Source organism: Trachurus japonicus, chromosome 20 (assembly GCF_045865225.1).
Source record: "Trachurus japonicus isolate A0001 chromosome 20, Traja_1.0".
Lineage (NCBI taxonomy): Eukaryota > Metazoa > Chordata > Actinopteri > Carangiformes > Carangidae > Trachurus > Trachurus japonicus.
This window is the reverse complement of record NC_140926.1, coordinates 12,291,223-12,363,311: the sequence shown is the minus strand read 5'-3', so window position 1 is coordinate 12,363,311 and position 72,089 is coordinate 12,291,223. Positions and strand designations below refer to the sequence as shown.

The following is a 72,089-nucleotide window of genomic DNA, read 5'->3' as shown; positions in this document are numbered from 1 at the left end:
AAAAAGACCTCCACCACTGCAAAAGAGGGAGAGAAAGTGAGTGCACGGGAGAAAGTGAGGGAGAGACTAGAGAGATAGTGTTTATTGCTTGTGGGAGGTGAATGATGGCGCAGCATAAAAACCGCACCAAACTGAGCAGATGGAGCCTATGTGACAGTAAAACCCCAAACGTCCGCTGAAGGTTTTTACCAGTGACTTATGAAAGCTATCTGTCAAAACAAAGGCAGGAGTTAGAAGGATGATATGCTAATGAAGCAGCATTGCTCTGGTGACAAATTATGTTCAAAAAGCAAATTGTTTCTCATAAGAGCCCTCAGTGTGAGCAAGGACAGTGGTGAGATTACTGGTCCAGGAAATGACATGAGACAAGTGGTTAGTGAAGTTCACAGCGAAATGGAAACGATAAATCCTGGCTTTTTCGGAAGGATCTGTTCCAACAAAAAGGAACTGTCTCAATAAAAAAATAAATTAATAAATAACTGAAGAAATGATGGTGCCATGCTGTTAAATCTCCCCAAAATCAATGGTGTGATGACTTCTACACAGTTTGCTACAATATATTTGGCATCCAGACCGTGGCAGAAAACCATCTTACAGTATTTAGATATTACAGCAGTGGTGGACAGTACTGTATACAGGCTCAATTCTGGTGTAGCCTATGTATGTAAGTATTTCCATTTTATAACCTACTGTTGTATGTTTCTACCACACTTGATTTTAGAGGAATACTGTAATATGGTCGTCTACATTTTTTGTCATTATTGCTACATAGCTAGCGTTTGCATTGACACAAGGACAAATGTTAGAGTTCAACATCAGACTGCATTCATTTACTTCCAAGAGCTGTCTCCATAAAAAGCAATCTTCTTTGCTTTGAAACTTTTCACTTCTTTTCTTCAGCTAAGTTAGTATGCCAACCAGCTAGCTCTGGCCTGTTGTTCTACCTCACCAGATCACTGTCTGTACTGAGGAGGAAGGATCTATTGTTACGTCTAGTAGCAGTGACAAAAGCTCTTGGCCCTTAGTGAGTAAACAGCTGTTAATGAGAATGATAATGTAGAAATAGCAAAACTGGCATCTAGCATCTTTGATGTCACTGAGGTCAATTTAGCAAAAACTTAAATTCATTATTTTAATTTTTCAATCAATCAGTTCTTACACATTTTTGAAGAATAACTGAAGTGCTTTCTAAATAGTGTTCCTACTGTATAAAAAGATGGTCATAAAGAAGCTTACTGTAAAACAGGCTTCCTTCTAACTCTCCCATATACAGTAACAGCAAGAAGATTAGGGAAAAGTCCAAAAAATTATCAGTGACAAAATCTTCTTTACTATAACCTTAATCACCTCAGAGTTATCCAATAATTATCTAAGGATCTGACCCCCATTTTGGAAACCATTGGACTATATAAATTCAATCTGGAGAGACTCCACGTGTGTAAACAAATAAACGTTTATTGTGCAAAACATGAGAGGAAAAGTGGGAGATGTTAGAGTCTTAGTGGATTAGACCCACCTCAGTGTGAGCGTATATGAAAAGGGGGTGAGGCTGTGTGAAGTAGTGCAAACACCCTGGGGTCCAAACACTGGTGGTGGTCTTGAAGATTGGAGGAGGAGAAGCTGGAGATGTGGTTGTGATGAGCAGTGATAATGAGCTCAGCCTGAGTGGAGATGGAGACTGGAGGTGGCTGAAGTGGAGGAGGTTGCAGCAGTTCGCCGGGATATGAAGACTGGAGGTGAGGGGGGTGGAAGAGGGTCGTGGCACATGTCCTGAAGTGACAGCTGATGGCAAGAGAGAGGGGAGCAGAAGGCGAACGTGATTGGTTGGTTGAGATTGTGGTGAGATGACATGAAGTCATCTGATTCACAGAGATAGAGAGAGAGAATTGTGAGTGGAAACTGAATATTAAGTTGTAAAAACTAGGTTCACCTCCAATAGCTGCAGCAGTGAAACTCTTATTACACATTGATGCATCACTGTATCTAATGATACATCAGTACCACGGCCCAGTTGCACTGCTGTACTGAGTATTCAAACTTTTCACTGTCAAGTTACTGGTCTGTTTGAAACATCATACAACAGGAGAGAAACTGGGCCAGAAGTTGATTAAAGTGGGATACACTTTTTTTGAGATCACATTTAAAGTAATAAAAATAAAGGCAGTTAAAGTTGAGAGAAAAGGGATATTGCTGTGAACAGAGGGGGCATTGTGTCTGCAGCCAAAGCATATGAAGGTAAGAAAGGGCAAACCTGCAGGAGGTTTTATGACTGAGTTATTGTCAATGTTTACATGCCAGGTGTCAATGGTGTCACAGATTGCCATCCCAGTGTTCTCAGCAAGGCTTCGGCACAGTAAACAGACTTCAAAGGAGACAGCTCTGTGCTGAAACAGAGACACATATGCACACATGCACACAGTCTCTCTCTCACACACACACACACACACACACACACACACCGTTAGGTAAGCTATCAAAGTGCACGTACATGCACATACACACATGCATAATAACAATAATATATAAATACATTGCATTGTATAGATAAAGGTGAATGTGTCCAAGCCTGGAGCAATGTCAGCATGACATGTCCAACTAACTAACAAAATCACATTAAACATTCACAACTCACAATCTCAGGTGAAACATCCTGTTGGGTTGACACGCACTATTGTGTGCTCTGCGTTGGATGTGTGCACATAAGGCAAACACGTGAGACCGTGCTCTACACTATTTGTTTATGAGGTTTACTCAGATGGATTGTGGGGATTTCATACTGTGCTGCAATTCACAATTTAATTAGGCTGAACTTTTCAAATAATCCATTATTAGCAAGAGTGGAAGATAAAGGGAAAACAAAGACAGGACTAAGTTTTATTTTCCCTCGTGCTGCCTCACAACACGTCTGGATGTATCCTTCCTTTAAATTTAGATTCTATTTCATTGTTGTTTACACAGTGATGCTGCTTTCCCGAATAGGTAAAAGAGAAAATAAGACAGCATTGCATGGCATTGCAACAGTATTTACATTATTAATAAACTCAAATGACTTCCAATTCTGTGTTGTCTTTGTGAGCTACAGGCCAATTGGTATTCCAATTGTATACAATGTTTTATGAATCATGAAGCCGATAGCTCCTGGTGAAATATTTTCCACATCATAAAAAATCCGCTCATATATGCACAGCGGTTGTGAGGACAAAGCCGAAGAATTTGGTAGAGCAGTAAAGGTTTGATGTTTTAGGGAGTTTGAAGGTTTTCAAAAAACAGAAAGAACAAAATCCCTAATTTCTTATGCAGGCAGAGTAGATGTGCCTTGAGATACGTGTTTTGCTGAGCCACCGTGGAGTGTTTGATTTCAAACCAATTTTTAGCTGATCATTATATTTTATTAAAAGCATCTCAGTTCATTATATAAAAGCCCTCTCCACCGTGGGAAGAAAAAAAGCCACACACAGAACTGAGGAGAGTAAGCCTTTAATGGGAATCAGGGTTTACACATTTATGAACCAAAGAAATAGATGCTACCAGAATAGCTGCCACTCAGAGTTTTACTCTTTCTGCGCAGTTATTACAAAGTGTATTCTGCTGCTGCGTAGGCAGCTCGTCGGCTCCCAGCTTCCTCTCACTGCCAAATTAGATTGTTAAAGATGGGACATTTAATTTATTTTCCTCTTTTTGAATTATGTTCTGTGTTTGGTGTTACAGAGCCTAAAATGCAGCTCGCTCCTCCACGACTGGGCCAATCAGAACACAGAATGCAGCTTGTCCCTTACAACAACCCCTGTCCTGTGAGGCCATGCGTACCGAGGGGAACGCTGTCATCAACACATGTTTAATATTTAATCATGATAACACAGCAGCAAATCACATCAGAGCCATTGCATGCTAGATCATATTGTCTGATCCAATAGCATGCATCCTGTGTTGCTATCAATTACAACTTTGGCACCCAACTAATTTGTTTGAGGGCCGGATTGGTAATTTGATTTCGGGCTCACTCACTTGATTTCCCTTACCCATTAATTTCATTTGCACTTGCCCATCAGCGGCACCAGCACATGTTGAGTCACCTACGTCCCAGAGCTCATCTTAGCCCAGCCTTATTAATACCACCAGTTGTGGCAAGTGCCAGCCTGATACTCACACAGCATGCAGCCGCCGCTCTCTTTCCAAGCCATCACAGCCTGCATCTCTCCTTCAGTGGCTTGGAACCTCTTAACCTGTCCACTCTTCAGCTTCACCAGCCGGCTCCTGTTCGTGGCTCCACGCTGAATATGAATCTCTGTCTGCCAAATGATGCCATCTTTAAAATCCATTTTTATTCTGGGCAAAGGATCCTAATTAAAATGTGTGTCTTTGGAAAGAAACTCATTATTGAAATTATTTTTGGAATTGGGGTGACATGAAGAGATACATTTGCTGAAGAATAACCAACCGCGTGATTGTTAGGGTTAAGTAAAGAGATTTATGAATATACAGTGATCAAAGAGGTGAGGGAGATAGTGTCATCACTGGATGAGTCTATTTGAAACATCAAGATATAATATGGGAAAAACATACTGCTGTTTTTTTAATTAACCTCACATGACTCCTCTACCATTGTAATCTAATCCTGTCTTTACCTTACAGTATGGTGGGAAAATAAATTATTCAGACTGAAAAATACATGTATTTGTTTCTCATTAATGAAGATTGAAACAAACAAACAGGAAATAGCATAAAATGAATAATAGGATGTAGTAATATTAACAGTTAAACTCACTCAAATCCCATTTGTATTGATAAGACTACTGAAAAGTGTCACGTGCAAGAGACTTGTGTTATTGAAATTTTAACAAGGATAAATGGCGGAGACACAGTGTCATCCTCTTGGGAATCTTCCTCCGACTCCACACTGGTGTTACAAGGATGTCTTCTGTCATAATGCTTAAATGAACTGGGCCATAATTTGAGCGCCTCTCTATATTTCATATTCCATAACATGTCTGTGAGTGAGTGTAATTTCTTTTCCATATGGGCACTTAGCTGTAAAGAGTGAATAATAAAGGAAACCCAAACAATTATGAGGCTTTAGTCGCGCATCGCTGGCCTTGGTAATGTCACTTGTCTGTGAGAGGAAGTGTTCTGTCTTAGTTAGAGGCTCTGTCACCCCGAGCCTTTAGATTCCTGTTTGTAAACAGTTACTATACAGCCCTTGAGGTTTCTAATTCTTTTTTGTTTGTCTTCTGATGCCATGCATATGCAGCCTGTGGTGTATGTGTGTGTGTGTGTGTGTGTGTGTGGGTGTGAAGCTCCCAAGAGGTAACACGAACTTTGGAAAAAATCTATTGTGAGCACATCACATCTGTCTGGAGAACAGAGCGGTGCTGAAACACACAACCTACAATCTCCACAGTTTTCCACATAAAAACAGATGTTACAACGTGTAAAACAGAATTAATGAAAATGCTGGATTTCACAAACTTAAGTATTGCTTTTCCTCCCCTCTGTGTTTAACCTCCTAAGGCCCAAGGAGTTTTTTTACATGCATTTTTTATTTCTCTTTGCTATTTGGGCTTATTGGAACCTAATTAGAATAAAAACTAAGCATCATCTTTTGATATGATGTACTTTTTGAGAAAAATGATGTCCACATATGTGGACTCTTGTTCCGAACTTCCATAAAACACAATTAAGTCACCTTTGTGTTATAGAATGAAAAATTCTTTATTTCCACCTTGAACACAGCAGTTTTTGTCCTGACTGCTTTTGCATGTATTAATAACACATACACACACATTTTTGAACATGTTTTGAATATCAGCAAGTAAAAAGCTAAAAGCTAAAAGCTGTACAGTACATTGTACCATTGTATGTATATGTATTTAGTGATTGAATTGTTATTTATTACATTTAGACAATGTACAGCTTTTTAGCTGCACCAGAGTTAGCTTCAAGCTAGTTTAGTTTACTAGCATATTACATTTTACTGACATTTTTAATATTTTTTAGGCCTTTTCTCGAAAATTGCATATCCATAATAAAATGAGTATATCTCTGCAACCACAAGGTCTATTTGAATACTTTTGGTGTCATAGTAAAGGGAAAAAAATGAGGAATTGCTGAGATGTGTAAATTTCAGTATATGTGTTACTGGTGAAGAGTAAATGAAGATGACACACAGAAAAAAATTAATAAAATTAATATTCGCCTTAAAAAAAAATCATATTTTTGATGAGTGCCCTTTAGAATAATGCTGATGAAGCTCAAACTCTCTATAAAATCATTGTACAACATGTGAACATTGTCTCTGCAGTGGTTGATTCTGATTAATTGAAGCAGGACAAAATTATTGAGATTTTACTACAAAATATCCAGGCGAACTTTCCAAAATGTCCATTTTTGGCACAGCTTGGAACCACCTGCTACTATAAACTATTGTTTAATCTTTATTTTCACACAATTTGGATAAACTAACTGAAAATAAATCTACTGGAACCGATTGGAAAGAACTAACATAAGTGGATTCAGTGTCTCTGCGTACTGCTGCACTCTCAGAGCAGCTTCTGGGTGGGTTTGGCTTTCAGCCTCTATCTCTGCAGCGCAGTGGTCGATTCGAGTGAGGGGCGGCTCATTTTAACCAATAGAGAGAGAGGAATGACGCTAGACCCAGGTCGATGTGATTGGCCGCACTGGCAGCCATGTGACAGCCATGAACCAATCAGATCAGCAGATCCACGTGCAGGCCAACGTGGGGTTGTGTGCGCTCCGTCAGGCTCCGTGCAGGCTTCCGTGCAGGGTCCTAGAGCCGTCGGGTTTCGGCCCGGCTAGTTCAGATGTACACACTAGGCAGAGTTCAACTGGAAATATTGTGGATTTACCCATAACACAACCTTTTCACGGCAAAACAGCAAAGGTAAGAGCAAATGTACGACCATGTTTGGGCCACGCAGCGTCTGTTTTTGCTCGACTTTGCTGGTTGTTGTCTTCTCCCTCTGCCGTGCTGCTGCTAGCTGCTGCTGCTAGCTGCTGTTGCTGGGGGACGCCCTGATGTTCACGTTCAGATGAGAGGTCGCTGATGTGTTTTGCATAATGTACAGTAGTATACGAGCCAGAAATGTGGCGACTGGGTCCACACAGAGGTGCTTTATGAAGTTTGATGTCTAGTTGTTTGTTTGAGTAGTGTTTGGGCTGTGTTTGGGTCATATAAACATGGTTTTTTACACGTTGTAGCCCAGCTTCTGCTGTTTAATTTGACATATAATATGACCATATTCTTTCATAATTAGTGCACTGGGGGCTTATGCATGTCTTCAAGTCCCCCAAATGGGGGACTCTGGATTTTAACAGGTTTTAACCCAACTGATCTATGTATGTATATATGTATTTAGTGATTGAATTGTTATTTATTACATTTAGACAATGTACAGCTTTTTAGCTGCACCAGAGAAACTTTTTTTCTCATTTTACATGTGTGCATGTTTACAAGCATTTTAGCTGTTTCGAGGAGCTTCAGTCCATAAGTACACATATGTGTACTTCACGTTTAGCGACATGCTAAGTTCTTATTTTTACTTTTTTTCCCCCAAATTTGCTTGTCATAACAAATGTCCAACACTCCTATAAATATCTAAATAAGAATAAGCCATAAAATAAGACAGGAATTCTTACCTGGTCAATGTTTGTGTATGGAGCGGCCACTTGAATCTTCCCTTGTGTTTGCCGCCATATTGAATTTTTACCGTAATATGCTTGACTCTTCTGACACCACCAGATGGCAGTGTAAGTGCCCAAGTATGTGTCCACAACACCCCCAATTCAGCAGTGAACACAAATATGGACATAAGAGCTAAAAAGTGCTGTCCACGTATGTGGCCGCTAAGCCCTAAGAGGTTAATATTGCATACTGATGTGGGGGGCTGAACGGGGAGGGGGGGTGTTTGCTATGACTCTGCTGCTGAGTATGCAGCCCTGCCACCCAATTCCCCGACTTCCCTCCCCCTGCTGGTAAATTATCAGGCCCTCTTTCATAAATGAGAATGAACAAAAACACATTTGTGGCGTATAATAAGATGCAGTAATTAATGTCATCGATTCACATCTGTAAGGATACTGACTGGGGGGAAATGCGATTACTTTTATCACATTTCAAAACTTGGAGTTAGTTTTCGGAGCCCTGTAACTCAGTTAGCGTGTGGCTGTGGAGAGAGCGAGAGGGCTGCTCTTGCTCTGTGATTGATGAGCGCACACGGGGCAGACTATTAAAAAAGCTGCAGCGTATTCCACAGACAATGGCAATAAACATATTCAGGGTGCTGAATTCAAAATGACTTATTTAGGGAAAGAAAATGCCTTTTTTTTTCTCTTTTGCTCCAACCATAACCATAAACCCTGGATTAATGGGGAATGCCGTGTGCACATTTAAATATGCTACTACACAAACACAACAACACATGCACAGATGTCTAGTGCACATATGTGTTCACCCTCTGATCCTTTGTATATAAAAAATGCTGCACACACTTTATTACAATCAACAAGGCCATAAAATAGCCATAATAATGTGTATCAGGCACTAACACACACTATTAAAACACATAGTCTGACATTTTGGAAAATACACTTATTTGTTTTCTTATTTGGTGGAGAGGAAGACTGATACCACTCTCATGTCTGTCTATGGTTACTATAAAGCTGCAGCCTGTTATCTCAACAGACTGTAAACAGAAAATTGCACACAGCCAAACAAGCTGTTTCTCCATCCCCTGTTGTTTATGCTAAGCTAAGCTAACCGTCCTCTAGCTGCAGTTAAATATTTACTCTACAGATGCAACAGTGCTGTCAGTTTTCTCATTAAGTGAATTATTTCATATCCTAAAAATGTTGAACTCTTCCTTTACAGGGCAAAAAGCGAGGAGAAAAAAAAAGAAAAGAAAGAAACTCTCAACAGCAACAAAATTCCAGCTACAAACTCCCACAGACACAGAAAGAAATAATTTGGCAGTCAGCGCAGACATGCACCTTTCAGAGAGTCTGAAAAGGTTATGATTAAAATAGTGCTCAGCAGTGGAAGATGAATTATAGGCTCTTATTCAAAAAGAAATATCATTGGAGATAGAGCCGGTGATTAGCAATAATGTAGATGCTTTGCAAAATGAGGGGGCTGCTGGGTGGGGAGAGATGGAGACCGAGGGAAAGCCACATTGTTACAAATGGATAATTTATAAATGTGCTGTTCGTGGTGATAGCTCTGGAGATGACAGAGTACATACAACTGTAAATTGCGCTAGATGAGAGTTTAATAGCAAAGTAATGAGTGTTTTGGCTGTAAATATAACATGCAGCGCAAATACCGAACCCTATGATAAACATCTCATTTGACAAAGGTATTTCCACGTTTGCTCTTGACTCAGGCTCACTGTGTATGCTTAATGTACATATACATGAGTGGAAGTGTGCATGCTTGTGCTGTATATGGACTGACAGTGTGTACAGGTGCTCCATTATTCAAAGTATCTCCTTGGGCTTTAAAGCTCTGACAGAGAACTAGACGAGGTTTCTCCCCCGCATGCTCACAACCAGCCCCCCCCCTTTCCCTTCAACACCCCTCCCAACTGCAAAAATATTACCAGAGCTTCCCTGGGGAGAAGCAGAGGGGAAACGTGATCTGGAAGAGAGGGGCGAATCCACCACAACAACAGCTGTTTCCAAATCACAACAACCTGGGGAAGGGTTGTGGGTTATATTTTATGGGTGGAGAGGGACCACGGATGTTCATTTATTTATCTCCACAGTCAGCATTGAGGTGTGTGTGCGGTGTGGTGCCTGTGTCTGTGTATGTGTGTGTGTGTGTGTGTGTGTGTGTGTGTGTGCATCTTTGTGTCAAGCTCTGTCATAGCTCACTTTTTACATATACAGGAAAAAGCCTAAGGTCACTAGTCACTCTGCAGAGTGCTGAGACCTGTAACGCCACAGCCAGTCATGTGCGCAAATGATGAATATGTATAAATAATCAATCTCACGCGTTAAAATATTATAATGAATGTATGGGACATAGAAAATCTTATTGAGTTGGTCTGATGCCATTTACTTTCCTCTTCACTTGCTTTCATAGATTCCACTTCTCCACGGGTACAATTATGCTGAGAGCAATTTCATATTTCAAGTATGCAAATATCGATACTGTGCGGCCACAAACAGCCCCTATACGGAAAATATGTAGGCTGCAGCGCTGTAATCCGTTTGAAGTGTCGTGCTAGCACACTGTTTAAAATCTAAATTAGTCTGCATGTGCATTTGAACACATATACATGCTCCTGCACACACAGAGATACACACACACACAGACACGCGCACACACAGGGATCTAAATTAGCCTAATGGTTCTCAGTAGACCTAACACCAAACACACATGCCTCTGGTGGGGTAAATGGTGAACCATGTGTTGGAGCTGAATACAAACACACCTATTAGCAGTTGGAGCAGGCCAATCTATGGCAATAACCTTGGACATGTTCTTATTCTCTCCTTTGCTGCATGCTGTTATTAATGTGGTTATCTCCTGTTTTACATACAGAAATAATACCTCAGCTGATGATATTTATCCATCGTGGGCCGAACCAAGAGCTGCGCCTCTACATCATCTGAGGAAAACCACCAGCATCAAGCTGGAGGAGGTTATAGGAGGGAGACACTGCAATAATAAATAGGCTATCTGGACCAGGACACCTGCCACATAAAGACCATTTTAATAACTGAACTGGTTAAGCCATGGTATTGGAGTGCAAGTTTGGCCTCAGCCTAACTTTCTTTGAATCCATCCTTTTTTACTAGGAGCACAGCAGCCAGCACACCCATGTGAGGCCTAGATCGGCTCCATCAGGGCTGATATGTGCTATTTTTTTTCCATGGAGGCCTCACTGTTAACAATGATGGGTTGATGATGGGCCCTTGTTGAGTTTTTCGGTTGGTGATGGGAGCCAACTCAGTTTAATAGTGTTCATGTGGGCAACAGCAGATGGGCTAAATCACACTCACAGAAATTCCCAATTACAAACATAGGCCTACATTAGTTTACTAAAGAAGGGTATTTAAAAGTAAACTAAAATCCACACTGATTTATTAATGAACAGATACTTATGTTCAATAGCCTACATCAGCATTGGTAATATGATTGATAAAATTATATATTATAAAATCTAACTGAAGAGTAAAACAATGAGATAATGAAAGTAGAAGAATAAAATACAAGCAAAAGATTTAGGGGCGCACACTGTAAATCGTCTTGTAAAGCAAATATTCACATTCATTCATTATCTTCACACACATTGGCCTGCCACCTGTAATGTCAGATCCCAGATTCATTGAGTTGCCCCTTCCACAAAAAAAGGCTACTGGTTGCACTTGGACCAGTAGATGAAAGATTTACTTGCATTGTCCCGGGCCCTTAGGAGCAATTTAGGCGCAGTCTGGAGCCCTGCCAAAGATAGGCCTACATGACAATGACAGATCTTGCTCAGATATGTGTTTGAAAAAAACTAGTCTGTAGATTTGACAGTGAACTCAACAATTCAGCGTTCTCGAATTGTCTCGCCCACATCCTCATCTGATTGGTCACAAGTCAGGAACATGGAACCCTCTGCAACGAACCAGGCAGGACGCTGTTTAGCTACAGTACCAAGGAGGTAAGCGAAGATAACACCGAGGTTGTGAAAAAAATGACACTGAGAACTGAAACTCAAAATACTTAAGTTACAACAACACCAAACTCCAACGAACAGGTTCGTCTGTTGATTTACGACACGCTGAACGACAGAAAGCGACAGACGGAGAGCGAGAGAGGTACCGTTGCTAACTGCTAAGCTAATGTAGCCAGTAGTCTTGCATGTCATGTAAACAAACCGGCAGAAAGCTATGGAGCAGAACGAGTGTAAGTTTTCTACAGCAGGTAGTTAGTCACTGTGATGAAGGAAACAGAGGAGCAGCACTTAACACTACCAGTAGCAGAAACTCTATTGTAATTTATGTGAGTTTATGTGTGGCTTGAACTGCTGTTATCTAATCCAGTAACGTAGTCCTGTAATGTATGGTATTTGTTTTAGAGATTATGTTGTTCCAACTGTGTGATTTATTGTGGATAATTGCTATTGAGAAACTGTTAAAAAATAATATAAAGCTAGGTGGTAGCTTGGGTGAGGTTGATATTAAATTTAGCCAGTAAAATTGTGACTAGTTTGTAGTAGAAGCTATACCAGCCCTACTAGTCTCTCCTAGCCCTCACCCATAATGCTGCTGATTCATTCAATCACTGACTGTGTGGTTTGTCCACTATTGCATCACTTTTCAAAGGCACTGAAGCACGTGATCAGTAAGTGAATGCATCACTGACTTTCTCCAGCTCAGTGGTAACAGTCAGTCTGGTGCCTGCTGTTCAACTTTTTTATTAGGTGTAGCTATAGCTTAGCAGGTGACTATTTGCAGCAGAGTTATTACTCAGTGTTCATTTAAATACCCTTTGCTTTTTTTATTTCACTGAGCTTTTTAGCAGAGTATTTGACACAGTTAACACGGCCTAACTCCCAGCGGTGATGTCAGCCATCAATGAGGAGAACTTCACTTTTAAAAGCTACTGATTCATCAGTGACAATGATAATTCAGTATAGTCAGTATAGCAGCACAATACAAGATGTTGTAACTGTTCAGTGTTAAATTACAGCCTTCAGAACGCAGTGTAATCATTCCCAATTTAAAGTAACAGTAGGCTATACCAGTGCCATAAGAACAGATATAGGTAGAAGAGAACAAGGTGTGAAGTTCAGGGAGTAAATTGGTAACAATCGGGGAATCTAAGATTAAAGTGTATATAGTGGGTATTTTCTGATTACTGTAACAGGCACATATTCTAATATAATGGGCTACTTACCCCATAATTAGACTAAATCACCATTTTATAATATAAAGCCATGTGCAGGTGTTAACCTAAATGGAAAGGGGATGCATGCTTTCTACTGCCATGCACCTTGAGGGCCTCAATGCCAGTCAAACACAGTTGTTGTGGAGACTAATTATAGATGAATAATAAGTGAGTGACACATATAATCTTGCAGGCCGGTTGAATTTTATTTGCCCATGTGGCAGGCGAAGCCACATGAGAGCTGCATACAGGTCATAAAGGAGGATGTTTGCTGCTGAGTGGCAGCTGATATTGTCCTCTGAGACTTATTGTAGCATAACGGTAACCTACTCTGTCCTCTGGACCTTTGTTCCAGTGTAAAAACCTCAATGTACCCCATAGGTATTTTGTAACTGCCCCATACCTTAAAGGGATTATCGTTGTTGTTTGCCAGTACCCTGTGTTGCCAGACCATGCCAAACCTTGACCAAGTGTGAAATTAGCCTAAACATAACTTTGTGAGATGGGGGAGGGCGAGTGCTGCCAAAAAACACTTTGTGATGCAAATAGCTGTTTGGTTTCTGCCAAAATGTTCATAGAAATGTAATTTTTAGGTGACAGGGTTGATCCAAAGTGCCAAAATGCCCACAAATGTTCCTGATACCCATCAAATACACATCCTGATCCTGATCTACTCCGGCATTTGACCAGCTCAAGCCAGGCGTGACAAAGAATACCATTTTGTCCCATTCATATTTCACGCATTTATAAACATGACTGTTACTCGTTTGTTTATCAGATGTAACATCTTTATCTGCTGCACAGCTAGCCCACACTATCCAGGAGTCAGATTATAGGGCATAAACACAGACATGTTTTCTTATTTCAATTTCTGATCACTCATTTGATCTTAACTTGTTTCATCTTACTGTACTTGCCAGTTGTGTAAAAAGATGACACTTCCTTGTTCTACGCTCTGTCTAAATTGTGCAGTAGATCGAAGGGTCTATTTAAAGGGGAATTCTTTTGTCAGTCAAGAGTTCAAAGATTCCTCTCTGTTCTTTTGTGCTTTGGTTGCAGTGTGTTTTTGTGTGTCGCTGAGCATGTTTTTCTGCCTCCTCCTGTCATCTTCCTAGACCCTCTGGCCACACTTCTTTAAAACCAAGCAAAGCAGCCTTACAGATGTACCGTACAAGATCTTTGCCGGGTGGCTCGGGAATTTGGAAACACTGATGACGTCGACTACAAGGTGAGGGTCCACATAAACAGAACGTATGGGGGTATTAATGTAGACTCATTACTTGCAAAAGTGCATGGAGAGAAAGTTTGTCTCCCTCTACAAGAAGAAACAATTTATCAAAAAAGAGATAATTCTTCTTTCTGCCTTTTTTGTAAGCATCTTTTTACACATGACTTGACTTTTTCTACAATCCTGCCACGCCTCGGATTTGCAAATGTGCGTGGCGTCTGTCTCCAGGACAGTGGTGGCAGGCTGCCTAGCGCTCTCCTCACAACGTGCCTCAGTACCAGTACAGTGGGCTTGCGGTGATTAATGATCAGATCAACTCGTCGACTCCACTGGGCCAGCTTGAGCACAGGCCTGAAATATTTGTATAGTAAATGGCTCTAATAATTGACAGTTCACTTCAAATAACATTTAAATTAGTGATTGATTGCTTGTTATGATGTTTTGTTTAGTTTTTGCAGAGCATGAACCTGTGAGCCTTAGCTCAGGGCACAGAACATCCTCTAAGAGATTGGCACATAGATTTGCAGGTCTCAGACGTGGTGCAAGTTCTGATGCAGATCTCATTCACGTTTACAGATTTGTATGCACATGCACAAATCTCAGTATGCTATAAATCCGACAACACATTCACTGATTCCGCTACACATCCACAGCTCAGACGACACATTGACAGATTCCTGCACAGATTCATAAATCAGAGAACACACACAAAGATTGAGATACTTTAACAACTTGACACAGTTTTGTGAATCATATTGCTACAGTAATACCCTCAGGACAGCCTCTGACTGCATTATATGGTCTACAGAGACAGAGGGACCACACACAGTTATTGAGCAAAGGCTTGCCACTTTGCCATAGTTCCTGGGTGAGAAAGCCTCCAAATGTCATGGTGCCTCTTTAGTTTAATTTATTCCTTAATTCTTTAATAAAGCCACTTTGTGTTTTCCCCATTGGTTGAGTTCATAAATGTCATTTTAATTGTTAAGCCCGCTACGTCTGCTGAGTTGCCCCAGCTTCCTGCCATAATAGTTTTTTTTAAATGTGATGTGCACCAAGAGGACTATTTTCCTCTCTGCTGTTTTATATTGCAACTTTCCAACCTCAGTCAGGGATGCTGACTTTGATTCCCAGCAATTGATAGAGTGACAGATCAGGATAATGACAGTTTCTAACATTTGGAGACTGTCCTTTGTTGCTATTCCTGTTGTATTTTAAGATGTTTTCTGGATGAGAGATCTGAGATCTGTGGTGCACAACAACTTTTCACCAGGGGGATTCTCTGCCATTCTCTCCCTCTGATGTGGGCCTTCTCGCTCTTATTACCTTTTTGTTGTCCTTTTTTTTCTTGTGTTTTTGTTTCGCTGCACCATCTGTCTGTCCTGTGCTTGTTAAATCAGTTTGCCCATTCCCAGCGCCCTCTGCCTCAACTTCACCCCTGGCACTTTCCATTTAGTCTCCAAAACCACAGAATGATATGCAAGTCTGAGTCAATCTACCCTGAGTTCTTGGATGTTTGTCAAACAATACTAGAACAACAGCATGATTTGTTCTGTGCAGAAATCTCAACAGTCTATACCCTCTTGGCATTGTTAAGGGAAGGCAGCAAAGGCAGAGACAGACATGGAGAAAATATCCTATCAATCTACAGGATATTAGCTGCAAGGCACCAGTTCATACTGCCAATGATGTAACCCTCTGTGCCAGTATGAGCAAGTGCCACAATAAATTACTTCACATCATCCAATGCTTTTATCTGATGATAGCACTCTGTGTGGGTTGTGTGATTTCAAGCTTAAGATTTTGTTGTTGAGGCAGTGGTGGCTCGGTGGAAAGAGAGGGAAGAGAGGGAATCATAAAACAAAACTGTGTACGAGACTGTAATTGTGCAGGGTTTATAATTTATGCAAAGGATAACTGAAAACCTGCAGACTCTAGCCAGCACTCCCCCAACTGTGGTCACATCTTCATCTTAAAATAATTCCCTTATTCTTTTGACACCATTTTTTAAACAGGATTGGCTGAGTTTATCTCATTAGCAAGAGGTCATTTTTGCTCATTTTTAACAAGGGGAGAATCTGGCTCTGCTATTTTTAAGAGAGCAATAATTCCAAATGTACACCTTGTTATGAAACATACAAGCAGTGTTATATTTACTTTAGGTTAAGTGTTAAGTAATTGCATATGTTTAGACTCCAACACATCTCAAACAATAGTTAACTGTGCAAATATTTGTGGTGATTTCCACTTACATTCCTCCCATGAATATGAGCTGTGTATATGCAGCCAATAGAAAATTGCAACCACCAAATTCTTCCCTCATTATAGAAAGCATCCTTTTACCCTTTTTTTTCCTCCCTCCCTCCCACCAATACCTTCAGGCTTGTATTAGTGAAATAACAGCAGTTTTACTTCGTCCAGGCTTGGGCTGGCAGTAGATAAGAGGAATGTGTGGGTGGCGGGCACACTGGCGTACCTGTGCAATCGTGGACTTGATGGGCCAGCGGGTGACACTGCCAGGCTGTAGACCAGTTGGCGAAGACGTCACCGTGAGCAGGATCAGCTGAGGAAGTGGTTTCCCAGGTGGGCACACTGGGCAGAGATTCTCGAGAAAAGCGAATAAGAAAACAAAACAGAACCTTTGATTTTGTTTTGTTAATTTCTGCAGTAATAACTCTGTATCTAACTGCAGAGGAGACAGACAGACAGACAGACAGACAGAGAGATGGAGACAGACAGGCAGAGTTGGAGGGGTTACAGTATTAATCTGGTTGCTCACTAGTATTAGCTACTGTCTGGCTGCCAACATCCAGAAGCAAGTCTTTGCCAAAGAGATGTGAATAGCAGACAGACAGCGCATTCATCTTTGCACCCCACCCTCCCCCCATAAATCTGCAACGCTATCCTCTGAGAATATTTAACAAAAACATTCTTGCTAACCTATTCATTTACTAGCTACTAATTTTCTCTTGTCATAGATCATTAACCTTAACTCTATCACTAATCTCACATAACAGGCAGATTAATGTGAAATAAAGCTATGTAAACAGATGTTACACTCAATAACTTGATCATTTACTCTCAACTGCTGATTTATTTACCTGTTATGTACCTTAAATGGGCAGTGACAAGTAGATACTTGTGTTGGGGGAGGGGTCCTTGCTGGAAATGATCTTGAATCCATGCTGGAAGAATGCAGATTTCACTATTTAGCATATCCTTCTTATTAAAAAATTAGAGGATTATATACAGGTCAGTGATGATGAAAGAATGCATTATTTACATTCAACTGGTGTTCATTTTGTAAAGCAAGTTGAATGTTCATACAAAGCATGCAAGCAATTACCTGAACAACTGTGATATGATAATCCTGCAACAATTAGAGTGTAAGTAAACAAACCGATCTTCTCTTTTTATTAAGGTCAATCTTAAAACGCATTTAAGTGAGACAAAATTATCAATATACTCCGGATTTTCAGTGGAGAGTTACATTAATCCAATTGATCACAAACCACAGCAATAGATTTTTAACTATGGTATGTGTTTTTATATATTTTTCATTTCAGAAAAATATAAGCAGCTTGTTTCTCATTGTTTATATGTAGCCTAAATGTAAAAGTCAATGTAACATATTGCTGATTCACCATACTAACTTAAATGTTCAGTCGTCTCCACTACCCCACCGTGGCCAGAAAAACTGCCGTTGCAGCTTTGTCAAGTATCTGCTGATTCATAAGTAGCTATCATTAGCTTGGCAGCTAACATTACTGCAGCTGTTAAATTGCTGTCATAACTAAATGGCTTAATATTTGTGGGTAGATTAGTTAGTAGATTATTTCTTGGAAAAGACAAAAACACATATCTCACATTTTTGTGGCAATCAAATAATTATTTTCCTGCAAAATGATGAGGGTAGCAGCAGCAGGATGCATTGATTTTCAACCAAAGCCAAACATGAGTCATTTTGGATCTAATGGGAGAGTGTAAACTCCACTGAGCTATAAGAGTTAACATTTCTCATGCCACATATGGAGAACACCTCACAAACCAGACAGGTGTCCATACAGAGCTCCAGTCTGCTGTGTTAAATGTTATTAAGACAACTGCCAACTATGTAATTAATACAACAGACAACATCATGTTAGTTTATTATGAAGATATTCCACATATCTGAGGGGCTTCTGACACATTTGATATGTCACTGGGTTAATTATACTGATATTTTCTCTTAATTAACGAATAGGTGTATGAATAATTAGATATGCACTGGGAAATCTTTTCACATAAAAAATAATGTGAAAGAAGAGATAGAAAAAAATAGTTAAATCTTCATCCTTCTATGTAAGGAAAACCCAGCTCAGATAATATACTGCTTCCATGTAGCAGCCACCTATAAAAAATGTACTGTGTTGTTATTTACCAAACACAAGTACTTTCACTAATAATGGATGAAGAGAATCAAAGCACGCATCGAATCTCCAATTTGTTTTCTGCTTGCTGCTGTTTCATCTCCAGCAACACCATGTTTACTGACCTGGCAACATGTCATGTTGTGTCAAGTCCTCAGTCCTAAGAAGACTCGCTGAACAGAAAGGTCAGAAAAGCATGCTCATAAAGGGATGTGGACAGCTTTTAGCCTGTGGCTTTGCTTTAATCAAACTCAAATGCAGTTGCAGTCAGAAAACACTTCTGATTTACTCAAGCAACAGTGAACACTGGCTCTGAGTAAGACCTGTAGGATTTGTGGCGTTCAGGGCATTGACTAAGAAATCGCAACATTTCCTCCAGAGGTATGAGGTGTGCATGTGTGCATGTACATACGTGAGTGTGTCTGTTGCATGTGTGCGCGCGTTGATGTTCGTGTGTGTATGTATGTGTCCTTGTGGCAAGTCCATGCCGTCGGCTGTTTTTTCCCCCGACTTTGTCAGAAACATGTGGCATGAAGCAATACACCTGTAAGTCATGGTGTTAAGTCACTTCATAGTCCTTGGGCCGGTCCATGGTTAACCAGATGTATTCCTTATCTTGCAGAGAACAGCTTCGTAACAAAAAATAACCTCCAATCATTTCCAAGATGTATTTCAATCCTCTCACTTTGTGCTGAAAAAAAAAACACACACACCCAAACAAGCCTTGTATACAACTATTATTATTTCTTTGGCTAATTATGCAGATGAAGGCATTTCTCTCCGAATAGAAGCGCATCACTGCCTCTGTGCAGCATTGTGAAGAAAGACGAAGAGAAAGAAGAAGAAGAAGAGGGGCATTTTTGGTGTGTGAGCGGCGAGCGCCCATTTGTTTAAACGCTCTTCCATCATGATGAGAGACAGCCCACACAGCTCCAAATTGCTGATCAGCTTATTTTTAGTCGAGGGGCTGCCCCAGTGTCTGGTTTACATGTGGGATTGACGGAAAATGTAGAGCAGGCTTCCCAGTTAATACTTGTATAGCAAGCCTTCCTGCTCTGTAATTAACCAATTAACAAGCAACATGCCCCACCAACACCCTACCTGATTCAGTTTGCAATCAGGAATGCGCGTCTGCAAAGTTTTAATTGTGCCCGAGGCAATAACTTACTGTTGGTAATCACATTCTCTCTCCCCCTATATTGCACCATGGTGCGTTTGGGAGGAAAAAACTTACAGTCGCAAGCTAATTCGGCAAACCTCCATGTTGGAGGTGAGCACAGTGCACATTACTGGCAGTGCTTAGGGTTTTGCTGAACAACAAAATGAGAGTTAATATGCTCCCCGAATTATTTACACATTGTGCATTTATAGCCTCCGAAGAGAGATGAGAGGCATGCAGGGGAGCTTTCACTCGCCGTAACCCCCCCATCACAAGTAAGACCACAGAATGCAGATACATGCAAAGAAGAAACCACCTGCCTCCATATTTCAAAATGAGACATTAGGTTAATAGATGCTTTCGTGCAAAGCAAAGGAGACAAAATCACAGGGTTTGAGTCGGGGAAAACCTGCACGCTCGGCTTGCATGGTAGAGGCAAGCCCTGTGCCAGAGCCAATCATCGTTCAGGAGGCAGACATGGTGCATGGACTAGATGAATCACTAAGCTGTCATGTGTCTGTTTCACATTGTGACTATGGGAAAGCAAATTATAGGTGACTTAATGTTCCTTTTTTCTCTGCTTTCTGGTGCGCGGCCAGGCCATACACCGAGCCTTTTATTTCAGTGTATGGCCTTCTCTGTGTAAAAAGAAATATTGTCTGTCAGATGGAAGCTGCCACTAATTGTTCAGCTCAAATCCCTCCATTTTTCTGTAGGAGACCACAGCCACCCACCACCTTTAAAAATACATGGTTGACGCTATTGGCTACAAGAGACATCAAGCAATTACAAGAGTCATGCATTCTAATATGATAGACAGAGAAGCGAGTGGAATTAGCTTCGCACACTTGATGGCGCATACACACACACACACATACACACCCAACTGCAAAACACAAACAATCTAGGGCAGCTATTCCAAATCCAATTGTTGTGAACATGAAGCCAGCTAGTTTCAGGCAGTGGGGTGAGTTTGGCCCACACATACCAATTAGGCCAGTTTCCAAAGCAATACCGCACAATGCTGCCCAGAGGACTGCAGCAGAACAAGACTTTGATTTCCCTCAATGTGATAGTAATTTCATATTCCTCTGAAAAGCAACATGGCTGCTGAGGCTCGAGTCTCGAGATGAACAATGAAGAGCAATTCTCAACGAGATTCTCGTCTGGTCATTTACATACAATTTCTCAAATGGATAACGCAAATACGTTGTGACCAGTTCGGCGCGCGCTCGTGTAGACGCAGCATCCTCTGATACATACTCGAACCAACCAGCCCCAGCAAAGGCCTCTTTAACTAAGCCGGTAGCGTCCCTTGGTAGCTTCGTTAACCGCTCGCATTTGATCAGTTATTGTATCGCGCTCCTCCCCTCCCCACATGCTCCACACGTCTGAGATTACTCCTTGCATCTGGGATCAAAAATCAAGGCCATAACTGAGAATGCAGCCTGTGGTCTTCATACCGACTAAACGCCGTTGAGCCCGAGTCCCACCACAGCGCATCAGACAGATTGAGGAATAGAGAGGGAGGAGGCATGTAATGAGAGCCAGGAGAATTACTACTCTCTATTTATAGGGAGTGCAGGATTGTTTACCTTCGTTCTTAGCTCCTTGTTTTGACGGGTGGTGAACCGCTAATGAGAGGAGCTATCTTTCTGTTGCAATATTGTTGTATCACCTTCCGATACTAACGGCATGTTGGGCTGCACCTATGAGAGCCTCAGAGCTGTTTTCACGATAAATCCTGAAACTCTGCATGTCCTCCTCATTGGATTCCGCTCTCTCTTACTTCCTGCCATTAAAAAAAAAAACACACACACAATCATGTTTTTTGGTGTTGGGAGTTGCAGCAGCAGCAGCATCAGCAGGAAGACGGCCCTTTCTGTTTCTCTGTGAGACGGTGTGGGAGTGCCTATTGTTGGAATAAATCTTCACCCTCTCATTTGAATCACTGGGAATGGTTGATCATCTGTCACAAGGGAGGAGAGAAACCAAAGTACCCCAAAGAGAGCCGAGGTGTTACCGCATGGAGGCGGCCATATTAGCAGAGATATTCTTCAGGATTATGTGCCCCTTCAACCCAGGCCAAGAATTTGTCAGCAGAAGTGCAGATATGGCTCTATCAATAATCCATGGCATTGTGTATTTCCCAACTGATGCCATTATACAGCTGGGGGATGACAGCACTCACCAACTCCATCATCTTATCCACGGGGACCAGGATCTCATAAAGCGCTCTCAACATAGACATCTCATATAACGGGTAATAACTCCAGCCAGTTAATACAGGGGAATTATCAGGGAGAGGAGCGATGAACCCAGCAAAAACCGGGGCAGCCACCACTGTAATATGGTCGCAGAGCTGAGAGAGAGAGAGAAGGAGGAGGAGGAGGAGGCGAAGAAGGTGTCATAGGAGGGGGAGGGATGAGAAAAAAAGAGAGGTAGGAAATAGAAGGGGGCAATGAGAGAGCATGTGAGATAAGAGGGGGAGAGTTGGTGAAAGATAAGATGACGGAGGAGGAGAGAAGTGAGAGGGAGAGAGGTTGTCGTGTGAAACAGACGAGCAAAAGTTAGAGAGGAGGAAGGGGCGAGGAGGAGTAAGAGAGACAAATGAGGTAATGATTTAACAAAAAAGATGTGAGGGCAGAGCCTCGGCTAAGTATTTATGTCATTTTTTGCTGAACTCTGAGCTCTGTTGGAAATCAGCAGAGTTTGAAGATCCTGCTTTCACACTGCTGCTGTGAACTGGAAGGTATGTTTGCAGAAGACTCAGTAATGAGGAGCTTAAACTATAGTAATCTCCCTAATCCAAGTGAAAGCTGTCTGTAATTGTTTTCACTAGTCCTGTCAGAAATGTGGCTTTATCTTTTTTTTTTAATCCAATTTTTTTTAAGCAACATTTGACAACCAGCATTGTACCAGTGTATACTTTAAAACAGACTGCATCAATTATTGCAATACTGTTTCTTTATTTAAAGAGGAGAGCGATACATGCAGAAATACATCTTACCACTTATCCATGTAGGGTTGGTTTTAAAGACAAACTCGCACAGTTACAGAACACTGTTTCATTAGATCAAATTAAGTTTTAATTAAGCATCTAATGTTGAGGAGGTTGGAGATGGTGTTGGTCCTTACCAAAGTTTCCCCCATGAGCAAGCACTTGGTGACAGCACCAAGAGGTGTGGAGAAGGTGGTGGAGATGATTGGGAGGAGGAGGCGTAGAGGTGAAGTGAGACCTACTGTTGTTCCCAGCAGGAGATGAACAACCAGCAGCCTTCTCCACCTCCCTGTCCCCTTCACTTGTACGACTAATAATGATCATGATTGCAGCAGTGGGTGCTGAGCAGGATCAGTTGCATTCAGAAGATGGATGTTTTTTTTATCAGGATATTTTTTTCTGGACTTGCCTCCCACTTTCTGTTCTGCTCTCCAAGTCTGCAAGCCTCTCTCCTCTGTCTCCATCTGAGCCTGGTACTTCTCTAACAGTCCCAAAAATCTTTCCTGCAGCTTCTGTAGGGGCTTATGACTTCAGTATTGCTGCTTTTTTTCTTTTCTTTACAAAGTGATGAAGAGCCGGCTTGGTTGGACTCTCCAAGTCAGTTTTCTCCTCTCCAACCCAATACCCTTTCTCTTTCCTGATCTGTGATGTGACCTGATTCTTCACCCCAGAGGTCAGGCACTTTAAACTGGCTGCTCGGCCTCTGCACGTCTCCTCTGCTGCTTCTTTTCAGATCACTCAGTGACCTGTGCTGGGCTTCTCTCCTACCAGCATCACCTTTTCTACTGAAGCCTCTCCTTCTCCAGTTCCTATTTTTGTTTCTCTGCAGGCTCAGTCGCCCTTCCCATCGCCCCCTCTCTTTTGACAATGATTGTATTTGGCAAGTTGCAAAATACTAATTATCAATGTAAGATATGTCATAAAATCTGCTATTTCATTAGTCTGCAGTATCCACTTACAGCAACTACAACATTATTAAACTTTTCAGGTAAGATTAGAGAAATGATGGTTTACGTATTACAGTACAGAAAAGGCTGCAGTAACCATTTCTAGTAGGGCTGCACAGTATGCAACAAATATCATATTACATTTATATGGGCAAAGAAACAAATGGGCAGACATTCCAGTTGCGATTTCTGTTATAATCGTCATTTTTGCTTTTCATTTTCACTTTAATATGGAATTAATGATTTGACTCCTGTTGGGTCTAGTAGCTACCAAACACCTTTTGGCTTGTGAATATCATTTTTTCACATAGGGCATCTCTGTAGTAACACAATACTTATGGTGCTAACAGTACACAACAATGTTGTGACACCATTTATGTTTGTCAAAAATAAATAACATCCCCTGTGATTTGGAAATTGCACTTGGCCATAAGCAATTTTCATCACATTGCTGTTAATTGTGCAGCCTTAATCTTTAGTGTCACAGTATGATTTGGAAATTATATTAGTTTGCATAAATAGGTTGATCTCTGAGACTGTGCTTCGTTATATATTCATATTCCTCCCAAAACAAGAAGAGTGTTTATTTACTATGAAAGACATAACAGTGTGAAAGCACTGTGTGAGGTAGGTTTACAGATGTTATTCCTGACAGTGACTCTGCCTCATCAAACTCCCAGGTACTCGCAAGGTACACAAGACTTCAAACACATCTGGCCTAGCTTTTAATTCTATTACACTTTTGGTTTTGTCAGACTTTTAGCTGAGAGCGGAGCCAATCTATGTCTCCTTTGAGGATGCTAGAGTAGAAAACAACTTGTGTACACACCACAGAAGTCTATTATACCTTTTGATTGCACTGTAGAGGCTTCAAATACACATCAGGGGGTAAATGTGTTTGAATGTAGAAGAAAACATTTTTGTGAAGCCCAACACTGCTGAGAAGTGAAATTAGATATTCAGACATGTGCATATGTGCCAAAATCCTTCCATAATTCATGATTTTTTGACATATGTGGTATACTCTATTGTGCATAGTAAATTAAGATTTTTGACAGCATTCACATCAGAAAGTAAACTTGAGATTGAAGTTTGGACAGAGCCGAGGTGTGGCTGCGTTTTTGTCGTACTGTTCCTTAAGAACACGTTTTGCATGTGGCGCTGTTGTGCGCTCTCATCCAACTGTTTGGACATTCATGCCACCCCTTGTCATCTTTGTTCTGTGTCACTGCCCATTAAATCTTAAGCAACCAATAATAAGCATCTGGCTCCAGCCCTTTATCAGGCCTTTTAGTTTTAGAAGTGGGTGGGTGCCAGCCACCAGTGCTATTAGCAGGGAGAGGGACAGGAGGGAGAAATAAATATATAATAATGCCACCCACCAAGCAAAGATAGTCAGTGTTTGCATTTCAGGGGACAATAAAGAGGGCCATCTGTTCCTGTCATTCGTGCTTTATTGTTTTCCTCGGCGGGCTACTCACTTTGGAACACCACATCAAGCCCTCCCCACCTCACAATATCTGTACTCCAGACCAGCAAACATACACGTACTGCACTCAAACTGTGTGCATATAATAGGCACATAAACAACACACAGACACGCACGCATCACTTTCACCCTTGGCCTTGTACAGCTGTAAGACAAGGAAGACAAGGAATGGGCTCAAAGGGCTTTTGGATTTTGGATTTGAAAAATTGTGGTAAAAAAAAAAAGAAAAAAAAGGCAAGATGCTAAGAGGCCATGGCTTTGAATAAATTCTTTGTCCTTGTCGCTGATGTTGGCACCAGTGGTAGCATGGGAAACATTGCCAAATGTTTTCCTTTCATTTTTGATGCAAGATCATGAGAGGAGAGGAGAGGAGAGGAAGATGTAACACAAACGATAATTTTCCTCCTAGCATAGGGTTTACCAAGGAGAAAGTCTGTAATATTGGCTTAGGAAATGAACGGCTCCTGGGGGAGATGTCTGCCGAGCGCCTGGTCCCCCATGTAGCAGCGAGGGCCTGGCAGCTGGATGGTGTATGAGGCAGGGTCTGGGGGTCAAACAGAGGGGTACACAGGATGGATGGCATTTTAGTTAAGGATACAGCATATGAAAATAGAATAAAAGGACATTTTAGTTTTTAATAATTTAGATTAGAAGATCAATACCTCTCAATTTAATATTACATCTACAGCTAGCCTTTTTACATGGCGGACAGCATCCAGTAGATACTTCACAAAGTTACTGGTCCAGAACAAAGAAAGAGTTTTTCTGGAGTTTTTCTATAGATTAAACAAACATGATAGAGCCAGGCAAGCTGTTTTCAGTCTTCATCTTAAGCTAAGCTAATCGGCCTCTGGCAATATCTTTGCATTCAGCGTGCAGATGGGAGAGTTGTATCAGTCTTCTCTTGGCAAGACAGAGAATAGGTGGATTTTCTAAAATGTCAAAACTTTTCCTGTGACATTTTTAGGTTTTTTGGTTAACAACATCGAGTTAAGTTTTGACAGCCAGGATAGATGTACTGTAAACCTACAACCCAAGTCAACCCAGTGTTTAAATGTTTTTTACACGCAAACATATTGTTTAAAAGAATACTTAAGCATTACATCATGCTGAACAATGTACCATGAATCATGATTATAATAATGATTGTAAAACGTCCTTTAAGGCTATTAAGACAATAACACAACACTGTATATTGTAGCTTGTCATATGCATGCTACTTGAAAGGAAATGCATAATATCCCACAGACATTACAAGGAAGACAACACTCACAAGCGATGTTTTCTCACCAGTGATCTGACTGAATGAGAGATTTGCAGGTGCTTTTCCATCACAGTCAGCAAGGTTAAACTCCAGAGAAATTAAACAAATTGCTCCTCTAATGCAGAGTAAAACAAATGGAGAACTTTAGTGCACACGTGGAACCCTCTTGGGTTCTAATTATGTAAAACTATAGACATCAGAAGGCACTGAATTCTTTAATGAGCACTTGAGAGAACAAAGGGAATTTAAGTGCATGTTAATAAGAGAGGCGAGACAACAGGAGGAGGCAAAATGCCACAGAAAGAATCACTACACATTAAATGGGGGCATTTGCTGTCTTACCACCACCCAGCAGCTTCCGACAGTTACAAAGGGAAGCAAAGAATAGTTGAGAGGAATCTATTTCTCACTGTCGTTTGTGGCAGTGAGAATGAGTGCGCAGTTAATGTGCTAATAGGTTCTCCATGGAAACAACATACAATAAATTGAGATGAATTGGGTGTCAGGGAATTGAGATTTTGCTATTAGTGCAGGGGAGGATGAGAGATTTTTCTCTCCACAACCTGCAGTAAGTGAACTGATGACTTCCCCCTGACCAGTGTGTCGTACGCAGGTACAAAATTACAGGTTAAACGCCCTTGTTAGATCCCAGGGCCAGCAGTGGCTTCCACAGTGCCACAGGCAGGCACAGTACCATTTGGATTCACTCAATTACAAATAAGCCACGATGCGTTCGGGAAGCTGTGTTCCACTTCGCTGGTTGGTAGGCTGGCCAATTAGCATTGACAAAGACTCCCGTGTGTACAGGAAGGCAGAACACCGCCCAAGTAACACATTTCTGTTCAGGAGCCAAAATGGATAGCACGGTGGGGGGTCTTTTAATCCCCACTGTTCCACTGAATAATGTTTTTAAGCAAGAAGCAGCGATGCAGGATTCGTCATATTCACACTCGTATCCCTGCTGTTCGTGTGCAGTACTGTTGCACACTTAGCCAAATTGCCATGTTTGCATAATGTTTGTTGGCTGAAGGCCGACAGTTGATGGTATGCATGCATTTCAGTGTAGGTAGGTGTGTGTGTTTGAGTAGAGTGCACAGATGTGGAAAATGTGAAGAAGAAATTTGGGAATAATTGGTAATTAATGAATAACTAAGGGACTTGCTCACAGTGAGATTTATATCCGAGATAATTATGAATTACAATAGATGACAATGCTCTTGATTCTTTGGTAATGAACTTGTGTGTAATTATCATATCGGTTCTGTAATCACTTCCTTAAAGCTGAAAAATACAGTGTCACTTCCTTCAAAAACAAAACAACTTCTGTGTGATCTAGTATTGTCGTGCATGAATACTGGCACATTTAGCATGTCTCCATTACTTTCAGCTCGCTAAACAATGACAAATCCCGATCAAAGCAGAGCTGCTGCCCAGGAAGTGTCATGTTCTACATTGTTTTTGCTTGTGTTTCGTGCACTGATATCAACAGACAGATGCAAGGAGTGGATCAACTTTTTTCAGATGCTGATTCAATTAAAAGGTTTTATGTGACTTAAGCAAAAAAGAGATTTCTCAAAAGTAAGGGTCAATATTAGATCATGCAGGATCCAAATGGAAATGAATCAAAAGGCTACTGAGCTTCTTTTAGACTGTAAGAAATCATGTTCATTTATCTTTAGATAAATCGTCCATACCTTGTCGGAGGCATGTGAGTGGATCATCTGTCACATCTGCTACCAAAATGTCCTCATCAAATACAAGAGCTCACCGTTTTGAGTGTCCCGTATCCATGTAGTAAATGTATTTGCAGGTGGTGTATCAGTAAAGCATTGTTTAAAGGGATAGTTCAACATTTTTGGCAAATTGGCCCATTGCCATAATCCCTATAGTCTTACAAGAAGGTTTGTTACCTTTAATTGTCGGTGCAAGCAGGGCTCCAGACTAACTTTTTTTACTAGGAACTTTACTAGGAACTTTTTTTTCCCTCCAACGGGACGTAAATCAGTGGCATAAATTTACCTCGAAAACAACTCTGTCTCGTAACATTTTGTTATTATCTTATAGTGTGGTGAATGTGCAGGTCATGAGAGCCTTTTGGAGTTGTTGGATTGTGTATTTGATGAGTTTGATGAGGGAAACCAAGAAATCCCATTAGCAATCGGCCAATTTGCCAAAATGTTAAACTATCCCTTTAAATTCTTTGGCTAGTCAATAGTTTTTGGTCATTTAAAAGACCAGAGTCAACAATGCATTATTAAGGGGGGCATATTATGGAAATATCACTTTTTGAAGGCTCTTATAACATAGCTAATATTTGGGAGTTTGTTTTGCCTTCTTGCCCCCAAAATGCGAGAATTGACAAAAAAATCAGTAATTTGCAGGCTCCCTAGACTGAAATCCATGTGGTTTTATGAGCTGTTCCCTCAGATGTCTTCCAGTGATGTAACTAGCTTTTGCATTAGCATAACCCCACCCCTACCTGGTACCAGTAGAAGGGTTGAGGCGGGACGAGCAGTGGCTGATTTGCATTTAAAGGGACAGGCTCTGAAACCAGCCGTTCTGAACAGGGCTGTTGTGAACGAATGAAAAGAGCCATGATATTTGATCTTTGGGGTATTTTGACCAAAGCACGTCACAGACATGTCTTTAAGACACCTGGGAACTATTTTAATTTGTGGAAAAGGGGCATAATATGTCTCCTTTAACTTTTTCAGTAGCACTAGTTCATCTGCCATGGCGGTTCATTTTGTTAACAGCAGCAACATCACAAGTGTAACTACTGTATATTTTTAAATGGCCCATAAACAAATTTTACATCCGTATTCCACACATATCTTATTTACATTTTTTTGCAGCTTAACACACAAGGATGCATCATTACCTCAAGATAACCTCACCGTTACCCACTGTTTATGTGCCTGCTCACGATAAGTAGTGCATCATCTTATTAAACTGTCAAGTAAACTCTGAGTTTTGCAAATGCACCAAATGCACCATTACTTCAGAAATGACACTGCCCAGAGCAAAGTCATCACAATTAAATCACATTTAAATTGATATTAACAACCAAAAATGTTGCAACCACACAGAAATGCGAGTAGTTTATTGTAAAATGTTACCAACACGTGCACTTACGTCCTCAAATTTAGTATATTTGCATATGTATGACTCTCTCGAGTAAGTGCTTTGAGTAATTGGAGTGAAGGGAGTCATACAAACGCAAAGTGATTCCGGGTCTATGATCCAAACTTGTGCTCTCTGTGGTGCTGCAGTTCAGTCCAAATGAGAGCCTTTGTTTGTCATGAATAGCAGCAGATCAGTACTGTACCTTACAGGAGCTCCAGCAAAACTACGGTACTGACAGAACAAGGTTACCACAGAGATGCAGACACTTGCTGAACTGCAAACTCAAGGCAATCCTCAAAAGGCAAAATCAAAAGGTTTGTTCATTTCCAAAGACGTCTTCCTCTGTGACATATGGAATATAACAGTATTTCAGGAGGGTTTGTCAGTGGAGTTTAGGGTCTTGTGAATTATCAATATGTTTACTCCTCTGTGGGCCGACAGTGGCACAAGCATGAATCTGACAGCGCTATGTCCCCATTTACTCATATTCCATTTTATTTACTCGCACTAACCTCAAAAGCACTTTTGCTGTTAAGTGGCCTGGCCTTCACTCAATGATTAATCATTATCACTTCAAAACGGTCTGAGTTTTTCTTTTTTTCTAACCTCTCCTCCAACATCAGAATTCATACTGGCTGTGGAAAAAAAAAGCTCTGTGAGTATTTCATCCTCTTCTATTCAAATTTCACAGCACCATCTTTGATTTCCATAGTCCAAAGTAAGGTAAGCCCCAGGGCGGTGACGGACTGTCATCCCTCCCCTGGGGGCAGGAACTACACTCCTCAGCCCCCTAATGATGCGTCTGTCTTTTGAACGAAGAAGCCCATGCCATGGCCTATCACTTAGCAAGCCTAACTAAGCAGGGGGTGGTGGGTTAGACAGAGAGCGAGACAAAGGCAGAAACAGAGGGAGACAGAAGTGGGATGGTGTAGGTTTGGCTTCTGGCAGATGAAAGCTGTCCCTTCCAGAATTTAAAGCAGAAATGAGGCAGATTTTAAAGCTGGATCTCCATGACCGAAACGGTATGAAAAAACATGACTTGCTCTTGCAGAGAGGCGTATGGGTCAATTAGTTTGCCATTCAGAGAAAATAAGTCAACATCTTACTCAGAGAAGTTAATAGAAAAGAATACATGACACAATTGCTCCCGAAAGAGCCCACAATCCATTAGCCTCAGCTGTTAGAATTCACTCCATTGTGCTCCGTAAGAATTAGGTAATTGGAGACATGCTGGAATGAAATACATATTGCATAAATGACAGGGAGTAATACAGCTGTTGTTGTCCCAGTGTCACACTGTAAATATGAACATTCTCAATCTGGAGGACTTGGCATAATCACTGTTTATCCATTATATCCTCCTCTCTCCTGCTGAATAGCAGCACACACAGTCGGATTGCCCTCAATCATTCAGTAATTGATGCTGTCGCATTTCACGCTCATATTACCCAAAACAGCCTTGGTTTACTCTCAGACACCCCTCCACCCCTCCCATCCCCCGGCCCCAGCAGCCCCAGCACCAACCCTCCTTGTCTACATCTGCCTCCTTTCTCCAAATAACCCAAGGCTCCTTTCGCTGCAATTTTAACTTTAGATTGATTTAAGCTCTCCTGGAAGCCAATTTGGTCTGTTTGAATGTTCTCATAATCTCCTGATTTGATTCACCAGGGGGACTGTTCTTAGTTGAACAGAAACAGCCCATACAGCAGAGAAGTAAAGAATAGCATCACACACACATTGTGGCGCAAAGGAAGTAGCCTACAATCCGTGATAAAAGAAGAGCAGCCTGAGGGTGCAGGGAGTGGCCACAGGACTCCCTTTCTTCCCTCCTCTGTGTTTTTGTTTTTTAATTATTAAATCACACAAATGCAGGAACACCTGGGACAGCCCATGAAGGAGGATGCAGAGTCGGTAAGAAGGGATGCGGTTGAAGCGCCTCCCCGAAAAACCCTGCTATTTTGAAGAATATGAAGAGTATAACAGGATTCTTGTATAGTCTGTGGCAAGGATTAAATACAGCCCACACTGTCGAACATGGATCAAGCGCTCTTTTCATTCTTCTCTGCCCACCGCTAACTGAGCAGTTTTACTGTGTTCTAAGAATCTGAGGGGTTCGACGCAAAACAGGCGGATCTTTTGATGTAGGACATGTTTTAAGGTTCATGTGTGGTGTGTTATCACCCCTCATCCCTCTGTTCCTCTGCACACAAAGCTGAAAGGAGCTTTTCCTGTTCTTTGGATGCATAAAAGCTGCAGCAGAGAGAGTGCCAGTGTGTGCTGCTAGAGAGGCTGTTCATTATCTTTGCATACATGTGCATTTGTCCTGCGTGTCTGTCTGTGGGTTCAAGAGATGTTTGACAGCTGTACGTTTTTTTTTTTTGCTGTTTCAGTGTATACAGAGGCTCGGTCTGAGCATCTGGCTCCATCCTCCTCACGCACGTTCAGATGAAAGATCGGAGAGATAGAAGCACTTGCCTTAAAACCCGTTTGAAATAAAGTCAAAACCGAAAATTATATGTGCAGGAGATGGGGAAGGAGGGAAGAAAAAGAACGTCACGTCAGTGGTATCATCTGGTGAACCTGTGGGAGATGGGAAAAGAAGTGTGGAGTGGAAGAGGAAAGGAGAGAGAGAGTGAGGCAGAGAGATAGAAAGAGAGAGGGAGGGGGGGGCACACAGATACAGAAAGTGTTCTGGGATGGGAATGCACTTGGGGAGAAGAAAAAGCACACCACCTTTGCATTTAAAAACACTCCAAAACTTTGCAATATAAAAGGCAGGAGTAGGAAGGCAGGACACAAAAGAATATTCACAATGCCTCTGCAATGAAAAAAAAAGCAAAAAAAAAAAAAAAAGCGCTGTTTCTTCTGCTTCCTCGCCTCTCTGCCTGGGTAGCATCTCTGCACGTTGATCACGATTTACCGTCTGAAGATGCATTGGCAGTTGTTGACAGAGACAGAGTTTGTGATGGTAGTCACAGTTATTCCGTAGAGATAGACGAAGGAGGGGCGACGAGGGGGAGTCGACTCCCCTCCCTTGTTTTCTTGCTGACTCTCTTAACTGTGTTTACTCTTTCAACACTGTCATCCAAAGGCATGCAGAGCTGACAAAACTTTCCTGCCAGCTGAAATTTAACACTGTTTTTGGTGCATTAAACTTGTGTTTTGCAGCCTCATATTCTGTCAGTGTTCATTTAGCACTGAATGGAGAGGAAAATAAACAGAGCTGGATATCTCCGTGCACGAATGAGCTGCTGTTGCTTTTAGCCTTCTTAGCTTTTAGGAAAATAGCCCTGAACCGAGTCCTGCATCATAATTTTATCTAGTTTTTGAAGTTCTTGCTTCAATTAATCAAATATAAATTTTTACCTCCTATTAAGCAGCTAAGTTGTCAATCACTTAATTATTCAAGGGAACAATGAAAACCATCTGTATTTCAGAGAGAGACAGATAAAAGGAAATAACAAAACACATCATCCAGCTCCCGTGAAGACCATTAGCCTGACAATGGGTCTTTTAAGATGAGCAGATGAAACGGCCTGTAAAACAATCACCGTTTTAAAAATTAACAGATGGTTCAAAAGCCTCTTTTTTTACAGTAGTATGGAGGCATAACACTTAAATTTCCATCTCAATAATCTCAGAGTCATATCTAAGGTGCAATATGAGGGTTTCTATTGTGCAAAGAGCCACTCCTCGGGGGCAGGCGTGCGCTGCAAGGAACTGGTGGCGACGCTGGAGAGGCTGTGATCATGCCTAAGTTTCATCTGAAGCGCCTGAGCCATGATCGCAGGGAAACTTCAAGTAAAAACCGCAAGAGCAGCGAGTGGAGATGAGAGAGGGGAGGAAAAAACAACTGATTTCCATCAAAACAGATTGTCAAACCAGATGGGGACTATTCGAGAACTGGGGCAGAATGGATGGGGAGGGACTCTGATTGGGCAAATCTCAACACAAACCAGACACAAGCATCAGAACAAAATGGATTTTCGAAGCACTGCTGCTCCGCTGTCATGTTATTCTAAATGGTTTTAAATAATTCTGAATTAAGTTTTTATTCAATATACTGAATATTAAAGCATTCAAAATTAGGGAACCCAGCATGGGATCGCACACGTTACAGAGAGCATCCTTGTGTTTGTGCGGAGGCTTCAGCTCTCCTCAGCTGCTCTGTCAGGGTCAGTGGTGAATGTGATGGCTGCGTTTAATTTCCTGGACACAGACAGTGGCTCTGACCTTTCACCTTTCAGTATGATGTTAGCCTGTCAGCAACAACGATCCTGCATGTTGTCTGTATGTGTGTCTGTTTGGTGGTGTGTGTATGTCATTAATTCGTCCTGAACCATCAGCGCTCCTGGAATGATTCTGCATGCTCTGACCATTATCACGGTGCCTCTGGCAACACCTGCGCAAAGCTCATCAGCATGCCAGCATTGATCCCGCACAAGGTTCTCCCCAAAGTGGATTCTCTCTAACGCATCCTTTAAACATGTGATCTGAGCCAGCGCATGCACCAGCCTCCAACAGGAGGCTCATTCTCACAGCCATGGAGCACAGAGGGTAAACACACACAGAAGCTCATAGCCGGGCCAAGGGAGGGACTCATTTCATGTTGTGGGATAACAATGTTCAAACAATGAAAATGTGAATTTTAATTGGTTGAAACTGAGAAAAGCAGCACCGATAAACAAACGGGAGGTTGACATTGTGGGAAAATATGCTAATTTAATTTCAGAAAAAGAGATCAGGAGATTTATACCACTCTCTCATTGAGATGAAACTAGCAGCTGCTTAGCTTAGCTTAGCATAGCACTGAGACTGGGGGAACAGTAGGCCATAGCCTGGCTGGAGGGAAGTCTAATTAACTTATTATATATATATATATATATATATACTGTATATATATGTATATATATGTGTATATATATATATATATATATATATATATATATATATATAGATTAGGGCCTGAAACTCATCCAGTGAGAAACGTTCCGCGGTGCAAAACAAGTGCGATTAAAATGCGTTAATTTTTTTAACGCGTTAATTTTTGTGTAATTAATTAATCGTAATTAATGTTAAAGTCCCGGCCCTAATATATATATATGTTTTATCTTTGCCTGGCAACCGCATCCTGTCCAGAAATAGTCAAAAACATAACTCCTTGTGAAATAGCAAAGATGGGTTGAAGAGTAGTTTTTACCAAAGTAGCTCGCTGCCTCAAAAAAGATGATAGTGTGAATAAAGAGCAGACTGGGAGAAATTAATATTAATAATATTCATCAACCATGAGGTCATAAGTAGTTCATAAATATCTGTGAATCAACATAATGACCAGTTTCTTCATGAGTATCTGCGACCTCCCCCAACCCCAACCCCTACTGAGCGGCACAAAACACTCACTAACTCATGCATTTCTGATCACATGAGCACTGATAAATGAATTGATACATCCCACTCAGCAGTTGCCAACTAATCCCTCATTACTTCATCACCTCCTACTGTATTTGTGCACCCCAAAGCAAAGTGATACACAATAGTAATTAGTGTAATAAGTTCTTTAATAGCAAATCATTCAGTAGGTTTTCAAACATTCATTCCATCACAATAGTCAAGTCATTTTATACATCATTATTCCCCTCTATGTTGATGAAATAAAAGTAATCTACAATATAAACTCAGTAAAGTTTAAAGATTTAAACATAGATTAATGGCTCATTAAAATAGTAAGTAAGTCAGTTCGGTAGTAAAACATCATAACATGTCAGCGTTCATAGTCCTTGCATTGGAAGCCAAGACAACTCATCAACAGTCATGGCATTCCTCAGTTGTTGTTCACAACCACACTGTTGTGTTACCATATTGTAAGGCAGATGTGATGTGTTATTTGTGAGCTTTAGAGGTGGCGATGGGAGCCTAAGCTAAGCTAACCAGCTGCTACTTCCATCCTCATTCTTACTGTGCTGACAAGAGAGTGATACCAATGACATGACAAACTATTTCTTTACAGTGAATTTCTGATTCACATTCACAGTGGTTCAGTGGTTAGCATTGTTGTCAGCTCACAGCAGAAAGATTTTGAACCCGCTGTTGGCCGGAGCCATTCTCTGTTGGGGTTTGAATGTTCTCCCCACGTCTGTGAGGTTTCCATCTGAACACCGCAGCTTCCTCCCATGATTAAAAACATGAGGGTTAGGTTAACTGGCAACTCTAAACTGCCCATAGATGTGAATGTTGTGTTAGTCTCTATATGTCAACCCTGTGATGGACTGGCGACCTGCCGTCCATTGACAGTTGGGATTACATCCAACCCCCCTGCGACCCTCAAATGATGAGCTGTATGACTAATGGATGGAAAGTAAATGAAACTAAAATTAAATGAAATAATCATGCAACTGGGTTTGAATGTTCCCATGAATAATATGTTTTCTAACAGGCGTTCCTTGACCTTCCCGCTCCTGGCATGTTCCTTCGTAGAGCTTCTCATGTTGCAGGAGTGTAAAGGAAGGTGATTATTGACAGCCAGATGAATTTCCATTCTTGGTGTGGTGGACTGATCGCAGATCAACCTCCATCTCTAGCATCCACTCTCTTTGCCCTTAAACATGCCTGTAGCATTCCTCAAGGTCCCCTGTGAACCCCGAGGCTGTGGAGAAACTCCGATGAACACAGGCTCAATTCAATCCCTCCACCAAGCCTCTCCACCCATGTGTTTATGATAAGATGCGCTTGACATGCACAGGCTTTTATTTCCTTTTCCACAGAGACTTTGATCTAACCCGCAGCAACATGCAATTTGTCAATATTGGAATTTTTAAAAGGCGTGTATACACAAAAAATAATGACATGAATTCCAAGTCCTATGAAAAAATATGACACTCACTCTCTCTCGAATGTATATTTTCCCCATAAAAACATTTTATTGAGAGATAGAAGAGCTCCTTCTATCTTCCCTATTTCTTCTGCCACTTACAATACCTCTGAGGATACTGGAAGGCTGAAACTATGGGTCAGGACCTAAAATCTGCCAATAAATGGGCCTCTGCATAAGAACAGCACATGTATATTTAATGAGTTCCTGGAACCGATTAAATGTCCTGGTTCAGGTGCCACATCTGTGTAGTTTTCTTTTTTCTTTTTCTTTTTCTTTTTTTTTTAGAAATTCCCAAACGTTTCACAGCTTGTCTTATTGTTTAAAATACCACATGTGGGCGTGACTGTCAATGTGTCCAAAAGCCAACTCTCCAGTAGCAGGTAGAGGCGGTGTATGGTGAATCCTGGAAGCTGGTATCATTATTAAAAGGCAGCAGGAAGAACCGAGGACAACAGCTTATTAAGGTGAGAAATAATGATGCCTGAGATTGTCCACATGTGAAGACGCTCAGTGTATGAGGACATCCCGTTTTAGCACAAATTCCTGGTCACAATGTATTTCAGTATAATGTAGGTGTGTGTGTGTGTGTGACCATGAATGATGACGGACGATGCTAACTTGTAGAGACTTTGAGCAGCAGTTACTCAGAGCTGGCGGAATATCTTGTTTGGCGTCCAACTCTAATTCTGGAAGATTGTGCAGACTACTTAGATTTGTCACAGTCACAATATTCAAACAATAAAAAAGTCTTTCATCTTGAAAGTTTTGTCAGAACTTTATATTCATGATACAGTTTGATTTATGTTATGTATCTGTGCTATGGAAGGAGGAGGTCATTCATTTTAATGCTGTGAATACATGCTTAATCCTACTCTAAGCACCCTCAAATTTATTGTCACATACTCAAATATTCATGCAGACTTTATATGCGAACCTTTGGGTCTGTCTAAATTATCATAAAAGTAGTTTTTTATGGGAAGAAATAAAACTTCACTGCTGTCTTAGAATCATAAAGCAACAATCAAAATCATTCTTCTAAATTGTTTTTGGAGAAGTGACTTTAAAGCTTACTGTCCCGGTTGCTGCCGTAGTGTCCTTGGGCAAGACACCTTACGCACCTTGATCCTGTTGGGTCGTGGTTGGCGCCTTGCATGGCAGCTTCCGCCATCAGTGTGTGAATGGATGAATGCGATGTATGATGTAAAAGCACTTTGGGTATCGCTGCAGGTATGGTAAAAGCGCTATATAAATACAGACCATTTACCATTTACCATTTACTTACCTTAAAGCAGGGGTTCCCAAACTTTTCCATGCCAAGGAACCCCGAATAGCATCAGCTTCTGGCTGAGGACCCCCTTTGTAAACCCCCCAAGTTTGAGGCTCGATGTCAGGTGCAAACTACCCAAATTTGACTGGCAGGCAATTAGAAAGATGAGCATGCCCGCCCACTTTGAAAACCACTGCCTTAAAGGGTCTGTAAGCAACTTCCACAGCCACTAGATGTCACACCAACAGTTAGTTGTGTAAACAATATGCTGAAGTGTGTGACTTTAAATGCAGAAGTGTTGTCGCAACATGTGAACATGGCTGTCGTCCACCTGCTCACTTGATTTAAAATTATTGTTTGACTCTCCCTGAGTGTGTCCCCTCCGTCATGTGATATAGAAATTAAGTTGTTCATTGGCACTGACAATGTGTCCTCCTCCTTCCTTGGTTGCAGTGATCTCTCCCTGTAAGCTATAGCCAAGATGGCGACCATGAGGGTGATAAGTCTGGCCATGTTTCCCATATTTGTCAATGTCAGCGCACCTGCACACTGGAAATCGCAAGTGCGAGTTGAAGTATGCAAATTGAGACAGAGCAGCTATTCTCCCACAGTGCATTGCGTGATGGAAATCGAGGAACTCCTCATAGCTGGAAAGAATCAAAAATCTTTTGCAAGGGCGATGAAAGAGCTCCAGAGACGCAAAGTTTAATTGGCAGAGATCCTCCGAAGTCAAGACAACTGTTGTCACACATAATGTATTATTTACTGTTAGAATGAAGTGAGGGCACATCAACAAAACTGTATACTGTGATCAGTATTTACTATACTGTGCACAATAAGGAGTGGGTGGAAAATCGATACAGCATAGTAGGGCAATAAATGAATGCCAAGGATCAATCTTTTATTGTGTTAATCAAAGTACAAATTGAAGTTTTTGATACTAGAATACTAGAGCACTAATTACTGTGATTGTGCTGGTCAGTCTGTTTGCTCAACAATCTCATTTACAAGTGTAAAGATTTAAGTTAGATAAACAGACTGAGAATTGTATTTTATTTTATTTATATATATATATGTATATATATTTGGGGCTTTCTTTGCCTTTAATTGATAGTACAGTTGAGGGAGAGACAGGAAATGGGGAGGCAGAGGGGGGAATGACATGCAGGAAAGGGCTGCCCGATGCCTGCAGTGAGAACTATAGCCTCAACATGGGGCGGCAGCTCTACCAAGTGAGCTAAACGCCGCCCCATACTGAGAAGTTTTTCACATTAGATAAAACAGATGTTGACAAAGTTTTCCTCTCTTGAGATAATTTGCAGTTGCCAAAAGGTAATAAATCACAATTTGTCTTGTTACTGCAATACTCCAGATATGGCAAAATGTTGAAAATCACAATAATATCATACTGTGAATGCTATTGTGATATTATTGTATAGCTTCTGGTGAGTCCCACTCCTATGCACAGTTAGTATGTAGCGAATACTGGAGACACAGCACACCACGTTGATGTCACACCTCCTATACTGTATTGTACTACAGAGGCCTGTATTGAGCAGCACTCCCTCTATAGGGTGAGAAACTCAGTTTGACACTCCGCTCTAATTATGGCTCCTGATAACACCTCCCATGACTTGGTAATTAAGCTGGTCTCTGTATATGAGCATAACACTTCCATTGTTTAACAGTGTTGTTCAACTAATTCAGAGTCTGATGTGAAAAAACAAACACATATCCAAAGCTGTCGATAGGATCAAATCGATATCAACTGGGTCCAACCGTCTAGACACATCAGAGCTGCATCCTCTGTCATATTAGAAGAGAAGACTTTTGTGTTGGTCATTACATGTGATCTGAGGCGATGGTCTGTCTATAAAGCACTAGAGAGTTATTAGTAAACTGCTCACATCCCTGTCCATGTGGAACAACACAGCGCTACAACAAGTAGCTGTGCCATCACAGACTTGTGGTTAAACGCCATAATCTACAGCAAAGTCTCAGATTCTGTTCCATTAACATTCATAAGCTGACAGGAATCCCCCGGAGAGGCTTTACAGAAATGTTTGTCACGCTTCGGGCAGTTTGACTTTTCAGATCTGTTGATGAGCGTCCTTTTATGTATTTGGATTTTTATGGCATCGTTTGCAAAAAGCACACTTGTGTCACACTGTTTTTTTGTTTTTTTTTAACTCCATGCATAAAGAGAGAAAGAAGCACAACATAAAGAGACTTACATGTGGCATCTGATTTTTGGTCCCTTGGATCATCGACCCAGAAAACAAACTGTGCCTTAAATGTTGAGTTGTGTGTGGGTTTCCATTAGCAATATAACATATACAGGCTGCTTGCCAGTGCTTGGTGATAGTCTATTTTCAGTTACAGGGGCAAGAAATGTAACCTTATTAAACCCTGTGTTATATCCCTTCCAAATGATCTATAAAATTACCATAACCAGAATCCATACCTACACCTGTAAAAATAGTCTTATTGCCTCTGCAGTGTCAAGTCTATGTGTGTGTATGTGTGTGCGTGCATCTTTGTCACTTGTGCAACACAAATGTGTGTATTTCTGAGTGTGTTTGCCTGATCCGGAGGATCAACAACTCACAGTGTGTGTTTTGTCATCCACCCCAGCTGGTTGTGCTGAGGCACAGTTTTTCCCATTCTAATGAATGTCGTTAAACTGGTTAGGTTCTGGGTCCGGGATGCTTTCTCTCAGGCTTGCTGTGCCTGAATCTAATGTGTAGACAGATGATGTATTGGAACTATCACATCAAGGAGTTGTTCATATGAGCCTGGGCTGCCTGGTGCCGCGTTGCCTACTGTCTGTGTACGGTGTGTGTGTGTGTGTGTGGGGGGGGGGGTTTGGACGAGGTTGTATTTTCTTTGGGGAATTGCGTGTTTCAGCAGTATGGATATTGCAGGCTGTGGCAGAAGGAATAAACAGACTTTCTCTGTCTTTCTCCTCTCCCCCCCCCTTTTCTTCAGGGATGGGCCTGTTCACAGAGGCGGTTCTGTGACTGATGTTTGTCTGTGTTATGCGTCTATTTATTTGTTTGGCAAACAAATGCATTATTAACAAGCCACTGCCACATGTTGTCCTCTCAGTGTATTCTCCGTTTGCATCAGTGTCTTTCCATTCAAGTGCAAATTAGTTGGGTCACTGCGAAAGCCCTTAACTGTATTACCAACGCCTGGGGTGAAATCTGACTCAAAGGATATTTGACCTATATAATCTGATATAGTCTTATGATTAACAATAAAAATATTAGAGTAAAAAAAAAAAAAACTCTTCCAGTAGCCTATGTGAAAGTGCGTTTTATGTCTTACACAGGTTATGTCTCCACGCCTTGCCGGCAAAATACCGCCATTACCACGGCCCATGAAATTAGCAGGGCTCATTTGGAAGGAAACCTATGGAAAGAGGTTTTAAAAATGATATAAAGAGGTCTGGACCATTAAAACTGGCAATAAATCCTGACATTCAGTATGCATTTCCTTTTAACTTGCAGCCACATTAGATATTAGATTGAGTGGGCCCCTAAGCGTCATTTCAGACCCAAAAGGAACTGCCTGTAGGTTTGCCTGGGAACAGCTTGAATAAAAATAATGCTGTGAAAGGCTTATTCGCACTCACAATCACACTTAAGGCAATTTCAGCCATAACAGGGACTAGGACTGGGAGAAAATGAGTCTATGGCAAAAGACACCTTTTCTGAGAGTTTTTTTTCCCTCTCATGCATACCAATGTATTTAGCTCATCTGCAATCAAAAGGAAAGGTTGAAAATCTTGTTAAGGTCTCTCTCCTTTGGCAGTGTGTATCTCTAGAACGACACAATGCACGTCAGTCCACACACTGATTTCCAGCAGTAGAGAGAAGAGAGACGCAGAGAAACTCCCTCTCCAAAAAAAAAAAATCCAAACACATTTTGTAGCAAACTTTGCCTCATTAGTTGAACTGACCGCCGCAGTCACATGGGCATTTTGAGATAATTATTACATTATGTCTTCAGTTTACATGCTCAGCTCTCTGTTATTGCTTTCTGTGGCTCTCAGAGGAAGCAAGCAAATCAAAGTGCTCAACTCCTCTGCTCTTAAACCCTGGGCTGGGATTCAAGATGGGTCAGGAAACTGATTCTTAAGGGTCTTGCCGTTTGCCAACGGTATCGACACGTTTTCCTGACCTCAAGATCTCTGAATCGAAAAAATGAAATGTTGGGTCTGAGGATGACAGCTGCTCACTGACATCTTCACAAGTGAACTCTACACACAAGTTTCAAGGTGAGACGTGCTTCCTACTGATTGAAAATAGTCTATAATTCTACCTAAAAAAAAAAGATTCTGACTCTTGTCGGTTGGGAACCTCATTAAATAACATTTAAATTGAAGCTTAATTACCAATATGCGAAACAACATGACAAAGTGGTGCAACATTATGCCAAGGATGGAAAAGCAAGAGTTTCTTTTTTTCCACATGTACAACGATTTGTGCCAGAAGAAACATTATAATAACAATTTCAGCATCACGCAAGAGCAAGGTTTAAATTTTACAGTCTCGTTTTCCAATGAAGGACTTGTCACTCAATAGAGAAATTGTAGTGGTATTTTGATGCAAGGAGAAGGAAAGTGGTGCTCGTCTTGTTTGCACAAATGTTTTTCTTGTTAAAGAATTCCAGATAAAATAATGACACTTTACCTGCTAACTATCATCCCTGTTAAAACCGAACAAATCACCCCAGTGAAGATATGCACAGGCAGTGTAATTAAATGTTAGAGAATACAACAGAAGCTGAAAAGCTGCCTTGATATTTAGATGACAGATTCTAAATCAGCCGTAGACGAGTTTAACTCTTGTCGCCAAAATGGTTTTAATGCTGTTTTCCACAACGACTGAAGATAAGTCTCCATGTTTCCAAATAGGAGCTGCTTTGTTCAAGGCTGAATGAGCAGGATTTAACTCTGTGATGTGTGTGAGTGTGTGTGTGTGCGTGCATGCATGTACTGCACATGACGGTTAGAAGTGTAAATGTGCTCTGCGTGTTTCAGCCTGCGTGGGTGTTTACACACTTAAACAACCTCATTAATGAAAAACTGACGTTCTCCATGAGAGTCTGGAACCAAAGATGACATTCGCCTGATGAGTCTATTACATAATTTAGATTCCAATGCATTTAGCAGCACTGCACCTCCCCACTGCGTGAGGCCCACGGTGCCGCCAGCCTATGATCTTAATGCATGGGCTGTGTGCGTCTTCCAGTCATACAAATTAAAAAGCCAATCGCTGGAGAATGTGCGTCACAAGGGCAAACATGAATCTTTAAAGAGACCCTGGAAGATCAAGTAATGCTCTAAAATTGTTTAAGGCCATACAGTAGGAGTTCAGGGCGTGTGCCTTGCATATCCCAGAAAAAAGTGCTGCCATGCACTCCACCACATTATTTGAAGACTGATAATGTTTTCAGGGTGGCTAAATTGTGCCATATACTCTGATAATGACTCTATATTTTCTGCGACAAACAGTAAAATCCAGTTAAGCTGTGTAGAAATTGTCACATTATGGTCACATTTACAGATTGTTTTAGGTATAACATTCCCATTGAGCTGCAAACAGTTCTCCTAGATATGAATTTCAACAAGCACGTCAGCACTTCAACAGTCCCAGGTACAAGTTAAATCCTTTACATGAAAGCACGTAGTCAGACTTTTTTGATAGTATCCAATAACCAAAAAAAAAGTGTTTATTCTCATTTCTCATTTGCTCATTGCACTGATACGTTTTTGACAACTATCTTAATCAGCTAAGGGGATCATTTGGAAAGAGACTTTTCATTCCAGTATGGGCACAATTAGCACTTTATAGGCCAATTTAATACACCCTCCAAATCACTCTGATTTGCTGGCAGTTTCTGCTGCTTTGTGCAGTCCTATTGCTGGCATCAGCAGGCTATCAGCAGGTCTTTTCCTTTGTTCTCAGCTGTTGTGTTCTGTTATTCACAAGATCAAGGTATATGTAAAAAAAAAACAACCAAAAAAGAAGATGGTGGGAAATAAAAAGATAGAGGCAAGTAAGCAAGTTTCCAGATGCTCACATGTAGGATATTATCAGTTAAGAATGCAAATGGTTTCAAAGCTTAGCAGCTGCTGGGTCACAGTCTTAACCCGATGAAACAAACTGTTATGTTCACGTTTTCTTATGTTTGTCCTCGAGTCGACACAGTAGCTACAACAGTGGAGTGTGTCTCAAACAAGCTGAGGATTATCACAAAGTGTTGCAGTCTGGCTCGTAACTCTGCTGACAGTATTTTTTTTCTGTCATTGTCACGCTGGCTTTGTATTAAACAGACAACTCCACTGGAAAATAACTTTTTGTCAGGATTAGGATCAGATTTGCAACGCTCAACCAATCAGACGCTCTTCATCTGGTCACTTGAGAACCTTCCTCGTTAAAGAAACCAGTCTAGAAATTAAAAGAAAAACTGTCTCTGGCCGGTTTAAGCTTGAAGAAATTCAACATGTGTTCCCATTGACTTCCATTGAAACAAAAATCATAGTTTCAGTGAGGCATCTTTTCAGTTTTCAGGTGAAAATCCACTCAAAAATGCATTTACATATCTCAGACTACACCTCTAAACCTCAACCTGTGCTGTTTTGTTTGTTTCTTTGCCTTTAAGCAGGTCAGTCAAGGGAGTAACACGCCTGGACTTGTTTGATGTCAAGCAACATCGAGAATTCCTTGGCAGACGATTCACATCCTCATCACAGGTTTGACAAAATTTAAGAAAATCTAAATGCATGAGAGTTGATACCCGTGTTGATGATGTTGCAATTTCACACACAGTAATCAAGAAACCAGTGGTTTTTCTCTATTTCTTTTCCTCCAAATCTTCCTGCACCTGTACTGCGGAGGATGTTTGTAACAACAGCAGAGCCCAACGCCGCCCAAACAGGAAGTGTTAACATGTATTGCTACTGTATCCCCAGAGTTAGCACAACAGCAGCCCTGCTCCAAACACACTAAAGTCCTCCACACAAAGCTGAGGCATGACTTCACATACAGTCCAACCTTTGACCCAACAGCCCCACATCAGCCAGACCATTTAGCCAAGCCTGCAAAATTAATGACCAACTGCAGCGAACAGCTTAGGCTACTTAACTTCAGAGTTGTTCAACAGACTAGAATATTTTTTCTGATATCGAGCAGCAGTACTTTTGCTCTCGCTCAGTCCAACATCTCAAATGCCCCAAAGTCTCAAAGTTGTCTATGCCATGCAGAGATTTAACAAAGGAAATCAATAGAGGATAAAGGCTTTCACCTGAATTCAAAAGCAGCAAGTGTCCTCAATATTATTAACTACCAGCGGATGTTGCCCACAGAAACGTACTTAACGCATAATAAACATTTAGATGAATGTTAAAATGTGGTGGTTGAATAAACTGTATTATTCAACCATCAAGTGGCTCTGAAACTGAAGTGTATTGTTTATGTACAGATGCATGAAGTGAGGCCTATACACAAACCCTACACAAGTCACTTCTTTTCCTGGATTGGCCAGAATCACCTGAATCATGATTCAGACTTTGGCTGCGTTTAGGGGGCAGGGAATGTATTTGACTGTATCTGTGTGCGTGTGTGTGTATGTGTGTCAAAGAGACAGAGGGAGAGAGGGGAGGGGGGTGCTGTGTGTGGGCGGAAATATCCTGAAAACGTTGATTTTCAAACAAGATGGCATCCAATTATATGATGAAACCCAAAGTTGCACCACAGGGCGGAGGAAGTTGAAGTTGTTAAACTACAGAATAGGCGATTTTTTCCTCGTCTTTTATCATTTCAGCCTTGAAATAATAATAATATTTTTTTTTTTAAGCGTGATTCTCCTCTGTTTATTCTAAGAGGGACTCGGCTTTATGTTTTGTCGAGCGCTGCGTAAAAGGCGCATCCAGTGTGACCGAGCCGACCTGTAAGCTGATTGCTCAGTATTTCCATTCCAGCATTTATATTCCATTAGATAAGCACGTTTAAAAACACAATTTTAAAAGTTAGTTTCTCTGTTTCTCTGTGGTCTCTGCTCCATGTTAAGTTCTTATCTTACACCAACGTGTAACAAGTGCTGCTGCGCCACTTTGAGTCCATCTGTATATTTCAGCACCTCGGACAGCGACTGAAGCAGCTGCGTCTCTTTCTGCTTGAGGCCCTTGAGCTTTTTTTTTTTTTTTTTTCCTCAGTCTACTCCCTTCAAACTGAAAGCCATGTGAATAAAAAGTGATCAATGCGCTCAGCCTACATACAATACAATATCTTTTATTAAGCGGGACATATAGGGATTCTTCTATTATTTCCACAATGTACATTTGGTGAGCAACGTCACTGAACATTAAATCAGTCAAAGCTACGCAGATTCCGAAATGGAGAACACACAATAATGTGAATATGTACTTTATAAATTATATAATAATTTTTTTTTAATAAAAGGGCTCTAAGTCGTCTCCGGTGGCTGAAATATGTCGCCTTTTTTTTCTCTTTTTAATAAACTCTCGGCGGCCTACATTTGGCTTATTTTCAATATGTTCAGCATCCAAACGCAACACCATTGACAGCACAAAACATAAAGGAAAAAAGGAAAAAAAAAAAACTTCCATTCGTGCAAAAAAATGCCTTGGGTGTGAAAGCATTTCTTCTCTGGATGTCCATAATTCCATATATTTCACTTGGACGGAAACCATATATTCTTTAAGGCTATACAAACATAAAATAGAGCATAACACACTCTGCCTGTCCAGGACATCAGTTCCTCCACTCCTCATCTTCTCCCTTGTCCATTTTTTTTCTCCAGGTGCACCCGTTTGTCTCTTGACAAAAGTTTGTTTTTCCAAGCAAGAAAAAAATCCACATACCCGACAAGCACACGCCACTGGCCGATCAATACGTTTAATCATCCAGATTGCGTTAAAGTTGACTGATGGATTTGGATATATGAAACTCCAAGGAAACGTTCATATTTGACTAGATAGTGGACGAGTGTAGGTATACAGATATTCGTCGGCTTCCTTGGCTGACAGTTATTTAAAGTTAAAAATAAATGGCATGTTTTTTTGTGTGTTTTCTTTTGTTTGTTTTTTTCGTTTTTTTTGTTTTGTTTCCTGTTCCTCAACCTAAGCAGAGTCCCGTGCGACGTTGGCTCATCGCAGATTAGATTATAGAGGAAAGACTAGGAAGCCTGAGAAGGTGGAGTATTTCCATCCACCCATGAGGGTGCCCCGTTCCAGCTTCAGATAGACGCGGTCCTCCCGCTCAACCATCAGCAGTACTCCGTTACTGGCCGCCTCTCTCGTAACGTCCTGGTCACCGGCGAAAGCTGATATAACCGGGTAATCATTCTGCATCAGGTTGACCTGCAGGGAGGGGGCACACACGCACACACACAGAGACACAGACACACGGGCTTGTTCAGGATTTTAAGCACTAAAATGTTGCAAAATGCTGAATGCATATTTGATCATTGCTCACCTGTATGGTTTGTCTGTTGTAGACCTTCACCACATGAAAGCTGAAACTATATATCCCCCTCCTTGGAGCCTGGAAAACACTTGCTTTGAGATCGAAATGGTTGCCGATGTTCACTAAAACCTGTGACCAGAAAGGACGCACAATGAGACAGCGCTCCATCTTTTTTCCTTCTTCTTTTTTTCCTCCCCAATGTGCATGCTTCACTTAACATAACAGCTGCTACTGTGTATTGTTTGTCTCTGCTACGCTACGTGACTACAGACAGGCGTATCAGATATAGGCTGGTTCTGGTTCTGCTATGCCAAATGTTTTTAGGCTGAACTTCAGTCGCAGTTTGGGATGGTTCCCAACGTCATGCGTATAACAGGCCGCTGTCCAAAGCCCTCAGCCGTGAAAACTTATTGGAACATCTTTAACAAAAATAAAAAATAAAAAGCTGCGCAGTGCACGTGTAGATTCGGCCGAGGCCTAGCACGCATATGTAATAACTGATCATGCATGGTTGATCATCCTTTTGGCAGCGCATCTCCAAATCGTGCCAGTTACGCAGAGCATTGAATGAAAGGGAAGCAGCATTGTGTTCTTCTAGGTTGGGGGATTCTCAGGGCTCAGATCACACAGTGAGAGCAGTGATAGAAAATCTATGAAACATGACCTTAAACAAGTTATGTACGCCCACGGCAAAGAGATTTTAAGGCGAGGTAAGGGAAAACAATAAAAAGAAAACAGTAATGGAGCCAACATATTGGGCCAATCTCATTTATATTACGCTGCAAGTGGGTTATGTTAGTGCTCAGTTCTGACCTGGTCAAAATAGATGGTCATAGACGTGTTGCTCATCTCTGACGGCTCATGGTTGGTTCCACGCACGGCGGAAAAAGCCACCTTTGCCCCAGCGGAGCGGACTGATATGCCAAGTGAGGAGGTGACCGCTCCGTCCGAAGAAGGGTTCGAGTCGCACACCACAAGACACTTCCCTTCGAGCACGATGGGCTCCGTGTCGTTCTGGCCGAGGCAGAAAACCACGCCGCATCCCATGAGGAGGGTCAGTGCCAGCATGGCACAGGGTCCCGGGCAGCGCGCTGGCACCATGGTCAGATCGCTGGTCCCGTGCACACTGATACAACCCGGCAGCCCCTTGGAGGTTTGTTAGTATTCGATCACCTGGTCCAGACTTACTCCCTTCTCTCTTCCCCTCTCTCTTTTCCTCTATCTGTGATGCTCCCTCACTCTCTCAAACAGCCTCTGACACACAGACGCACTCAGACTCTCTCCGGCTGAGACTCCCCTCCCTCCTGTGCGTCCTCGTCCTCTTAGTTTTCGGAGAGTATTCAGATAACCGTTGTTGTAAATCCTGATGATGAGAGAGAAAATAAATGAATTTTCATGTCAGACAGCCAAAGGTGAATGCCTTTTATAGTTTGGTGATTCAACTTGAATATTCTTCGTGTGCGTAAAATGGCTATCGTGCGTAAAAAGAAAGACAGTCGCTTTCTGTAAATGCTAAAATCCGACAAGTCGTGTTATAGATATGATTACTCAAATTTGCGTTTGTCCAAATTGACCAAACCAACTATCTGTGCTACTGCGGAGTGTTTCCTCACAGATTAGTGCGCAGCAGCACTTTCCAACAATATATAATGCCAATGGAAGAGATGATACAGTAATCCCCTGCTCTTAGTCTAACTGATAATTATGGTAAAACAAACACTTTGCAGGTATTTCCGCTGAGAAAAAAGGTAAATCACGACTTACCTGTGCCATCCATCCCGCTGGTGTGCTCTCTGTCTCTGGCAGACTGTGGACTGAGCGCTCAGATCGCTGGTGCAAAAAAAGCAAGAGTCTCTGGGCTCCCTTTCGAGGGACAACTCACGCCCATTCTTTGTGTGTAGCCACTGCAACAAGACTCATCAGAAGTATCCCGCAATTAAGAGCACATGCGTGGATTAATGGGTTTGTTTACATATTAATCAGATCAATGCTGTGAGCGCAGGGGCCCCTCAGGACGGCAGAGATCACTTGCTCTCAGTGTCTGTCATTTATATGCGGTGGGTTTCTCATGTCTCATCCTGATTAATCTGAAATGAAAGGGGCTGCAGCGGGTAACCTTGCTGCTGCATGGTACAATCGGCATGCATGTATATGTTACTAATTTCAGACGTAAACGAGCATTTTTATGAGTCCAAGAAAGATACTCGTGCGCCATCCAGTGGTGCGTTTCAATTGTGCAGCTTTCTGCTCCTCGGTGTAGGTATATCAATGCATGAAAGTGATTCAAATAATAAGGTTCAGTGGGATCTGGCTTGCATATATTAGATGATATAAGTGGAGTGGAGTATCTGCAGGATATTTCACATGTACATCAGGCATAATAAACAAGCCATAATCAATTTAAGTGTGTTAAAAATTGAAGTATTCTCACTTCATAATAAATGCCCTGCACCTCTTTGTGCCTTTCTTCTCATTTCTTGACTTGTCATCATCCTTTAAAGAGTCGCGTGTAGAGGGTCCCTATCAGTACTCCTCACTTCTGAAGGGCTGTAGAGAGTGGGCTTGGTCGAACCTTTAATGAGCTGTCACTTTCCTACGTTAAGATATGCTAACTGGCCATATTATGCATGGTACTCACATTTGCAGGGGAGGGGACTGTAAAGACTGTCTTAGACTTCTTGCAGCTTGAGTAAATAGTAGAAGGAGAAGACATCATTTCATTGAACACAATCCATCAGGAGTGGAATTTGAAATTTTGAATGCAAGGGAATGGAGGGCAAAACTCAATCATTCACTTAAAGCTGCTGAATGCGTCTGTGAATAAAGCCGTGAAAAAGCCTTGACACAAAATGACACAAACACAGATGTGGTATGGTAACATCTCTGCAAGTTGGTTTGATAAAGGCAAGATTTTATCAAATCATCCACACGACGAGTAAAGAAAGCAATTTTTTTTAGACTTAATCACACAGTGATCCTTCCCCTCTTTCTCGGCCCCACATTGCACTGTCAGAGCTGACTGACAAACCATGCGGAAGAGTGACATCAGGTATCCAAGAGTCACAACTGACCCCAGGCCTTCAGAAGGACACATAGCTACAGAAAACATCAAATGTCAAGTAAGGTGGGGGGGTGGGGGCTTGCAAGGGAAAAGGGATGTGGCCTACATGGCATTACCATACCAGCGGCTGAAGTTGCCCTAAAAGGGACTTCACTTCCATCAGGGAAGCTGATCGGCGAGACTGACAACAATGTTATGGTTATTTTCCCTGACAGCTAGCAGAGCCTACTGGCTTCCAGGAACGGGGAGGTCGATTATGTGATGGGTCTTAAAGCGAGCCATCTGCTTTTGCAAGGAAAAGGACTTAGCTTCAGTCTGGTTGGTTTTGTGTTCTTCTGTACCAAGACAAGTATTTCTATCAGCAGGATTCCTCTGATTGAGATTTTGCCTAATGCAGAAGGCATTTTTAGTCATCTTATGCCTAATACACAAACACTGTGCACTTAAAACGCAACAGCACGGCCATATGCTTCATGAAGTCTAAATACCCACTGTAAGATAAATATCTCTCTGTCCATCTGTCTGCCTGTCCATCTGTCTGCATGTAGCTATAAACATGTCTGTATCTTCATATTTGAAATGAGGTCAGATTCTCAAACAAGTTCATTTGTGAACTCTCTCTCTCTCTCTCTCTCTCTCTCTCTCTCTCTCTCTCTCGCTCTCTCCCTTCTCAGTGCAGCTCTTAAGATAAATATCATGACAACGAGAGGGGGAGATTGTGTTGTGTCTCTCTTGCCTTACATCAGGAAGGTGTGACCTCTATCTTAGCATGTGTGAAGAGACAAATAACATCAATCTGTCTGTTCCTCCCCTGCTTGTACTGAGCCAACACCCTGATGAGGAATTATATTGCTAACCCCTGAGAAAGGTTGCAGCAGACCGTACTGTGCTTGCTAGAGCTTACAGTAACTGGTATTACACACTGTGTGTGTGTGTGTTCACATATTGGAAACCAACTTATTCAGCTCTGTCTAGGGACAGAAAGGTTCCCTCAAGGTAACCTTTCTAACTTTATTGATAAGATTTAAATTGAGGTCGTATCAATGGAAACAACTGACTGTTCATGTTAAAGACTTAAAGATGCAACTTTAATTAAAGTAGGCCTAAATAACTGCAGTGTCTATATACTGTGTATGTATATACTTCTATGTATCTCATCATTACTTTCGTGTAAGATGAAAATAATCAAGGCTGTGTAGTTTCTTCTAAAAACCAATTGTTAGACAGTTGGATTGGTTTGCAACAGAATGATGAAGATAATGTATGAAGCATTTCATAATAGTTTCATCATCTGTTACAGAAGTTATAAATATAATAGGCTACTAAGGATATTTTCAAAAGTAAACTGTTAAATAAGGCAAAGAAGTGTCGGTGTGTTTTCTGTCTCTAGTCAGACCTAATTTGCAATCCTGCTGCCTGATTAGAATAGAAGAAATAAAGATTAGAAATGTTCAGAAAAGTGCTGATTGTTTCATACGCATAGGCCGATGTACAGTATATGGTAGGCTACTCCACCTTTCCTGAATCAAACATTTAAAATCACATGCCGTCACACCTACTTTTGTACTGTAACTTGTCCAGTTCAAAATTGAGATGAAACAAACTTGCCACTGTGAGTTAGGACTTTGAGTTGCTGTGTTGTTGAACCGTCTTTGCCTCAGAGATTTGACACACACCTGGTCAGCACATCTCATCCTGTGCTGCTTCAATTTTGACCGTTTTGTTTTTAATGTGCCTCCTGTGAGCCCCCCACCTTATTGGAAGTGCAGTAGGTTATTGAATCACTTTAATTCATCGCCGGCCTTTCAAATTACAGCAACACTGCAGAAAGCTGACCTGGTTACTGAAAGACAATCTAGCAAACTATTCCCAGCAGCACTTCAATTACTGGCTTTTTAAAAAGTAGATTCAATTCACAGACAGTATAATTTCCATACAGTCTATGAGTAGCCTAATAATTAGTTGTTTTTTCCCCCGCTTTTATTTTGAAGGCAGAAGTGCCTTTACCCACCGGAAATCCTGCCACTGCTCATGGACGGAACTTGACCCGACGTCACCATGGCGACCTGACGCGGAAGTTAAGGTAGTTAACGTTGTCGTGGTTATTTTGCCGGCGGTTTTAATGAGAGAAAACAAACTTTATGCGGACACGTTTGTCCATTTAGCGTCGAAGTTTTACTAAAATGCTGTTGAACAAACATTAGACAACATGGCCTCACAAACTGAACCTGTATCTGGCCCAAAGTGCTCAAAACCAGTGAGACAAATGTTGGCTTCAAAACAAATGACCTCCAGGGTGCGGGCAGTGAGGACGTCCAAAAGAGTTGACAAATCATCTCAGCCCTCTATAGAAAGGTAATCTGTCAAAAACACACTCACCATTCAAAAAAACTGGAGCCAGGCTGTGTTTAGGAAACGTGCTGCAGTCAATGCTTTATTGCCTTCTAAGTGAAAGGATTTATAGACAGTGCTGGCAGCAATACATAATAAAAGCACAGTAAAATCAATATGGGTGAAAGACACTTCACTACATGTTCAAATTAAGGAATCGGATTCTCCCCCCACTGAATGTAAGTTAGGCACTAAATGCAGCAGTGAAACGCCAGGCTTTTCCCTCAAATGGCTATTTTCACCCAGTCTCATTCTCTTGTTATTTTAGTGGAACTACCTATCAAACAAGAGTGTCTAATCAAGGTTGTTTTATGGTGCTCACTTACAGATATTTTTTTCAATTTAATTTTCTAGAAACTGTCTCCATAGCTCAATAAGCACAAATCTCGTTGTTATTATTTTAAATTGCCACAGTTTGCTTGAAAAATTATGTCCCAAACATTTAAAGCACCACACAGTATTAGTTTTAGATTAGCCGTAGTAGAATTTTATAGGCTACACTTTTCCAGCACTAAGTAAGAGAAAGTGCATGTAATTTTCTGTTGTATAGCTTGTTTTGTACTCTAAAACAAGATGTTTTCAGATAACGATGACAAAGAGTAATGACTGGAGATTTTGCACATGTGAAAAGCAGAGACTTTGTTTGGTTTGGTTGTAAATTTTGTCTTCGCAAGTGGCTGGGCTTGCATTGCTGGTTTTTGGTGGTTGGCTACACTATCCGCCAATGTACGTATGTGTGTAGTTTTATTTAAACAACCAAATGGTTTAATGCTTTTGAAGTAGCCAACCTCATGTTGCATTTTGATTTTTAGTGTAGCCTAATGTTACAAATATTGAAACGATTGCTGTGGATCTTTTTACACACAGTCAGGGTCCTCAGAGGATAGGCTACAGACTTTAAATGCCACACTGTCTTCATTCTGATACATCTGGTTTGGATTTTAACGTTGTGCTAACTTCACTATTGTCATGAATGATTCCCTCTGATTGTCACAACCCTCATGATCCCGTAACTTTTCTCCAAACTCAGTATTTCAGGTTTTTATTTTTTATTTTTTACATAAGATATACAGAACTAAGGACATTGCCATCAATCATTTACTGTTAATTAGGTTGTGGGAAAAATAACTGTGTACCATCAGCATAATGTTAAAGCAGAAGTAAGCGATCCGGTCGTTTTGGCTAATGCTGCGTTCCAGGCAGGCTTTTGAAACCGTAAATTACAGCTTCATGTCACAACTTACGATTTTGTAGCGTTCCAGGCAACCCACTCGTGTTTTTCCGACCTGTTTTACCTGTGAAAGTCACTATAACAGCCGCTCGTAACTTCCAACCCGTGAACTCGTACCAGAACGACTTCACAGGTCGGAAAAACACGAGTTACGGGCTGCCTTGAACGCACCATAACAGTCCTCGTCCCTACGTCACCACATTCAGGCGCATCCCTTGGCTGCACACACAGCCCTGCATGCCGTTCTCTCTCCTCATTGGATAAAAACTGTAGGATACGAGAAAAGTTTTCTCCTCGGCTCAGAGCAGAGCAGAGTGACTGACAGACCCGTGTTTCGGTCCAAACACTCTATGTAAGTGATTGTTGTCGGAAGATATAGCCTAACTATTTAAGACTTATATTAACACAAATATATCGCTTACTTCTGCTTTAACATTTAGCTCAAAGCAACACTGTGAGATTGTACAGTTCAATCTCACAGATGCTGGACTGTCAAGACTCTTTGAATGCAGGATAATTATTCAGTTATTTAGATTGTTGCTGATGATTATCTGTTGATTCATTTATCCACTAATGATATACTGATAGCTCTTTTGATATAAAGATATGGATTTGGATATAGCCAGATACTGTATGATGCACTGGTTTAAGAGCAACACAGTGTCATCCAAATGTGACAGTTCACTGCAAACGCTGTGGATCCATTGGAATTTCTACTTGCAGTAGACTCATTCCCTGTCTAGTCTCCTTCTCCCAAAGTTGTAGACCTGCCAAACTTGACTACCGTAAGAAGAGCACCTCTGCCTTTTGACAGCTCTAAATGTCAACGGGAGGTTAACTATTTGAGCCATTTGAATTTTAAAGCTGAAATATGTGACATTCCCTGTGTGAAAATTACACAGAATATGATTTATTCATTTAGTGTCTAATTTGGAAGTTGTTCTGTGTGTTTGTTGACATGAAATGACTGACCAGGCAAGAAATGTGTACATGAATATATTAGCCTACTCACTCAAGTCATTTAATTGGAAGCTAGTGGCATCATTAACCAGGACAGGTGCATCCAGACAAGCCTGATCAATAACTCTCAGTAGTATGAGGAAAATGCTTCCCTTTAATTGTTTCAACAGACTTAACAATGCAAATAGGTGTAATAATGATAATAAACAGTACACATAGCAGATGTCTACATTGATATCCAAACATATTTACCAAAGAAAGACAAAAGACTTAACATCAGTGATTTCAGCTTTCATATGGATGAGTGCTTGTTCACAGTTTGGCTCTCACTCACACTTAAATTCACCACTTCCTGCACAGTGAGAAGGGTCTTTTTCTGACACCACAGTTTCTGATTCCCTTGGGTGTCAATTACAGAACATGTGACACTCTCCTCTCATGTTTTTGAGATTTAGATGGATTTTTAAATTAAGATCTTGTAAGAGCGCTTTACAAACACGATGAGTCACTCATATTGTTCATACGTTTATGATGTTACACCATGTCCACTAAATGAGAACACTGACGTGGGTCGTTTCATTTTCTTGCCAGAAGTGTATGATTAGATTGCCAAGTAGCCTGGTGAGAGCGCATTCGCATTTGTTTCGTACGCTGGTTCCTCTGCATGGTGAGCAACAGGTGGCATGAAAAACGCTGGTGTCACTTCCTTGTTCTGATGTCTAATTACCTTTTTTGTAGACTGCCATCTGAGATCCTGATTAAGATTCTGTCATACCTGGATGCCTCTGCACTTTTCAGCCTCAACCATGTCAATAAGCTCTTCTACCGGCTTGCCAACGATAAGTAAGTATCAGGCAAGTCTTGTTAATTTCACATACAGTACATGGCATATCTTACAAATTATTATGTGTATCTAATTAAACACTCTGTAAATATGATATTCTTTCAAGTCAGGGAACTGACTGTGCTGCGCAAAGAAATTCATCCTTGTCACGTTGTTTTTGTCTGCACTCAAAGTGAAACTAACCTGCCACTGCTGTATGATGCTGCAAACAATCGCTTTTTATTGCAGATTCATCTCCTGATATTTTTTTTCTCTATTAACTGATTAATGTTGTAATTTTCACAGAGCCCAAGTTAACATGTTTGAATTACTTTTTTCATTTGACTAACAACCAAAAAAAAGGAAGATATTCAGTTTAATATCACAGAAGACTTAGAAAATAATCACATCCAATCAGCTGGAACTGCTGAATTCACTTACATGATTAATGTGTTATCAGAATTTGTTGCTGATTAATTTTCTCGTCCACAAATCGGCAGACTGTCTCACCTCAAGTAAATCTTAGATCTGTTTCAGTCTGTTCTCGGCTTCTTTCAACAGTTTTGTGAAAAATGAAGGGCTTGTGAACAAAACAAACCATTGGAACAAGTTTGAAAAATGTCTAATGCCCTGACAAATTAGTTTTTTTAAATGCAAGTGACAAATTTGTAGTACTCATCTTAAGCAGACGTGGAGATGCTTAGCGGCGTGGCAGTGCTCTAGACAGAGAAGAGCAACATCTTTGTCATGCAACCAAAATAATGATGTAGATCTTAAGAAAGACAAATATCTAGATAAAGTGTAAGATGCGGTGGAATATGAATACAGTTTTGTAAAGCGGTTTTCCTGAATATAATGCACCACAGGTCTTGTAATTCTGAGCCTGCGTAACATGCTAGAACACGAAGAAATAATGACTTGTGAAAAAAAAATGATACCATGGTGTGAGTGTGACCAGCAGGGAGCTGAGTAGGTGTCTCACTGGGACCAGCGATCGCTAACATCACTTTGTATTGATCTTAAGTTTTCTATCACATATGAGGAGGCAGCAAAGCTGGTGGTGAACAACTAGAAGACAAACTAATTTGCAGATCAGCTCAGCGTCCCGACAGGCTGTAATTTAGAATACATAATTAAGGAGTAATTAAAAATTTAAAAAAAAAAATGCAGAGGCAGTCAGTATGAAGCAGCTGCCCAGACTCTACTGTACAAGCTGTACTGTACTACCACACTGTGCTATCATGACATCATATGACAGCTCATACTTCTTTTATTGTATGGCTTTGGAAATGTAAAGCATCCATCCTAAATAAAAATGCAGATTTCTTTTGTTAAGCAAAGCACAAATGACAAGTAAACCTATGGTTACTGTTGTCTTCAAATGTCTTACATACAGTAGTATCAACAAAACAACACCAGATATGTTTATTGTCATTCAGTCAGTTGTTTCCCTTTATTTTCATTCACTGCCACCTCTCACCTGCAGTGCTCTGTGGAACAAGATATACATAGCAGAGTTTGGCAAGAAAAAAAAGCTGAAATCCAAGTGCACGGATGAGCTGCTGCTGAAGATGGCCACAGTGGAGCTGCGGGATGACGCTGCTGGCTACTGGAAGTGGCTGTACTTCAAGACTGTAGCCGCGTGTGACATGAACAAGTGGAAGAGACATCTTGGACTCATCAGCCGTCACACTGGGCTGCCCAGTCAAACAGAGCAGGTTCTCAGGTAAGAGATGGAGCGATGCTACTAAAAAAAAAACACCTTTTGAAAAACCACTCAGATGAAGCACCTGGGGTGTATGATTTGTTTAATGTACCAGATACTTGATTTTTATTCACTAGGTACTTGAGTAGCCTGAGAAGAGCTGCTTGTAGTTAAACTAATCAAGTGCTTACCGTGTATTTTTTTTTCAAGCATTTGAACATCTGAGCCGCTGAGGTGAGAGAAAGGGGCTCATTATTTCTCAGGCAATCCTCGTATTTTACAGTCTGTTGCTTTCTGCAGTGAAATGGAAGTGTGTGTGAAACATACTGTAATCCACTTTCGCCCCTTCTGCTTGGTATGTGTAGCATCTTTTGCGAGGTATCATGGGAACCCCTGGCACCGGCTGCATTGGTTAGCAAACAGTAAAACTTTGCAGGTGCACCCTCCCTGTCAAGACGGCTCAGGGGTAGAGACTAGAGGACAGTTCAAGCCACTGGCAATCAAAAACAAAGCGCGGCTTGTTTTTATATCGCACTTAATGACACTTTCTTATTAAAGGTGAGAGAGGAGGTCTCTGTCTGAATGTGATGTCTGCTCAGGGGATGCCGGCACGCAGGGGAAGGCTCCCTCTCTCCGCCTCCACCACAGTTTCTGCTGTGTTTTTATAACCTCTGATTAGAGGCTGTGCAGCACTCAATTTTGAGTTCTGTGGCAGTCGCTGTGGTACAGAGGGGAAGTAGAAATAATTGTGTTCCTTGCAGAGGCTGTCTGAATTGTTGAAATAAATTACTTAGCCCCCCAACCCATCATCCACGGCACACACATGCACGCAAGCACGCTTTCTCCCTCCTCCCACCTAACTCAGACAATTCCCCGTGGGGGTCTGTCTGTTAGAAACACTGAGGAGCATGCGATTTACCTTGGTAATAATCATCACAAGACATCACACAGACAGACAATGAAGAGTGAAATCCCCTGGGTCATCCGGAGCCTCCTGGGCTGCTCCAGTTTTTAGCTTTGTTCCTCCACTTAATTGATATTGGATGGTGCCTCAGCGAGACACTGGCTGCATCACAGTAGGGGCAGCTCTGAATCACAGTTTAGACAGAACTGGATCAAGAGATTTATCACAACAGCTGCGGTTTCATTTCATTCGCTGCATATCATTTCATTAGCTAGAACAGCTTAACCGCAGCCATACTACAGTACTCCATACTACTGTCAGAAAAAAGGCAGCACACGCTAAACTCCTAGTTTGCATGATTTAAAGAGCGAGTGTCAGCTTTTACAATGCAGATTATTTGCATTGTGTTAACCTCAAATAAAAGTCTTGATGACTTGGTTTTTGTTGAAAATGCATTTCACAGGCGTCTTCATGCAGCTGTCAGGGAACATCCAGTGAGTTACTTTCTACTTTATAAAGTAGAGAGCTGTTTGAACCAACCACTAAGCACTCATCTGCCTTCCCTTCTGTTACCCTACTCTGTGTATCAACTATAGTACAAAGCACGAATATCTGTCACGTCATACTCTTCTAGAAACTTGTGCGTCACCTGGGAGCTGACCGTCTCTGATAAGTCAGGGCGCGAGGCCACATTGGAGCTGAGCTGGTCCCGGTTCTGCGAGACTTCTGTGTCTCTGTGCTGGAGCGGAGGACGCTGTTTGCCCAACTACCAGCAGATTTCCACCCTTCAACTTCACGGCGTCAGGAGGATAGCCCTCAGCTGCCCCGGCCTAAAGAAGTAAGAGAGGAGGTGTCCATCTGTCTGTTTCCTCTTTTTTTTTTTGAGTAAAAAAAAAAAGAAAGAAAAAAACTAATGTTGTCTTTGCTTGTCCTGTCAGACCTGGCTGGAGGTCCCTCATGGCCAAGTTAGACATGCAGACTTTAACTAAAGGCGCGCAGGTCATTGGCCAGGACAGACTGGTTGAAATGAAGCTGCTTCAGCCGGGAATCATCATCGGTACCTGGAAGGTAATTAACAAAATTTGTAATTGCTAAGAATTGGTTTGTAGTAGCTGGAAAGGTGAGGTATGGCGCCTTATTTAACATCACTGATTTAGACAATTCCAGGCAATTTCAACCTGAATTTTCAGATGGCTATTCAAACATACACCGAGGGGTTTGTTTACATCAAGAAAGCTGAGAAGTCTCACACGATTTCACAAAGTCTTGGTAGTCTGAAGCTCCCGTTTGTTTTATCAACAAAGGAATATCAACTCGGAGGCACAAGTTTTCATAGCAGTAAGAGTAAGTCTAGGTATTGTTTATTCTAACTACTGAGCCCGTCAACTTGACTCTCGTGTGAGACTTCGCAAGACTTTGTATTACAGCTCCGTTTATAAACATGTTGGCTTTCTTGAAGTAAACAAACCGCTCGGTGTATGTTTGGATAGCCATCTGACGTTGTTTGTGGGAAAAAAATGTGGTTTTGTGGGATGTAAACAGCCCAAGATCCATCCACTCCCATTATATGCTGCTGTGGCGATGCAGGGACAGACAGAACTACTGCATAACAGGAGACATTAAAAAGAAAATCTTCAGATCCATTCTTTTAGACCTAAAATATTAGGAAACTACAGCCCCAGGTTGAAATTGCCTGTAATTGTCCTTTAATTGTTGTCTCTCTTTGCAGGAGCAGTGCTCCATTGCCTTCATCATGTTCACCCTCCACTTCCACAGACTAGTGGAGAGAAGCATCCAGGGATCCTCAGTCTGGTAGGACACAATTGAACACACACCTCTCCTTCACATGCGTGCGTGACGTGCATCGTATCACCATCAGATGGTTAGGGTTCAGATTCAAAGGGTGTGATAACTGACAGGATTTAGTTGATGCTCCTGATGTGAGCCATCTATGATGCACTACAGGGTGAGAGTTGATGCGTCAGCATCAGTGGCACCTGTATTTCAGCAGCACAGAGGACAATGTGACTCCATCACGTTTTTATATAAAGATGGCTATTCTTGTCATGTAGCGCCACACCACTGAGTTTTCCTCCTGCCATCTGGACACGACACAAAGGAGGGAAAATCACTTTGGTCTCCAAACCCTGATGCATCATCTGTAGACATTAGAGTGTTCATGTGTAATTTTCCCTGCATCTGAAAGTACGTACTTCATAAGTACCACAAGTTATTTGATACTTAGTTGGGAGGTTGCTGCACTGACTCTAGAAAGTGCCTCACTGATCATCTGAGAGACGAAACAGCAGGACTGCACAGTTTTCTTGACACTGCTAAATTTGTGAGTCTTGCACTTGAGCAAAGTGTGGACATAGCTCCCTCTTCTGGTCTCTTTTGAGAGCACAATACAGTTGCAGCACGATGATTACAGGCCACTGAAGAAATAAACCTCAGAAAGTCTTTTATATTGAAGCATTGTTTTCCTCAATGTTATCATCCTAGAGACCTCTTTTAAGTTGAATTCACTTTGAAATAGAAGAGAACAGGGGTAGGACTGGATCAACATGGGCTTCATCCTACTTCTTTTTAAATTTTTTGATTTATTTATTGTATTGTTATTTTGTGTGTTTTTTATTGTACATTTAATTCAATTCAATTCATCACACAACACAGTCTGCCTCTAATTTACCTTCTTCTTTTTTTTTTCTTTATTCCTTCCTCCAGCCCCTATGCAGAGACGATGGTCAAATCCCCTTTTGATGACATAGACCCTGAATATGGTCTCCATGGTTACCAACTACACATTGCTCTCCACGACACTGTATGCAAGCTCATGTCTGCAAGCTTTCCTCAGCTATTTTGCCGCAAAAGTAATTAATTTATATATTTAGTATATAAATTTCATTACATTGTGAAATTGTTGAGAAAGTATGTAGTTTTTTTAAAACCTTATTATTTATATTTGGCTAATAGTCTTTCAGTCTTTGAAATGTAAAAACAACCAGCCGTCTTCACAAAGAAATTAACTTTTTTATTTGATGCTTTAAGGTTTTGGCATGTAAAGTACATAAGTTTGGACAAGAAGTAAACATATGAAGTTAAACTAGTGTAAAGTGCTGAATCATTATAATACAAAGACTGGCTGTTGATGTGTGGTTTTGTCTTTGACCAGCCCAGATCTGTAGCGGATACATCCCGCTGACTGCCATTAGCAGGACAAACTCGTCTCAGCACACCCCACTGTCAGGCAGCATCACCCTGCCCTGGAGGTGTGAGGCCCTGCAGGGCTCAGTGGAGGTACTACACGGAGCCTACTGTCAGCTACTCTCACACAGTCCCACTATGTGTTATTAGAGGGAAGAAATGCACGCCCTAGGCATCCTAAGTATGTTGCTGACAACTGGTAAAAAGAAGGAGTATGCAGTTTCTCATTGTGATGATCACAGACCTATTAAAAAGTAAATTTTAGAACTACAGTACTTCCCAGGGAGGGGCTCCCTCGGTTCCCTGAATACAGTTGAAATCTCTCTTTTATCATTAATTCTCAAAACCTTGAATTATACATCGTAGAGAAACCCCAGTTAGATCACACAGGTCGTTCACACAGAAAAGAGGTCTTGACGCGTGTTTTCTTTTCTTCTTGCCAGAACTGCTGCATCATGAGTTTGACTCTGCTGGATGAGTTCAAGAAACCCTTCTGGTGTGTCAGCTCACCGGTTACCTTGGAGCTGGAAAAGACACCCTTTTCCTATGACTATGACTATGATGGTGAGCACTTCCTGATCCACTACCTGGACTCCGACGGCCAAGTGAAGATGAAACTTGTTTGGATGAGGGAACAGAGTCAGTTTGTTGTCATCGGTTTAGTTATCTACCTGAGTGTTTCTAATGTCAACATGCATTTTGGGAGAAACTACTGAAGCAGCGGGATTCATGAGAAAGCTTTTGGGTTTTCTTCGCTGGAAATCTTTAAGCCTGGCTGGGTGACACACACACACACTCGCTGGCAACTCAGGAATAAATATGCCAGTTGCCAGCTAGCATGGCAGACTTCCACTCACCAGAGAAAGTGGCCTAGGCCATATCAGAGTCTGCACTGCTCAGCTCAGCAACAGCTGGCAAAGTCCACCTTAGTATAAGATGTGTTTCATCGTCTGCTGGCTGCTCTTTGAGTTTGCTGCTTGTTAGTTACCTATAAGGTCATGTTTTAGATCACATGGGGAAAACTGACCCTGTACCTGTAATCTAAATCTTATCATGGCGGTGCATCTTAAGGTGTAACATCCACAGGTCAGCTCCTTGTTGGGGAAGCTTTGTTTCACCCCTCTGATATTACATCAGCATATCTACAGGGACAATAGATGCTTTTAGTGGTTAATCATTTTAGATTAAACCAATGGCCTTAAACTGCAATCTGTTTTTTTTTTATTATTATTTTGTATCTTTCAGTTAAAAAAACTTTAATAATACACTTTAATAACTCATTTTCCTTGTCTTGTGTTGTTTGTGTATTGGTCTGTTGTCAGTTTAGTATTTATTTCGCAAAATAATTTGCTTCTGCAACTAATTAAAGTGTGAATAGAAATGTAGGCTTAGCGTTGATGCAGGTCATTTTGCCTCACACTGTACCATTACCTCACTCTGACCTTCAAAGTTTAATTTTACACACACTATAAGACGTAGTAAAATTGAGTCTAATTGAGGATCTGATTAATATCAAATGAATAAAGATTTAGCCGTTTCTTTATGATTTGAGCAAATTAAGTTTTGTCTTATAGTATGACACGACATTTACCTTAATAACCACATTACCTCAATTGCATTGTCAGACATTATGCAATCACTTTTAGATGAAAATTGAGTTTAATGTCCACACCCTGGGCAGGTCTCACTACAGCGATAGAATTAGTGTGGGAGCAATTGTTGGAAACAGTTGCCATGCTGCTGATGGGCCAGCACTGCTGATGGCAATAAAATAAGGCAGGCCTCTAGATAATAGGATTTCAGAGGCTTCCCCGCTTTTTTTTTTTTTCCAGTGAGGGTCATCATCACCTTGAAAAGATGCTTATTTTTCCAAACACATCACCAACTACATTGGCACTGGATCCAAAATCATTTGGGGAAATGAGCCAGAGGGAAAAAGAGGGACAGCAGTATGTGTGATGAATTGTTTTTTTTGTCCTGAGCTCCACACTTGAACTGAGTCAAAAGCTGTGATGGTTGGAGAGACACTGTCTGCATCACAAAGACTCCATATGTTGCATTTTTAACATTTCACAGAGCCCGTGCTCTCTAACTGTATCCAACACTGGGCTTTGTCCATGATGTCAAAGTGACCAATTATTCAATTAGAGCCATATAGAACTACACTGGATTGCTGCCTGGGACACTTAAAACATTGACAAATTACATGACATTGACCACTACGTGGACTGAATGAAGTGCCATGTATGACTTTCAGCTTACAACACAGTGTTAAAACACATTTCCATCACAGTGACCTTCATATGAAGGCTTGCTGTCACATCAACTGTTGCAAACTGCCAATCCCTCATTCCCGTTTTATTAGAAAAACCGGGAGCCAAGGGTATTGCAGGCTTGGGAATGGACTCATAGGAACATATAGCCAATTATACAGATGTTTGAGTCACAGTAATGGCTAAACAAAGGATAGAGGATTTGGGGGACAAGGTCTGTGGAGCCTTGGAAATACTGTGTAATCTAATTCTGTTGGTTCAGAAACTATGACTGTAATGCTCTTGTACATGTTTTTCTATGAACAATTATTACAATCGCTACATGCAGGAAGATCCACATTTATTTATTTAATTTATAGATATACACACATAGTTCTCCAGTAGATGGCTCTCTTTGGTAAACAATGAAAAAATCAATAAACAGCACAGTGGTTTTGATTTTCTCCCTTTATTCAATCCATCTTAACGCAATCGCAGAAAAACTTATACATGTCTTACAGCAATGTTTTCATCAGCACAATTTTTCTGTGGCTCATTTCTGCTCTCTTCAGCAATTGTGTTGTGTTCTCCTCTTCCTCATGTTGCATTCCTCTCCCTTTCTCTGCTCTTTTGCAAAGTAATTACAAGCCTGTATGTTAATCAGAACTTATAAAGACTTTAACACCAAATAACTATTAAGAAAGAATGGGTAAATTTAGTGGCATAAAGCTTCATTAAACTCATCTTTCTTAGTTTCCTCACAGGCTAATCTTAGAAGAAAATTGCTTCCATTTTTAGCCTTTAATTCTCTCCCTTGTGAGTGACCAAACTATTCAGGCTCAGAAGCCAATGACACAGTCCTTATTTAGTCCTCCCATTGGAGGAAAACAGGCAACTAATGAAATAACACCAGGAGGGAACGTGATTGTGTTTGTGTGTGTGTAGGTTTTTCATTTACAACAACCTTCTTAAATGACACTGCTGTCTTAAAAGAATATTAGAACTCAATCTATATTTCCCAAAAGTCTGGATGATAATCATAACCTTGCTCTACACTGATGAGTGCAAAGACTTTACATTTCCTAACCTCTTATTACACACTTCAGTGAGTGGTTGAGAGGCCTGAAACCATTAAAATAAAATATAAACCACAGCAGACCAATCTGAATCCAAAAATCTACCACCACATATGTTGGTTGACAAAATAACAGTGAGGGATTTACATCATTGGGGTTGAACTCTGAGCTACCACTGACCAGCGGTCACCCTTCTCCCTCTTCTTCTGCTCCTTTATGTCTTCTCCTCTTTTGATCCCTGTAGAGAAGGGAAACTGGATAGTGGGGGGAAAGCTTTGAGCGGTGACAGTATTGTAATAGGTTCATGATGCCCAGTAAGATCTTCCCTTTAAATGGTGCATCAAGACCAGACGGGTGTGGAGAAATCCATTTATATCAAAGCTGCTGCCTGTCCTGTGGCTCCGAGAGCTCAATGGGAAGTATGAGAGGAAGAGTATCATCCCTGCTGCATGGTCCGAGGTTGCATCAGTCTACAATTACAGCATATAGAAGGGTAAATGTAATGTTACTCCATAGCCCTGAAGTTCAGGTAGAGGATGATGTAGTTCTCCTTGCACTAGAGTTGTTGTTCAGTGGAAGAAAGTACTGAATTACACAACACAATACTGAGGTTTTTCCTATTTTTACTTAAGTTATTCTATTGTGCTACCTCATATATCTACTCCACTACATGAATAATGTAGTGGAGTGTAGTGGATGTAATGTATATAAATATTATACATTTTACATCATTAGTTCATTTATCAGACAGCTATTATTACTTAAATGTAACATAAACAAAAACCGTAAACGATAATGTGGAAGAAATTAGCTCTGCTGCCTTAGTGCATCAATAATTAACCACTATATATTAACCACTATATTATAAATACCATAGCTCTTGATATTCAAAGTGCATTATATTGTTACTTTGACTCGCATAAAACATTTAAAGCGGGACTTTTTCTTGTAAAGCTGCTTATTAACATTGTGGTACTACGTTTTCTTCTGGCAGTTGTACAGGAAAATAAACCACTTAAATTGATCAAATTAAAAATGAACTGACCCTCTGAATGGCCATATCACCACTTACCGCTCACATCATCGCAGTACATTTATTCTGAGGGCAGTGGCTTCACTTGGCATCCATCCTTGCACAATGCCCGCTCCCAGGAGGTGTCCATGTCCTTTACTCTTCTCTAAATTATCTATAATTTTGGATAACTGGGTGGTGAATGTTCTTTGTGTCAAAAAAAATAAATTACTCATCACTATTTCTCTCTCACTTTTGCAGTGTGTATGCCAGCAAGTGTGGGGCGATGGCATGAGTCAGCGCATTATCTAGAGTGGGGTAGGATGAGCCACTTTTCATATTCAGGATCACCACATCAAGAATTACTGTATAGTTTTGTTGCTAACTAACATTATCTTCATATGGTGAGGTGAACGCAAACTGCTGGGACCTCCTGCTGACACACCAATTCAGAAAGCATTGGGGAGTTTTGCGATTACGTCACAACTTGGGAAGAATCCCTTATCCTTGCCTTATACCATAAACAACGTTGCCTGTTCTGAGGAACATACTTAGTGTAATCATAAACATCCAGAATCTTGATTTAATAATTAGGGCATATACAGCCAAAATACATTCATTAAGTGTATAGGGCAGATGGCTCAATTTACCCTTGGCCAAATGGCTCAACTTACCCCACAGCTACCTTATTGACTTTATTAGTCCCCACAACTAAAATGGTTCACTTTCATGCTAAGTTTACTCCCTCATGTTGTAGCTCATAGATACCACAACTCATGTATAAAATAAATTCATGATCATCTCTATTGGTCTAAACACAATTCTTATGATCGACGAAATTCACTTTCAAGAGTGAAAATGTTTTTTTTTGGACATAAAATTTTGTTCAACCACTTTACCCATGTGGTTCACAGACTCCATGAAATGATGCCTTCCTCCTAAATATTTGGTCACATACTAAAAAATGTTTATGGTTTAGAAACAAGGGGTGTATCAACTAACCCTGTGTGTCATCTTACCCCGTTCTCCCCTACTGTAGAAGCAGTTTCCACAAATTCACATGGTTCACTAGTTTGTATTACCCTCAGTAACATCCCATGGCTCTGGTCTAAGAGAAGATGTTTTGGTCGGCAGGTGCAGTCCAAATTGCTTTCTGATCCTGCTGCAGCTTAATGTGGGTTCAAAAAGGGCTGCCTGGTTATCTAAGCACCATGCCACATTTCTGCTCAACTTTAAAGGGAATGTTTTGGACATTTTGGAAAATGTGATTATTCTGTTCTCGCTGCCCTGCTGGGAGTTTGATGAGAAGATCAATATTTGAACGATAAATGCGAAGCTGGTACCAGAAGCCAGTTAGCTTAGCATAACGACTGGGTACGGGGGTAAAAAACTAGCTTCCCTCTGCTAACAGCTAGCTAAATGGAAACTACTTTCACCAGTCAGAGCCAGGCTCACTGCCTCGCTACTTCTGGTCTTTGTTTAAATATTGAATTCAAAGTGTAAAATGAAAGTTTGTTGTATCTGTAGTGATTTGCATGTACATGTCTTGGTGCAGGGAGAAGGAAATACTAGCCATAACTTCCCAGCAGGCATTGCACATCAATGTAATGGTAGGAAGACATTGGACAGATGTTAAATTTTATATGAAAATGAAAATCTGGTTTACATCAAAACCCAGTGTTGGATAGGATAACTGACATGACTTTAGTTTAATACAGTATGGCAGATGTTCTTCGCATGATAGGTTTGGAAGACGTGGGTTTTACTTAACAGCACAGCTTCAAACCAAATAAAATATCAGTGTCAACTGTTGTAAGTATTCTACATCTAACTGACATTGGTGTAAGACATTGTCCTGACATTGGATTTCAGCCAAATATCAAGGTTTAACGATGTTGGTGGCCAGCTGTGTGCTTGCAGGGGTTCACATTTACTCCTTATCCATGAGAATGTCATCGATCTTCTCAACTAGCTCTTAGCGAGAAAGTTAAATATCAGGCTAAGCTGAGTATTAAATATTATCCTGAAAGGCAAACTGTTATTTATCAATCCATTATATCTAACTAGCCTTACAGCTGTTACTGTGGACATTGTGTATTCAGATCGTGACATTAAGAATGCGACACTGAGCAAAACAAACATGTTTTCCCTCCAACCCAAAGCAAATGTCAAATGCGGCACATTTTGTGGGATGCAAAAATCAGGCAGGCTTCACAGAAAACAGCCTGGATTCTGCGTGGACAGAGTTCGTGGAATAATTGGTTTTAGTGCAAAGGTCTGTGCCTGAGGCAAACTCTATTGATCTGAACCACTATTAAGAGGGATAGACAGAGAGGTACAGAAAGAGGGAGAGAGAGAGATGAACCAAAGACAAAGGGAAAACACACAGAGGCAGAATTTGGAGACACACAATGAAAGCTGCACTTATTATGTGTGAACTGGCACGTTGAGGTTTTCACGGTGGAAAACACCTGCAGTCGCATGTGTTGTTTGGCATCTAATTTTGTGATGCTGAATCTATGCGTGCATCTGAAGTGTCAGGGATATTTTCGCTCAATTACACTCAACCAGGCACCGTCTGTTTCCTCTGTAAACCCTCTCTACGAGACCAATGAATTATTGAAAACCCAGTGGTTACTTGGATCTGTGTCATCGTAGTATGTTGTTTTGACTTTTGACACTGGAGACTCCCAGGGGACCATTACTCATCGCTCGTGTCTGACTTGTTACTGTGAAGTGTCACACTGAGTTCTTCATTGCCAGCTTACAGCTCTGACTGAAATGAAAAATTAAACAGAGACGCTCTCAGGGTCATATGAGGTCACAGCTGAGGATCTGGCAACACGACTACGGAAACAGAAATGCAGCAGTGACATGTCAGATTTGACTCACGTTGAAAATGTCCTCATTTTAGAATTCATTTGTCCTATTTATTTCTCAGTTATGCGTTTTAACATTTCATTTGTCACGTGTCACATGTCACAATCTGGATATCCCCATGGGAGCAATAAAGCTGCTGGTACTGCACTGCTGCCGCTATTACACACACATTCAAGTGAGGTGGCCCGGTAGAATATGATTACCTTTTAATCATAGCTCTGTTGTGGGGCCACCTGTGGGTGACACCCATTAAAGATGATGGCAGTCAGTGTGGTTGGGATAACATTTCCACATACTTGCCCCTGTCACTAAAGCAAATTAAGACAGATACGTCAGGCAGACTGCCACGCCGGTACCTGGGCCATTCCTCGGAAACCTGCCAAATCATCCGAATGTTGCTGAGTCACAACGTTTTGATTCAGCGTAACTACTGTACCGCACAGGCTGTTCACTTTCATCACTGATGTTTATGTACAGTATGAAGTTTCCATTACCTCTCGTGACACCATAACATTGTTTATTTGCTTTCACCACTCTATGTATATGCTTTTACTGATTCTCCATCGCATGTCTTTGCTTTTTATGTTGCTGTGCCAGGATCTGTTTTATGAAGCATATAAAATGGATGAGACTCACTTCTGCTTTTACTGTGGCAGATACCCTTGGATTAATTTCCCTGACCTCACTGGCCATTGCACAAAAATAATGACCCCTGGATAGGGCAACATATGATGTGCTCTTCTGGGTAAATGCCAGGAAATAAGAGCACATTATCACCGCCATTTTGGTGCAGACTGAAATGCCTTGTCAAGTAAATTATCAGTTCCCTGTATTCTGTGGGGGAAGGAAAAATCTCAAAATCAATCAAATGGATTGATACAAAAGGTTTTCAGAAGATGAAGCGTAATGACTGGGGTTTTAGGTGGAGTGCCTTGACAACTATTGGATGAATTACCATTAAATTTCAGGGTTTCAGGCATATGGTAGCATATTAGCATAGTGAACAGCAGCAGCATTTCATTGTGAGCATGCTGACATTAGTATTTAGCTCAGAGCACTGCTGTGTCAAAGCTCAGTCTCTCAGCTGTAGACTGTGAGTCATGTTTTGTATAAGGAGGATAAAACCAGCAGAGCAACGTGAGCGAGCACACTCAGCAGTGTTACACTGAACAGGATCATACATTCAATCCCAACTCACACTCCACCAAAGTCGAAGTGGAAAGTAAAAGGTCAAGTATGGCGCACCTTGCTTCATTATGCCGTCATCTTAATCAAATCCAATTCCCTTTACTCACTCACCCATTTCATTATTGAATGTGTCAGATCTATATGGGATTGATGAATGTTGCTTTGCCAGAGCAACAATCCCTCAGGTGCTGTGTTAAATAATGATCAACATATCTGACTAATGAGCGCGGTGAGTGGTGGCTGAGGTGAGGGTTTCCGTTTGTCTCTCTTCCGCTGTGTGGTTTGTGATGAGAGCTCTCCATTTGCAGGTATGATGATGATTGATACCATTAAGCCCCAACTTTTTCACTGGAGTCTCCACACTTCATGATCATTCACCTCAGGTATTAGTAAGATGAATGGTCTTCCCAAGTCTAGAACCAGAGAGGTAATTTTCTCTCACGCTCGTGTGAAGGCAATTGTGGGAAAGAGAGAGAGACAGAGAGAGAGAAAAGGAAAACATATGACACAGAGGAAACAGCTTAATGGTGATTGCTGGAAATAGTAGGGATCATTTTTCATGTTTGCATAACTTGTCATGCCGTTAACATCCCCTATAGCTCACAAAGCTATGTGTAGGCTTCGCAATGAGATAAGAGGCTTTATCTTTAATCACAGAGAAAATCATAGGCATTACAGAGAAGAAGGAAAAACACACTGGGTTTGCCTGTTTGCCTAAGAATAACCTTTAAAATGTATGTTATATGCTATTCCTCAAGGTCATTTATTTCTAATGTCCTGTGGCTACTGGCAGTGATGCACTAGTGAGCTGGGAGCTTGGAAGAAAAGGAGGAAATGTGGCCACAAGAAGGCACTGAAGAGCCTTGTGACTCCCCCAACCTTTTTATTTTTACCTGACAGAGAGCAGCCATGGCAAGAGGGCTTTTTAGTAACAAAATCTGGTCTTGTGATCTTTTACATTTACAGTTTGCACTGTATTTTTCCTATAATGAAACAGCCACACAGATCATTCCTTGACCTGAAAGTAATTGAAGTCATTTCTGAGGATTGGACAGGTCATAACCCAATGTTTTGGCAGAAATTCAGAAAATCTCCTCATATATATTGCATGAAAGTTTGCTTGATAATCTGTTTTGTTGTTTTCCCGCAAAGCTTGTTTGGACTGATTGCTGGTCATGGTCAATAAAACCTCCCTAATATTGACCCACTACTTGAAATGAACGATGAAACAGCAGTTTAGTTTTCAGGGAAAAAAAACAAAAAACTGCCTTGCTCGCCCAGCGACTTAAGACCAAAAGCAGGGCGGCAATATTTCCCCCCAAAAAAGACTTTATTTGCAAATGATGCGTAAGCTTTTGTCATTTCAGCATCTGCCAAATGTCCCTCTCCATTTTATGCAGCAGATACTGTATAGATATGAAAGAATTAGACTGTTCTGTTGTTCTGTTCATTGTGTTGTGTTAGCAAAAATAAAAAAGAAGCAGATTTGGGAAACAATACTGGTTAAGCTGTTGTCATTGGTTGTTTTAATCAGTCCATAACACTTTACACAATGGATTTGTCAATTTTTGCTTGCACAGACTCCAAGATGGCAGAACAACGAATTAATTAAGACAGTGGCACTGCTGCAAGAACCCACAGGGGAATGAAACCATGCAGACTGTAGTGTAAGGAGCTTATCTTAATATTTGTTGTCCAAGTATAGTGAGATAACACAAGTATTAGGAATGAAAAAAAAGTATGAGTGTACTTGTGCTGTAGGTACTCTTGGTTTGTCTAAATGGGCAGAAGAGAAACACCCAAAATAGATCCACTCATGGAAGAAAGCCGCTGCAGACGACTGGTCCCTATGGGGGTTATGGCACAAATCATTTTCAATCGGCAGCTCTCGTGACTCGGTCCCCCATCCTCCTCCTGTGGCCTTGCTGTACTGGCTCCCACACCTTCACGTCATCAGTTTTTTGCTGTACTCGCAACCTTGTGGGCCAGAGCGCACACTGCATCTCATCAGAGAATATTACCTAACACTCGGAGGACAACATTCATCAACGTCACAAGGCTTTTGCCAACAGTGCATTTCTTTCTATGGTTGCCCCAAGTCCATTTCAGTTGTTCCAGCAGCACCGCAGGGTACCGGCTTGTGCGACCTGTGCCACTTCAGGAATGCACACGCGCAGTATCTCTTTCAAGGTTCTTCTGTATTCAGTTTCTGCTGATATGAACAGTTTCTTCCATGTCCTGGTATCAGT

The 72,089-nt window shown here is 41.2% G+C and overlaps 2 protein-coding genes across 2 annotated transcripts; one reads left to right on the top strand and one right to left on the bottom strand.

Moving 5' to 3' along the window:
• Positions 1 to 45,940: 45,940 nt before the first annotated feature.
• cbln2b (cerebellin 2b precursor) lies at positions 45,941 to 49,313 on the bottom strand. The gene is made up of 4 exons (XM_085763173.1): positions 48,918 to 49,313; positions 47,967 to 48,516; positions 47,163 to 47,282; positions 45,941 to 47,047 (listed from the first exon to the last, which is right to left on the bottom strand). Exons 2-4 carry the CDS (start codon positions 48,252 to 48,254, stop codon positions 46,850 to 46,852), a joined length of 606 nt encoding a protein of 201 aa, XP_085619299.1. The 5' UTR covers positions 48,255 to 48,516; positions 48,918 to 49,313; the 3' UTR covers positions 45,941 to 46,849.
• A 3,080-nt stretch (positions 49,314 to 52,393) lies between these two features.
• Positions 52,394 to 62,434, top strand: fbxo15 (F-box protein 15). The gene is made up of 9 exons (XM_085763604.1): positions 52,394 to 52,569; positions 55,535 to 55,639; positions 57,106 to 57,345; positions 58,863 to 59,066; positions 59,167 to 59,296; positions 59,958 to 60,040; positions 60,953 to 61,098; positions 61,401 to 61,525; positions 61,876 to 62,434. Exons 1-9 carry the CDS (start codon positions 52,424 to 52,426, stop codon positions 62,146 to 62,148), a joined length of 1,452 nt encoding a protein of 483 aa, XP_085619730.1. The 5' UTR covers positions 52,394 to 52,423; the 3' UTR covers positions 62,149 to 62,434.
• The last annotated feature ends 9,655 nt before the right edge of the window (positions 62,435 to 72,089 follow it).

What these genes read in the sequence shown, in the direction of transcription:
- cbln2b (XM_085763173.1), bottom strand. Translation starts at nt 48,254, where the DNA reads ATGGTGCCAGCGCGCTGCCCGGGACCCTGTGCCATGCTGGCACTGACC. An exon ending in TGACCATCTATTTTGACCAG is followed by an intron (nt 47,283 to 47,966) that starts GTCAGAACTGAG and finishes TTCTGGTCACAG; the next exon opens with GTTTTAGTGAACATCGGCAA. An exon ending in ACAACAGACAAACCATACAG is followed by an intron (nt 47,048 to 47,162) that starts GTGAGCAATGAT and finishes CCCTCCCTGCAG; the next exon opens with GTCAACCTGATGCAGAATGA.
- fbxo15 (XM_085763604.1), top strand. Translation starts at nt 52,424, where the DNA reads ATGGCCTCACAAACTGAACCTGTATCTGGCCCAAAGTGCTCAAAACCA. An exon ending in TCTCAGCCCTCTATAGAAAG is followed by an intron (nt 52,570 to 55,534) that starts GTAATCTGTCAA and finishes CCTTTTTTGTAG; the next exon opens with ACTGCCATCTGAGATCCTGA. An exon ending in TCATCATCGGTACCTGGAAG is followed by an intron (nt 59,297 to 59,957) that starts GTAATTAACAAA and finishes CTCTCTTTGCAG; the next exon opens with GAGCAGTGCTCCATTGCCTT.